The 72,089-nt window shown below is 43.5% G+C and overlaps 1 protein-coding gene across 1 annotated transcript; it reads left to right on the top strand.

Moving 5' to 3' along the window:
* The first annotated feature begins 15,311 nt into the window (after positions 1–15,311).
* ABCB9 (ATP binding cassette subfamily B member 9) lies at positions 15,312–70,619 on the top strand. The gene is made up of 11 exons (XM_088449048.1): positions 15,312–15,968; positions 29,377–29,491; positions 30,411–30,541; positions 33,439–33,644; positions 37,890–38,087; positions 41,323–41,451; positions 51,970–52,158; positions 59,001–59,174; positions 62,523–62,682; positions 68,314–68,450; positions 70,105–70,619. Exons 1-11 carry the CDS (start codon positions 15,353–15,355, stop codon positions 70,360–70,362), a joined length of 2,313 nt encoding a protein of 770 aa, XP_088305174.1. The 5' UTR covers positions 15,312–15,352; the 3' UTR covers positions 70,363–70,619.
* The last annotated feature ends 1,470 nt before the right edge of the window (positions 70,620–72,089 follow it).

Genomic DNA, 72,089 nt, shown 5'->3' with positions numbered 1-72,089 from the left:
CTGTTGTAATTCCTACACCGTTCACCCGATTTGGATGTAATTACCCTCAAATTAAATCTGAAAGTCTGCATTTAAAGCACATCTTGTTTGTTTAATTTCAAAACCATTGTGGTGGTGAATAGAGGCCAAAATATGAAAATTCTGTCAATGTCCCAATATTTATGGACCTGACTGTATGTATGCTAATGTAACTCACAGCTGCAATCCTCTACGCAGCCACTGTGCGAAAATATGCTAATGCTTTAGCCTCCTGGAAATGTATCAAGATGTCCACCGGCGGCTTCACAGATCCAAGCAAGTGCGTACAAACAAGCAGCGGTGGTCGCAGATCCTTCGATAATAGACCATCAGAGTAACTCTATGGTTGCGCAGAATAGCTGCGGGAACTGAGACACTGGCGCCAACTTTCTACGTACGAGATGGCAGTAGGATTCTGAGACACACCCAAAAACGGCATCGGCACGCCTACGTTTTTGCCGCCACTCCCATAATCGTCCCCTGAATGTCATTCACTTTGCAAAAAAATCCTCACTGCGAGCAGCATCGCTAAGATATCTTGGCGCGTGTGCTGTGCAATCGCAACGCATGTGCAGTTGACGGACAGTCGCTCAGCTGCGTAAATATCGCCATTGCGTCCACACCTAATCAGGCCCTTAGTTCCATCAGGATTACCCCTGTATGCAAATCAGAGACAGCGCTTTTACACCTATTTTAAATTATAGTGTCAGATTTCAGCCGGGGATCGGCCGTCCCTTACTGTCCCGCCGGCTTCCTCTGACTTCCCGGGCAGTCGGGCGGCTGGTGCGGCGATGTGGGATGTACTGAGCATTCTCCCTGATGCTGGTGTCTCGGGCGGCCTGGTGCGCGGGGATCGGGGTTCCTGTCATGGGCGCCGCCATGACACTTCCTTCTCTGACTATCCTTCCTTCCCTGACAGTCCGGCCGGTCAGCTGACGCTGTGGACCAATCAGTGGGCTTCCAGGGGTATATATCCGGCTCCTGTGTATCAGGTAGTTGCCTGAACAACCATTGTCGCTGCTAGTGTTACTAGTGGTCTCTCGTTCCAGGTTCCCTTGCTTCCAGTGATCTATTCCTGTGTGCAGCTATATCATCCATCTCACGTACTTTACCATCTCAGCCTGTGTGCAACTATATCATTCATCTCATCAGTGCTTTACCATCTCAGCCTGTGTGCAGCTATATCATTCATCTCATCAGTGCTTTACCATCTCAGCCTGTGTGCAGCTATATCATTCATCTCATCAGTGCTTTACCATCTCAGCCTGTGTGCAGCTATATCATTCATCTCATCAGTGCTTTACCATCTCAGCCTGTGTGCAGCTATATCATTCATCTCATCAGTGCTTTACCATCTCAGCCTGTGTGCAGCTATATCATTCATCTCATCAGTGCTTTACCATGTCAGCCTGTGATCAGCTATATCATTCATCTCATCAGTGCTTTACCATCTCAGCCTGTGTGCAGCTATATCATTCATCTCATCAGTGCTTTACCATGTCAGCCTGTGAGCAGCTATATCATTCATCTCATCAGTGCTTTACCATCTCAGCCTGTGTGCAGCTATATCATTCATCTCATCAGTGCTTTACCATCTCAGCCTGTGTGCAGCTATATCATTCATCTCATCAGTGCTTACCATCTCAGCCTGTGTACAGCTATATCATTCATCTCACCAGTGCTTTACCACCTCAGCCTGTGTGCAGCTATATCATTCATCTCATCAGTGCGTTACCACCTCGCCTGTGTGCAGTATACCTCCATTCCATCAGTGCGTTACCACCGCCACCTGTGTGCAGTATACTATCCATTTCACCAGTGCTTTACCATCACAGCCTGAGTGTAGTTATACGTACCCACCTCTCCAGCGTCATAATCTCTGGCTGGCTCCAGTACCACTACCCACCTCGTTACTGGACTCTGTGGTCCTGTGTTACAGTATTGCACCGTGGTGCACTCTTTCTAACCGGCAACCCGGTAGAGTGTGTCCGCAGTGCACACTTCCTTGTACCTCAAGTACAGTGTCCCTACGTGCCCCTTACTGGCAAAGACCCTTTGGGCCATGAGTGTTCGTCTCTCCTTTTTCCCACAGGCTTTGGTCACCTAGTCAAAGGACTGCGACCTGCTTACGAGGTGCAGCTCAAGCCCATATCCCGATTGGTGGGGTCACTGGCGAACACCATCTCGTGGGTTAGATTCCGCACCTTTGACTAGGTCTCGCCAACGACCAAGACCCGTGGATGCGGAGGTCGTACATTCAGGCCCCTCGCCTCCGTTTCCTCCCGCAGACTCAGGCCTCAGCTTCCAGAAAACCGCCTCCCAGCGTGACAGTTTGTTCAGGCCAAATGGTAGCTACAGGCTCCCCAGGTACTGGGAATCTCCAGGAGCTAACGGCTCGCATGGATAACCAAGAGGCGGCGCAGCAGCATGTGGCCCAGTACCTACAGGAATTATCTGGTCAGCTCCTGTCTATTCAGAACACTCTGGCAGCTATGTCTCATGCTCCACCTTCTGTCGCTCCTACGGTTTCTCCTGTATTACCTTCGGGGGTCGTTCCTCAAAAATCCCGTTTGCACTTGGCTACTCCCGAGAGGTTCGATGGTACTCCTCAAAGATGTCGTGGTTTCATAAACCAGTGTGAGATCCAGTTCGAATGCCTACCCCAGAATTTCCCTACCTCCCGGTCTAAGGTGGCCTATGTAATTTCATTACTAACCGGGGCAGCTCTGGATTGGGTCTCCCCCTTGTGGGAACAAGCAGATCCGCTCGTATCTAGATATGAAGAGTTTGTGGCAGCTTTCAAAAGGATCTTCGATGAACCCGGGAGATCTGTCTCTGCTTCTTCAGATTTGCTTTGTGTCCGTCAGGGTACCCGGTCCATCGGGCAATTTGTAGTACAATTTCAAACCCTGGCGTCCGAACTAAAATGGAACGAGGAAGCACTTAAGGCAGCCTTCCTACATGGCTTATCTGAGAGGATGAAGGATGAATTGGCATCTAGGGATTTACCTCCCACCTTCTCGTATGTTATATCTCTCTGTATAAAAATTGACCTTCGCCATAGAGAGCGGTGGGGAAATAGGGGGCGTGGAGATCGTCCTCGGGATCGCCCATCCTTGGGAGGTCATTCCTCTCCTTCCTTCTCTAGCAGTGAGGAGCCGATGCAAATTAACAGATCCCGGTTAAGTACCGCCGAACGGAACCAGCGTTTTCAAAATAAATTGTGCTTGTATTGTGCTGCTCCGGAGCACACATTAAGGAATTGTCCTGTATTGACGGGAAACGCGAAACCCTAATTGATGTTGGGAGCATGCAATTGGGGGTTATTTCTGACTCCTCCCAAATAAATGACAGTTTATTGCCTGTGTCGCTCTCCTACCAGTCCAGGACAAGGATGGTTAAAGCCCTTGTGGATTCTGGGGCTGCCGGCAGTTTTATTTCTAAGTCACTGGTTCAGACCCTAGGCATTCCGGTGGTTCCATTGCTAGTGTTACTAGTGGTCTCTCGTTCCAGGTTCCCTTGCTTCCAGTGATCTATTCCTGTGTGCAGCTATATCATCCATCTCATCAGTGCTTTACCATCTCAACCTGTGTACAGCTATACCATTCATCTCATCGGTGCTTTACCATCTCAGCCTGTGTACAGCTATATCATTCATCTCACCAGTGCTTTACCATCTCAGCCTGTGAGCAGCTATATCATTCATCTCATCAGTGCTTTACCATCTCAGCCTGTGTGCAGCTATACCATTCATCTCATCAGTGCTTTACCATCTCAACCTGTGTACAGCTATACCATTCATCTCATCAGTGCTTTACCATCTCAGCCTGTGTACAGCTATATCATTCATCTCACCAGTGCTTTACCATCTCAGCCTGTGAGCAGCTATATCATTCATCTCATCAGTGCTTTACCATCTCAGCCTGTGTGCAGCTATATCATTCATCTCATCAGTGCTTTACCATCTCAGCCTGTGTGCAGCTATATCATTCATCTCATCAGTGCTTTACCATGTCAGCCTGTGAGCAGCTATATCATTCATCTCATCAGTGCTTTACCACCTCAGCCTGTGAGCAGCTATATCATTCATCTCATCAGTGCTTTACCACCTCAGCCTGTGTACAGCTATATCATTCATCTCACCAGTGCTTTACCACCTCAGCCTGTGCGCAGCTATATCATTCATCTCATCAGTGCGTTACCACCTCGCCTGTGTGCAGTATACCTCCATTCCACCAGTGCGTTACCACCGCTGCTTGTGTGCAGTATACTATCCATTTCACCAGAGCTTTACCATCACAGCCTGAGTGTAGTTATACGTACCCACCTCTCCAGCGTCATAATCTCTGGCTGGCTCCAGTACCACTACCCACCTCGTTACTGGACTCTGTGGTCCCTACCTACGTGTTACAGTATTGCACCGTGGTGCACTCTTTCTAACCGGCAACCCGGTAGAGTGTGTCCGCAGTGCACACTTCCTTGTACCTCAAGTACAGTGTCCCTACGTGCCCCTTACTGGCACAGACCCTGTGGGCCACGAGTGTTCATCTCTCCTTTTTCCCGCAGGCTTTGGTCACCTAGTCAAAGGACCGCGACCTGCTTACGAGGTGCAGCTCAAGCCCATATCCCGATTGGTGGGGTCACTGGCGAACACCATCTCGTGGGTTAGATTCTGCACCTTTGACTAGGTCTCGCCAACGACCAAGACCCGTGGATGCGGAGGTCGTACATTCAGGCCCCTCGCCTCCGTTTCCTCCCGCAGCCTCAGGCCTCAGCTTCCAGAAAACCGCCTCCCAGCGTGACATATAGCTACTTGGATACAAATTAGAGTTATATATATGTTCTCAAAATAATAATTTCTTACATGGAATTTGAGTTTTTATTTAAATTAGTGAGGCTGAATTATTAGAACATGTTGAGTCTTTAGTAATATTTTTGCATTTATTTTGTAAATGGTTTTCACCCTCCATATCATTATCTAATACACTGTTCACATACAGTATTTCCTGCCCGCAGTTAATTTAGGTGGTTAGGCATAGTAACTTACCCGCGAGCAGCCGCCAGACTCTACACCAGTCTGCCCCGCCTGCACACGCGGCACATGGTCCGGCCGGCAGCGCACCTCCCGCACCTCGGAGCCGCTACCCCGCCCCGCTACCCGCCCTCCACCCGGGCACAGGCACACCCGGCTTCCAGCAGCACGCATACAAAGCTCCCACATTTGGTCGTCCCGCCAGCACACGCGGAACCTTCACTTCGGCACAAGCGTGTATACCGATCCCAGGTGCCGCCAGCCCGTCAAAGTCCGCCCACCCTACCTGGTACAGACACCGAGCTGACGCAGACATCTCCAGTCTGCCATCAAGAACGCCACCACCATCACCATCAGCACGTGGCATAACCGCTCCAAGAGACACAGGACAGAAACAACAGTCTACAGCCACAACGCTGCACAACAACCAGAGACTGCCGATCATCATCCCCATATCGCAACGCCATCCAAGGCACCTACCGGTAGGTAAGTTGCACATTGTGCGGGACGCCGCCACCACACCCTCCACTACCACATTGCCGGGCGTTAAGACTGTTGACCAAAGGTCCAGCAGGGATTCCGTGCTGGTCAAGAACTGCACGGCAAGGAGCCCCCTAAAAGGGTCCACCCACCTTCCCCCCCGTGCACGCTTCTATCCACACCCCCTTACACCCCAGGGTCAATTGTTTCTCAAGCAGCACTGTGCCTACCCAAATAAAGCTTTTGACCCAACATTACCGACTCAGTCTCTCTTTAGACATCCCGTACACACCCACACGCAGCACACACTCCTACTTCCCACAGAAGAGCGCGCCTCACCCCCCTATTACTTGTCCGCTATCCAGGTAGGATCAGGTACTCCTACCACAGGCGCAGCACTTACCCTCCCCCAACCCCCCCTCCCCCCCCAGCTAGACACACGCACATCCCCTTCCCCATCCCTCCCCACACCCCCCCTTTCCCCCACCCTCACCCCTCTCTCCCCGTACCCTATAACCGTACCAGTGAGCGCGGTTCACCTCCTTCATCCACTATAGTAACTTACCCCTCTGACATCTTAGGTCTCTAAGAAACCATTATATTGAATTCAGAGAGCTATACGTACAATCTCTTGTGATAGAAAGTTGAGAACTCCACCCTTCTCATAATGCCAACTTTTCTCAAGACATATAGGTGGGGGCATTGATGTAAACTGCATAATAAAAAGTGGTTTTACCTGTAGAAACCAATTAGAAGATTGCTTGTAATGGGATTTAAATACCGGCAGCTCAACAGCCACCGGTTCAAATCCCGACAGTGAGAGTTGACAGATTGAGATGCCGACGGGCGTTGGTAAGTACCCTAACCCTCCCCTCTCCCCCCCTAACCCTCCTTTAGGGGTGCCTAACCCTAACCTCCCCGCAGGGGTGCCTAAACCTAACCCCCCCTCCCCGTATTGTAAACCTAACCCTCCCCCTAGTGCCTAACCCTCCTACTTCCCCTACCCTAACCCTAACCTTCCCCTAGGGGTGTCCAGTGGCGTAACTAGGACAGGGTGAGCGGGGTGCGTGCCCTGGGCGCCGTTGGACCGGTGGCGCGGGGGGGCGCCGCCGGCCACGGTACCGGCCCGCCTGCCCTAGTTAGCTAGTGTAGCGCCGACTGCAATGAGTGCTGACGTCTGTCCCATAATGCTGAGCGCGCTAGCCCGGGAGGACTGGCAGGCGGCGGTGGCTGGAGCGGCGTCGCGGACCGGAGCAGCAGCAGCGTGGATTCAGGTAAGTATATTTTTATATATATATTTTTTTAACCTATCTGCCCTACTGGGGGCACAACGGGGGAGGGGGGTGGCTACTACTGGGGGGACCTCTACTGGGGGTGGGGGCACAACGGGGGAGGGGTGGCTACTACTGGGGGCACCATTATTGGGAGGACCTCTACTGGGGGGGCTACTACTGGGGGCACTTAATCGGGAGGGGAAACCTCTACTGGGGACTACTACTTGGGGGGGAACTACCACTGGGGGCATTATAAAAGGGGCCTACTACTAGAGGTACTGCACTCGGGGGACCACTACTGGGGGAAATATTAGGAAGGGCCACTATAGAGGGCACTGGATAGGGGGGATCACTACTGGGTGCCTGCATAAGGGGACCACTACTGGGAAAACTTCATGGGGGGACTACTGCTGGGGGCACTATATAAAGGGCACTGCATAGGGGGGGGACTACTACTGGGGGCACCATATAAAGGGCACTGCATAAGGGCGCACCGCTACTGGGCGCACTGCATTGTGGGGACTGCTACTGGGGGCACTGCATAAGGGGGAACACTACATGGGGCACTGCATTTTGGGGGGCCACTACTGGGGGTACTGAGTAAGGGGAACTAATTGGGGGCTGTATAAGGGGGACCACTACTGGGGATACTGTATAAGGGGCACTACTATGGGCCTGCATAAGAGGGACCACAACTGCATACTGGGGGTACTGTATAAGGGGTACTACTGGGGTTAAGGTGCATATGGATAGGAATGCTCAGTGTGAAAATAAAGGGGTGTGTCATGTTGACACGCCCCATTTTTAAGTGACCACGCCCATTTTTTTTGCTGCGCGCGCATTCGGCGCGCGCACATCAGGGGGAGGGGGGGCTCCCTTTTCAAATTTGCCTTGGGCTCCAAATACCCTAGTTACGCCACTGGGGGTGTCTAACCCCAAGTCCCCCCGGGGGTCCCTAAACCTAGCCCCACCATCCCCGGGCTAAGTGTTATACTTACCCGTCAGCGGACGATCGGGATGGCGGGGTTCGGTCTTCCGGCGTCGGCATTAAGATAGATGTTGGCATTTCGACGCCTATCTTAAGTCCCTTTTCAGGCAGGTCCAGTCTGGATTTAGTTCAGCGGCATTACATTCGCCGGTCTATTAACTACATCCCGATTGCTTTCATTTTCTAAACTACACTACAAAAGTGGCAGAATTATTTCTGACCCACTGCTATGAGAACAATGGGCCTAATTCAGAGCCGGACGCTATTTGCGCTAGCTCGTTCAGAAAAAGGGATCGGCTATTTAAATTGAGCGCTCGCCCTTTGCGGTCTGTTGACGCCTCTATGTCTGAACGAGCGAACAAAATATGCGCTCGCTATTTTTTAAAAAACGCCCCCTTGGCCGCTCGCATCCTACGTCATCTCCGCTATTTATTAGATTAATCGAGTACATCGAAAGGCGTCTGAACTGCTCGCAGTGCTTGTGGTAGCATTTTCCTACCGCAATCATGCGAGCAGTTCAGGCTAAAAGACAACCAAGTGACGTGGTCGATGACACTGCTTTGTTAATTATGCACACCCTTAAAACGCCCGTTTTGACCGTTTGGCATGCCTGCGTTCGGATCTCCACTCCCCGTTTTCAAGCACCTTCCCCTGTTACCACCCACAAACGCCTCATCCTGTCACTCAAATTAGCAGGCATTCGCTATTTTGCGAGCACACAATTTCCGACCGCAATGACTGGTTCGCGCATGCGTATTACAACCCATACACATGCGCAGTTGTGCGAACATCGCTCGGAGCGAACGAGCGGCCGCTTACGAGCGGCTCTGAATCAGGCCCAATATCTTTTGCATTCGTTGTCATAAATGTAAGGAAACCTGCACTAGGCTGTTCCTTCAGTGGCAGGATCATCAATATGTGGAAACAGCTGCTTGAGTGATAATGGCATAGCAGAAACAGACCTGAGGGGGAGAGCCCTATGTATGTTGAATAATTGGAGTTATAAAGGTAAATGTAATACGGTTCAAGTTTCTAAAAAATTAGCTGTTTGTAGCGAGAAATGTGCGAGTTTGTATATGACCAATGTAATAGACTATGAGTAGGTGCAAGCTCGCACTAAACTCGCGTCAACCATTCTTGCAATGGACAAACACGCCGTCCAGATGTTTTACATGTTAAGCATGCAACTCTCCGGATGTAGGGTGAAGTAGGTATTAACGCTGGCCGCATGGCCGGCGGTACAAATCCAGACAGCGGCAGCCCGGCAAGGATGAAGATCCCGATCGTGCCTAAGGTGAGTATCGCTAACCTAATTCTTATGAGCAGGTGCAAGATGATTTAGAACCTCTGTCTGGCAGTAACTATGCAGTGTCTGGTTTGCATAAATTATGTGTGTCCTGCACTTTTTTGCAACAGACTTGTTTCAGTCTGTGAGCTCTAGAGTGTTGGGGGTTACTTAGACTACTTTTTCCAGGCATTTATTTTGAGTGCTCTGTGCTTTGAAGAAGATATGGTGTACATATATATCATTACCCAGTTGTGAATCATAGTGGCAGGACCTCAAGATAGCCTTCTATAGGCTCTCTGGATTCCCTAATGTACTTGGAGCTATAGATTGTACCCACATTGGGATCAGAGCACAACACTTGAGGGGGGAAGTGTATGTCATTCGGCATCACTACCACTCTCTTAATCAGGGGAGCCTAGAGGGGTGGAGCGGGTACTGATTACCAGGGCCTAGCCATGCCAGGGAGCCAAGAGCCACAGCACACCAGTAGCCGTTTGCTTTTTAAAAAAACTTTTTCTGAAAAAAATTACATTAATTAGACTTCCGTGGGCGGCAGACTACTGTTAGGGTGGGAGTGTGGTTGGGGATGTCTTGGTCACCAGACTGTGTTTCACTTACTCGCAGCCACTGCAGAACTATTGGTCTAGTGAGATGATGATGACATCATCATCTCGCAAGGCTCTCACTCTTCACCAGGCTCCGGGAAGTGGACAGGGAATGGTAGGTACAACAGAAAGGACGGCTGGGTGACCCTGGGCTCGGTGTGGTGTTTAATCCTGCGATTGCCCTGATTTATTTACCAGGACCACAATATCTCCAAATGTAAACAGGGCACACTTATTGTACTGCATAATATTTTTTTCTTATTCAAACCACCTCCAATTGCAACTTATCCGGCCTGATTCAGAGCCGGTCGCTATTTGCGCTCGCTCGTCCAGAAAATAGGGGTGGCTATTCAAATGAACCGTTCGCTGTTTGCGGTCTTTTCACGCCTCTAGGTCTGAACGAGCGAACAAAACTTGCGGTCGTTTTTTGGGAAACTACGCCCCTGGCCGCTCGCATCCTACGTCATGTCCGCTATTTATTAGATTAATCGAGTACATCGAACAGGGTATGAGCTGCTCGCTATTCTTGTGGTTGGTTTTTGTTACCACAATTTTGCGAGCAGTTCTGGCTATAAAATAACCCAGTGACGTGGTCAATGACGCTGTTTTAAATATGCACACCCATAAAACGCCCGTTTTGACCTTTAAGCACGCCTGCGATCGGCTCTCCACTCCCCGTTTTCAAGCACCTTCCCCTGTTACCACCCACATACGCCTCATCCTGTCACTCAAATTAGCAGGCATTCGCTATTTTGCGAGCACATGAATTTCGGCCGCACTGACTGGTTCGCGCATGCGTATGACGATCCGTACGCGTGCGCAGTTGGGCAAACATCGCTCGGAGCGAACGAGCTGCCACTTACGAGTGGCTCTGAATCAGGCCCCAGGGCCGGCCTTCTTGTTTTTCAGAGCAGCCTCAAGATCATCGCGACCATCGGGCTTGCAACGAGACCCTTGTGGTAGGGTCTTGTTGCCGCAAGCCCCAGAGAGATTTCGGCTCTCACAGAGTTCCATCATAATGTCCAATGTCATGTCAACGTTTTTGGGCCTATTCAAAGCCCTTTTTCAAGACCACCATCATAATCCAACACTGTTGTCACTGTGGAAATGTGTATAACAATAAAATCAACGTACCAGTGCCTTTATTCCCTTCATCTCCTTCTCATTACTCCCACCTGTGTGGTTGGATAGCGTACGTTCCAGCTAACTGCGCATGTGTGGAATTCACGTAATCCAAAGCCTCAGGCTTCTCCCCTTCACCTTCTCTAAGTCGCATTAGCATATGTTCCAGCGCATCGCACTTGCGCAACCTCTTCCAATGTACTGTTACTCTGAACGGGCTGTCTCTGATACACTGGCTAGGTAACAGTCTCACTACTAATGAAGCCCTTTTGATCTACAATGTAATTACATATCATCCAACTACTGAGACACTGTTTCCAATAAACCAACCGTTAATACTGCAAATCCACTACGTTAACCACAAACTGTATCCATTCCCATTGTATTCAGAATGCTAAATATAAATTAGGTAATATTAAGGCAAGGGTAAGTTGTCAACCATCTTAACCACAATTTTATCCAATCACCTGACATTAAACAAGAAATCACAAAAAAAACATTTAAAATTATTACTCTAGTTCCGATCCTTATGCTGGGTACACAAGGAACGATCTGTACCACCAACGACTTGAAAGATAACTTTCAGTGAAATCATCCTGCCACATCTCTGAACAGGCAAAGTTGACGATATCGTCCAGATTGGCCTGCATGTACGAACGATCATAGATATCATTATCATTCATACAGGAACGCACATCGTTGGTCATTCACTGCATAAAAATGAATGATATATCATTGAACGATATGTGTAGGCACCTTGAGGCGAGATGATATTTAACCTAACGATCCATCTCGACTCCTTCTGTAGCAGTTTTCTCTCTCTGTCACCACCCCTTTCTGGTGCCTCTACCTGGTCAATTAACATGCACTTTAACGTTGAGACTTGATGTCCTTTTTCCAAAAAATGGCGCCACAGGCTTATCCGAATATCCCTGTTTAATCGCCTGTCTTATTGAAGAACAGTGATTCGCCAACCTTTCTCGAAATGGTCTTGATGTTTTGCCAACATAATACATGCCACAGAGGCATGTCAAGAAATAGATGACAAAACATGACATGCATGTTAACCAATGTTTATAAAAAAAATTTTCCCTGTGTGTGGATGGGCAAACTCACTGCCTGTTAGCAGATCTAGTTGCCTCTAAAATGAATAAATTTGAGGTAGTACAACAGGATTACAAACACCATTTAGTGTATAAATGGTTGACAGGTGATAGGCCGCAACAGTTTAGATACCCTCAGAGGTATAACATACGCAGAAACCCTTTTATAATTGATTCTTCATATTTATCTTCGGAAGTTGAGTCATCTGACCAGTTACCTCTTAGTGGAAACTCTGCTCCTTTTTTAGGCATTGCACAATCGTCCATGGGCAGAGGAGAGAGCAGGGACCGAAAAGAGGATACACGTGGAGGGGGAAATGTAAGAAGGGGGCAAAAATGACAGGACTTTGCTCTATTTACCTTTTCGCCGGGTCCCGTTTTTGCCTATTTGAAACTGAATATGGGGATACGCGGGCACGCGCCCGATACTTTTTCACCCAGAAAAGCTCAGATGACTTTTCGCCTCAAATTGAATATGGCCCTAGATGTTAAACAAGGACAAAAAAGTTTTGCAAAATAAGTATAAGAACCAAGACAAACAAGGGCATAATGACAGCACCCCCAGAAATCAATATCAGAAGAACTCACACTCCAAACCCTAATCTGCTTCTTTACTATACTCTCCTACACCTGTCTCCTTCCCAAAATCTATCGGAAAAAAAATGCAGATTTGATACTTCTATAGAGTCAACGATTTCAAATTGGGGCAACTTTTCCAGACCAATTCCTACATATAAGACACATGCCACTTTATTTTATACTAAGTAGTTTTTATACCAGTCTTCTCCTGCACCAGTGAAACTAGTACCAGTGCATCTTAGTTCTGCCAGGCAAGTAGGTAGAAATGAGTCTACCTATTAATAATGGATGTCCCTGAACGTAATGTGATCATGGAAGAAAAGACAGTCTCATGGTTAATTATCAGCATGCATTAAACTTAGAAAGCAACTGTACTGGGAACCGTACAGTTGAAGATACTTATTTTTCTGACACATAGCTGAGCGAAAGGACCAGTAAAATACAAGTTGAACCAATGTGAAAAGTTTTGTGATAACCTTATTAGTACAATATATATATTATATATATATATATATATTTATTTATTTTTTAATTCCTTATTTAAAGCACTCATAAAAAATAAACAGACTGAGCATATAAACAGGTATGAGTGCAATTAGCCTCATCAATGAGGCACATTTTCAAATATATAAAAAAAATACAATATAGATCTATATGTGTAAACAAAATTAATAGATAATAGGGTATGGGGGGGAGAAGGGGGTGGAAATGTAAGGGAGGGAAACAGGACTATTATAGACATTAAAACATCTGAAAGATATTTAAAGAATATTGAAACAAAAACAAGGAGGAGTACCTATCAAAGGTGATAAGGCAAATAAACAAACACGAAAGGGTGGGGTGGAGAGTAAGGCCCTCCCGCCACACATGGGTTCAGTGGAGGAAATACAAGGATCAAGAGTGGTGGGTGCCCTCACAGGAGAGCCAAGGAGCCCACACTTGGGCAAATAGATGGCCCCTATCATGGAGATAGTAAGTAATATTCTCCATTGCCGCAATATGCCAAATTTGTGATTTCAAGGCAGAAAGGGATGGCGGGAGAGGGTTTTCCCATTGGCGGGCTATTAGTTGTTTGGCAGCTACTAGAATATGAGACAACAGTTTCTGGGAGCGCTTGGAAAGGTCGGGAAGAGGATAGCATAGTAGAAAAATCCATGGGTCCCATGGAATCGGAGTTTCAAAGAGCTGATTTATAAGGGTATGGACCGAGGTTCAGAAACTATTGAGGACCGGGCAAGTCCACCAGATATGGGTAAGAGTACCCTGGAGGCCACAATTTCTCCAGCAGAGGGGTGAGGTAGAAGGAAACATTTGTGAGAGTCGCACTGGGGTATAGTACCAGCGGTAGTATAATCTATATGATGTTTCCTTAAACTGTGTAGAAATCTAGGATCTGGCAATAGCCTGTCTCATGTCGTCCCAAGCTTCCCCTTCCGGTGGCGGGCCAAGGTCCGTCTCCCAAGAGGATTCGTGTGGGTTACGAGTTGAAAAAACAACATCAATAAGGATACTATAAATTTGGGAAATCATTCCTTTGGACATGGGGTGGAAACTACAGAGGCGTTCAAAGGGGGTGAGAGTGCGTAGGAGTGAATCTTGTGGCATAGATTGTAGAAAGTGCCGTATTTGACAATATTCAAAGGGGCGGAGGGGTTGGGTAGGAGCTTTCAACTGCAGTTCTGAGAGGGAAAGCCAATGCCCATCTGTGCTAAAATCCACAGGAAATTTGAGGGACAGATGTGTCCACCATGTCATGCGGGTCGTTTGTAGGCCTGGTGGAAAACAGGCATTGTTCCAAATGGGTGTGAGGGGAGACATAGGAGAAGTGATTGAGAATTTAACGGAGTATAGATTCCACAGATGTAGTAGGAATTGAAGAGTAGGTGGGAGACTGGAGGAGGAGGGGCGATCTGGGAAATTAATAAGATTGGCTTCAATGTCAAGCCAGGATGTTATTCCAGGGGAGAATAGGAGGAAGCAATTTGAGACAAGTGGGTAGCCAAGTATTATAGTTTAAAATCTGGAAGACCCCTACCACCTTTGGATATAGGCTTTTTAAGAATAGCAGAAGATAACCTGGGGGTTTTACCATTCCAGATAAAGCGGGTAATGCTCTTCTGGATTTTATGGAGGAGAGAGTAGGGAACAGCTATAGGGAGTGTTTGGAATAGATAGAGCCATTTAGGAAGTATATTCACTTGAACAGAGATTATTCTGCCCAGCCACGAAATGATAAGTTTCTTCCAAGAGGTCAGGTCTGCGTGTAGTTTAGCGAAAAGTTGTGGGAGGTTTTCCTGATACAGCAGGTTATAATGGGAAGTCAGGAAGATCCCAAGGTATTTAAGTTTTTTATGTTGCCATTTAAAATGATAGAAGGGCTTAAGGGATTCAGCGTCCCGATGGGGAAAGTACAATATATTTTTAAAGGATCCCTGTGTTAGTTGGTATTTGTATGTTACATCCCATGAATTATTAAAGTAAATAGTTATATTTAATACCTCTCTACTAAATCCCCTTCCCAATAGATAGTCTTTTGGGATTACTGCTCTTTAGGAACAACCAATCAGGAATTAACTTTGATCAGTCTAGTAAACAGGTTCTCAAACTCGGTCCTCAGGCATGTTTCCAGGTCTCCTCATAGAATCAATAGTGATATAGTTATCTCCACCTGTAGATCTTTTAATACATGTCAGTGAGTAATGATTCTGTCATGTAACTGCTACGTGTTACTGTTGTTAGTGTTTGTGAATAAAGATTGAATATTGAGTAAGTTGTTATTACATGAGATGTCTTGTTATATCACTTACAGGGAACTTGAAGAAGATGTGCCTTGTTTGGTGAAGAAGAACCAACACATTTAAAGATGAGTTCTTGCAATGTTATTATGCTTTGCACACTCACATTCACAGTCTCTGACCTCACTATATCCACACTATTGTACATCTACAGCTGTAAAAAAGCAAGTATCATTCAAGACATGGTGCAGTTTAGTATGTTTCACTCTATGGTGGATGTCTGGGGCACCTCTTTGCTGAGGACCTGCATATCTGTAGGAGCTGTGATAGGTGTTGCACGAAACAGAATGAATGGTCCTCAGAGGCTGCAGGCATCCATAACTCCTATGACTTTGGTGTGCTACCTTATTGGTTCTTACGCCATGATAAAGTTGTTGCTGTATTCTGAGGTGGAGAAGCCTGTAAAAGATCCTTGGTTCTGGAGTCTTCTAGTATGGACCTGGGTGTCATCAGCTGTCACACTCTTGACATGGAGACAACTGGGAACGTTACCTCCTTGCAGGGAAGAAGCAAGGTTTTATTCTGCACTGTTTGCTAATCAGGATGTGGCACATGAGGGCAGTCAGAAACAGGATGCGGAAAGTGAGATATCTGGGGCAACTGTAGGAAGACTGCTATCTTATTCTAAGCAGGATTCTGGTTATCTGCTCATCGCTATGACCTTCCTTCTTCTGTGCACACTAGGTAAGTTATGAGTAAGTGTTGTCTTCTCTTCTCAACAGTGCTCAAAGTGGGAATTTAGAAGTGGGGGTATGGAAATTGTAATAGAATGGCTGGGGGTCAGCAGTCGCCTCAGGCTCCCAGTAGTGTTTGGGATTTTGATAATATGAGATTAATCCCTGGCAGGTACCACTCAGTCACTTAAGAGTCTTCCTTACCTATATGTGGTTTCTCTGCATCGGGGAACCTCCCTGGGCAGATGGTGACTTCAGTCGGTATTTACTATTCACGTAGGAGATCACATGGTCCGGAAGGTTCTTATTTGCATAGAATACAACCATTGTCATCATCATATAGTAAAGGTTCAACTATATAATACATACAGTAGTTTTGGTGCTGGGCAAAATGTGAACTTCTGTGAATAAACAATTTAATATTATTAAACTGTATTTGCTAATGTGGTACAATTTGTATCAGTAATATTTCTTTAGAATTGGTGCCATAATGAAGATTACTGGCACAGAGCCTTTTCCTTGTAATCCTGCTAGTTGTACTTTAATCTCAAGCAACGTTCACCCAGTTCTCTTCAACCTCATCCACCATTGTGTCTCTCCAGCACCAACCCCCTTCTGTCTCTCCAATCCCCCCAGTGTAGCTCCAGCCATCCACCATCTCTTTCCAGCCCCCTTCTGTCTATCCAGTTGCAGCCCCACAGTATCTCTATAGCCCCAGTGTCTCTCCCGCTCCAGCCTCCTTCTGTCTCTCTAATCCCCCCAGTGTCTCTTCAGCTGCAGCACCCCAGTGTCTCCAGCTCCAGCATCTCTCCATCTGCAGATCCCCTAGGGTTCCTCCAGCTCCAGCCCCCTTCTCGCTTTCCAACAAAGCCCCCCAGTGTCACCTCAACTCCCTAGTGTCTCTCTAGCTCCCTTCTGCCTCTTCAGCAAAAGCCTCCTAATGTGTCGCTCCAGCCAGCCACCAGGGTCGCGCCAGTTCCCACATTCCTCTGGCCCCAAGACTCTTACCTTCTTCTGTGTCTTCTGACTGCTCTTCGGGCCGCGGCTCCACTTGTCAGTGACATGATGTCACACATCAATAGACAAAAAATAATCATTATTTGCCAGCGGTGCAGGAAGATACAGAGGCTGCCAGCTCCCTGTATCCAGTACATGCTTGTACCCTGCTGATCACTGCAGTGGTGCCTGGAAGCGGTGGTATGTCTAACTGCGGTATACCGTTCCACTTCAAGCACTGGGTCTGCGCGGATGACTGAAAATAAATATATATATATATATATACTTACATATATAAACTAGTTCTAATGGATATACACATAAAAGTGCACATATTTCTAAGCCTAATATTGTACCAAACCGTTTATGCAGTACTTAACTAAAATATGTCTCTTTCATTTCCTTAAAATTTGACATCTCTAATACAATGCAGATGGGGTAGGTGACTTTGGATTGGAGAGCAAGATGCCACTAAAGTTTGGTTGGATCACTGGATTGTTACTGTATACTGGCAGACTCAGGACCTGGATGCAGTTGCATTCGAAAATGCGATTTAGGACGCAGCGGGCTTGCGTAAATATGCTAATGACTTAGCTGATGTCTAAGTTCTGATGTCTAAGCCCACCTCTGACGTCTCTGTCGAGTGAGATGTTGAGTGACAGCACGCCCCCTTTGGTTGGCGGACTGGGGGGGTGGCTGCCCAGACGGAGGCGTTCCCATGAGAACGCCTACCGTTTGGGGGCGGCCCCACTGACATCACAAGTGATATCAGTGGGAGAGCTTTCGGCTCTGTTTGAGCCAAAAGCTCTCTGGGGCTTGCGGCCAGGAGACCCTACCACAACGGTCTCGTCGCAAGCCCGATGGTCGCGATGGTCTTGACCATCGCGACCATCATCCTGGTGGCAACCCACAGCAATGCGAGCGGCCAGGAGGCCGCTCCATAAAAAAAAAAAAAAGACACCCTGATTCAGAGCAAGCGCTCTTTCAGAGCATCCAGCCTGAATCAGGGCCTGTGTCCGCCGTTGCTAATCCACTGTTGTGCATGCGCAGTAGCAAAAAAATGTAAACGCTCCAATGGGCCCACAGATGCAGGCTCGCTGGTGGCTATGTAACAATAGCTAGCCAAACCGTTTTGTACACATGTAAACAATTGGGAAATTGTAGCATCTTAAACCTTTAGAACTCTTTTCTGCGTATTTATAAGAATAAGAGAAAGTTCTGACCACATGTGATAACTATATAACCACTATTGACTTGATGTTGAGTAGGATGTAAGCTTTGTGTAATTTGAACCCCAAAATTTGTGACTATAAAAAATAAAGTAGTGGTTTAATGTGGGCCAATTACAATAAGGGTGTGTTCATATAAAAGCGAGCAGATGCAGACCTGCACAGAGGGGGTCATTCAGACCCGCTCGCGAGCGCAGGACGCTCGCAAGTGGGTCGATGTTACCCCAATGCGCATGCGCACGACAGAGGGAGCTCCGTCGTACGCATGCGCGAAACCCAGCTAGCGACGGGGTAGCCGTCGCTCCGGGTCTCGCACCAAAGGGGGCGTGCTGTCGATGTTGATTGACAGCACGCCCCCTTTGGTGGGCGTGGCTGCCAGACGGAGGCGTTCCCATGGGAACGCCTACCGTCTGAAGCCGGCCCCACTGACATCAGTAGTGATGTCAGTGGGAGTGATTTTGGCTCTGATAGAGCCAAAATCACTCCAGGACTTGCAGCAGCGAGACCCTACCGCAGGGTCTCCGTTGCAAGCCCGATGGTCGCGATGGTCTTGACCATCGCGACCATCATCATGGACGCTCACTATAGCTGTGGGTGGTCACCCACAGCTATGCGAGCGTCCAAGAGGTCGCTCCATTTTCATGTAGGAGGGCCCTGATTCAGAGCGAGCGCTCTGGTCAGAGCGTCCGGTTCTGAATCAGGCCCAGAGAGCATGTACACCTGTCTGTAGTAGTATCAGTTGTGGCCTGTGAGCTGGTGCAAATACACATTACTGGTGATGTGCTGACCTTTGCCAGTACTAGCTACTTTCTTCTGAATGGCTAATTATAAATTCCCCTCTGAAGCTGATAGGTGCTTTCTGCACTGGTATATGGTTTTGTGAGTGTATTTTTACCTTTTTTTTTGCAATTTCTTTCATACACGAGTAGGAAAATGTGTTATTTTGTAAATCCAGGCAAATAGCAAATGCCGTTTTCGCTATCAAGACAAATGTTAAACTTTAATTTTATACCTGTATTTTTTTTTAGAGCTCAACATAAGTCACTATGCATTTGTGTATGCGTCCATAAGCATTTAATGTGCGGTTGATATGCGCTTGATGCGTTCACAGATCTTTTTCCATTCATTTCAATAGCTGATTCAATTAATTAAGATGTCCAGCATGTGCGCTGCATGTAGAAACCCCTTTGAAATCAGTGGGAAGGTTATCTATATATAATAATGTTTTTAAGCATGTGTCTACAGCCCTGCCCCCTCCCTTCCTCCCCTTATAGCAGAAACACAGCCAATGGGTGGGGGGAGGTGTCATTCAGAGGAAACCTGTCCTCTGGTTGGCTGACACAGCTGCCACACACACTCTCTGACACATGCAACATACACAGGGAGCAGACAACAACAACCTGGTACTTACAGACATTATTAACTCGACCACCCTTGCCCATGTCTGCTCTCATGCCCCCATGTCTGCCATCATGGCCGGAAAAATTGTTTTAATGCCCAGTGGCCGGCACAGTAGGTGGAATGGGCGGACATGGGTGGGTATAATAGCATAGGGATGGACATCGATGGTTAACAATCATTGATGCGTAACCACTGATGGTCGATGGTTTTGCCAAAAATGGCGGATATCCAATGGTTCTCCATTATCAATGGCACAGAGCAACACAATGTTTTTTTTGTTTATGTGCCAGAACACAAGTGTAGCCCTCACTCCCTGATTGCCCACTGCCCAGCAAGTATTAAAGCAGGGATGACCATCGGTGGATAAAATCATTGATAGTTGCCAGCCGATGGTTTAATGCCATCGAGGTCAACCACCACTAGTACCATCGATTGTTAACCCACCGATGGCTATCCCTATAACAGCAACTATAGAAACTGGGTCTGGAGCAAGCGGCAGAGCTGGTGGGCAGGACGGCGGGTGGGCTGTCTTCTTTGCAACCATGGTATTGTAGGTGCGTGCAACATTAACATGTAATTTAGGGTGAGGAGGCCTGAGATGAGTGACAGGGAAGAGGGGTGTGAGGGGGACAGAGATAAGATACATGGAAACAGGAATGGAGTTGAGGAGGACAGAGATGAGAGCCAGGGAGATGGAGTTGTGGAGGTAGAGAGGTGGTGGAGTAGAGTTGAAATGGAGAGGGGGTCAGATAAAAGACAGAGTGAGGGTGAAGGGGACACAGATGAGAGATAGGGTAGACGGGGAAGTGGACAGAAATGAGTGATATGAAGATGTGGGAGACAGATATGAGAGACAGGAAGATGGGGGCGGGGTGAGAGGGACAGAGATGAGAAACAGTGGAAAAGAAACTACAATGCCGGGCACAACAACTAGTGACCTGGCATATGACAGGTACAAAACACTAGTGGTAATAATTAAAAAGTCAGGCAGTATGTTTACCCTAACTTCCTCAATCTGCCTTCCCACTAAAACAGGAAGACCATGATTTTGGGGCTCTGAATTAAAACTAGAATACCAAAGTACTTAAAAAAGCAATAAATAATAATTTTAAATAATGTATATACTGTATAATAAATAACAAGACACCATAGTCCATGCAGCCAGAACAAGGGCAGTGCCAACCAGCCCCACAAAAGAACAGTAAAGAAGGAAAAAAATGAAGAACAGCACCTGGAAGAATATATATTGCTATATTTATAAAAAATGTATTAAATTGCACGCAGTGGCCACTTTTTAAGGTACATCTGCACATTAATGCAAATATCTAATCAATCACTCAATCATGTGGCAGCATAAAAGTTTTCAAGAGGTTCAGCTGTTCAAAGCAAACACCGGAATGGGGAAGAAATTGACTTTGACCATGGTATGCTTGTTGGTACCAGACCAGGTTGGTTTGAGTATCTCAGAAACTGCTGTTCTCTTGGGGCTTTCACACAGGACATTCTCAAGAGTTTACAGAGAAAGGTGCGCAAAACAGAAAACATCTAGTGATCGTCGGTTAATGAGAGAATACATAGGAGCGTGACTTTACTTTAGTGGCATGCAGAAGATCAAGTCGTAACTTCAAGTAAGTGGTTTACTTCAGACAACAACAGGTTCCACTCCTGTCGGATAAGAACAGGAAACAGGCTAAAGTGGGCACAGGCTCGCCAAAACTACACAGTTGGAGATTGGAAAAATATGTTGCTTGATCTGATGAATTTCAGTTTTTGCTGCAACATGCAAATGGTAGGGTCAGAATTTGCTGTAAACAACATGGATTGATCCTGCATTGTTCCAGTGGTTGAGCTTGTGGAGGTGGTGTAATGGCTTGAGGATTATTTTCTTGGCACATATTAGCTTTCTTAAATTATTAAAATGTCACAGCATACCCAAGTATTGTTGCTGACCATGTGCATCCCTTTATGTCCACAGTCTACCCATCTTCTAATCTAATGGATACTTCCAGCAGCATTTTATGTCATAGGCTCCATTTAAGAACGAACCATAACGACTTTTGCACTCGTTTCTGATGCTAAAAGGAGTTATAGCTTCAGATCAAGATTTAGCAGACACCTGTAAGTTTAGCTTACAGCAGTTTATGAAGAGATCCTTATGCCATCTAATTTCTCCAGGTTAAAGCACTATGTGCATGCCTAAATGGCTGTCCCACATGCACATTAGTCAGTAACCTGTTGCCAGCAGTGTTAGGCTGTTGGTAACTTAACAGAGGATGCCATGGAGGAGAAATAGAGTGCTGGAACTCGCTGGATAGGTAAGTCATGTTAAATACCGGGTGTTCTAGTGGAAAAGAGTGGTCCTCACCATTACTAGAAAGGTGTACCTGACAAAGTGGCTACTAAGTGTATATAATATGTATGAAAAGGATAAGATAAATAACTAAAAATCAACCTAAATAACATAATGGAGAATGTCAAAGTTCAGAAGCAGAGAATTGGCTGGAATATAGAACATCATTTAGTAGTAAATTATATATAAAACCAATATTTCTTTAAAAAAAAAAAAAATAATATATATATATATATATATATATATATGTGTGTGTTTAGAATACTGAAGGAATAACCGTAAGAGAGGAGTAGTGATTTGATATCTACAGATAACTAAACACACAGAGTAATATGTGCATTATGCACTAATACCCTTTAAAAGCTAATATGCACTAAAAATAAAATGCTCAGACTTGGAACCATATGGAACAAACAAAGGTGCCTTTGGTGAAAAGCCCATAAAAGATGTAAAACTCCAACTCACTAACTTTAGATAAAAAGCTTAGCCCCACATGGAAAGATTAAGGGCCTGATTCAGAGCCACTCGTAAGCGGCAGCTCGTTCGCTCCGAGCGATGTTTGCCCAACTGCGCATGCGTACGGATCGTTATACGCATGCGCGAACCAGTCAGTGCGGCCGAAATTCATGTGCTCGCAAAATAGCGAATGCCTGCTAATTTGAGTGACAGAATGAGGCGTATGTGGGTGGTAACAGGGGAAGGTGCTTGAAAACGTTTTAAGGGAGTGCATAATTAATCCAGCAGCGTCATTGACTACGTCACTGGCTTATTTTAACTCAAAACTGCTCGCAAAATAGTGGTTGAAAAAACCAACCACAAGAATAGCGAGCAGTTCGTACGCTGTACGATGTACTCGATTAATCTAATAAATAGCGGACATGACGTATGGTGCGAGCGGCCAGGGGGCGTATTTTTCAAATTTACGTTCGCATGTTTTGCTCGCTCGTTCAGACTTAGAGGCGTGGACAGACCGCAAAGTGCGAATGGTTCATTTGAATAGCCACCCCTTTTTAGAAAACGAACGACCGCAAATAGCGAGTGGCTCTGAATGAGGGCCTAAGATCCTGGTTCTTTCCTTGATCCCCATTCATCCCTACAAGAAAACCTCCCTGGGGCACTTACTCCTCCCCAACCTGCAGAGCGCAGCGGACAATGGGGCAGGGGGAACTGATGAATAGTCCTCCCTGCTGCAACTGATCAGACAAATCCGGACAGCACAGTCGCATGGGATGTGACCGTGTCAGCAATTGCCCAGCTGGCTGTAGTCACATACCATGCGACCATGCAAGTTAAGTGGTTAAAGCATGTCAATAATAAAAATTATTACAACAACAAATAAAAATGACATTGTCAAAATTACAAAATATAAGAATCAAAGTTTGAAAGTACAAATGTTACAAAGCAGAGGTTCAAAAAGCTAAAATGAAACATAACACTGAGTTATAACAGTAAAGTTTCACAGAGGGAGTACACACATTTCTAAAGCATAGAAATCCATTAGGTGCGACGGGACAAATAATGCACACTAACAAAAAAGTGTGGCGCGTCAGTCCCTAAGAGCAATTGGAGTCTCATACCAAGTAGTGGCATGAAAAGACCTCCAGATACACTGTCAGACTGGTGCTGAAAGGATAGGAATAAATCACTTCCATATTTCAAACAGTCTCTGGGGCTTATGTAATAGGGGGCCTGATTCAGACCCGCTTGCTAGGCTGCATTCGCACGTAGCCTGCCGATGTTTGCAATGTGCACATGCGTGTAAGACGCAGTGCGCAAACTAGTCCATGCGATCGGGAAGCGTTCGCACGCAGCGCATAGCTACCTCGCTAGAGTGAGTGACAGGACGAGCCATTTGTGGGCGGTGACGGGATGGTCAATGGAAACGGGGGTGTGGCGGTGCGAACGCAGGCATGTCTGAGCGTCTTAACGCCATTTCAGAGGCGTGCATAATTAAGACTCAGCGTCATAATACACATCACAAGGCTGAATTACTCACTGAAGCACTTGCAGTGCTTGCGGTAGGGTATGGTCAGCCACAAGTGCTGATTATGGATCCGATGTTATGATTGTTGCATACACTTCCTGGAGAATGACGTGTATCACTAAGGGAAAGTGGATGTCTTAAGACAGGCTGGTGGGCGTCTAAATAGCCTAGGTTACTTGGAAAGGGCAAATTAAATCGACAGATACTTGGTTAAGTTTATATTTGTGGTGTAGTATATGCTATCATTTTCTTGTCATAAGGAAGGTATTAGAGACAGTGACAGTGGGATAGCATGGTCATTTAAGTGAAATAACGCAAGTAGACTAATACCAGATAGGAAGTGGCGTTCCAAAGAGCATATTTTTAGGATTTTTTCCTGATCCAGATAAAGCTGCAAAATACAGTATTAATTTTGTTGATGTGTCTACGGGTTAGGAGGTTATGGAGGGACGGAAGTGTATAAAGTGTACAACTTTAAGTTAATTCTGCCCAAAAAGGAGAGAGGGAGACGTCCCTAGCTTTCATTTTCCGTATGTAGATTAGCAATGGCTCTACTAATATTGACTTTATAAAGGAGACTGAGGGGTCTATTTAATGAACAGTGTTAGGAGACAGAGTGAAAAGTGATAAGGTGCCAGCCAATCAGCCCCCACCTGTCATCTCACAAGTTTGAAAACTGACAGTTGGGAGCTGATTGGCTGGCACCTTATCACTTTTCACTCTGTCTCCTAACACTGCTTAGTAAGATTTTTTAAAACTTATATACCCAATTACGGAATGGATTTATGTGCCCACTTAGTAGACATATCTCTGGTCCAAGCTGGCATCAAATATCTCAACTTCAGATAAAGGGCCATATACTTATCAAAATTTACTGTGAACTGTGTACCCAGAGACCTTATCAAATTCCTTGGCAATAAGACATACAAATAAAAACGAGACATACAATAAAAGATTGTCTGCAAATGCTTTTTCCCAAGAACATATTGTAATGTCCTTGTCACGCTTGTGTTTGTTTGTGGAGCCGGATTGGAGTCTCTGGCTGGAAATGGTTCTGGAGCATGAAACTGAAAACTGTATAGCCTTGTATAGTTACGGCTGAACAGTACTGAGGAATTGGCTGAGACCCAGAACAGAGATGCGGAATCTAACACACCCGAGGTTTGCACCAGGAACACCCGCAAGGGATTTTGGGATTAGCTGCGCCCGACATGCAGGTCGCGGTCCTCTGCTTGGGTTTCCCTGTACTGGACACTGACGACTGAAGCTCCAGGAAGGAAGCGGACTGGATGACACTGGGATGAAACCGATGGTGCAGGATACCGGACTGGAACCGATGGTGCAGGATATTGGACTGGAACCCATGGTGCAGGATGTAGGACTGGAACCAATGGTGCGGGATCACCCGAATGGAACCGGATACTGGAGCCAGTGGTGCAGCGAGATGATAATCTGCACTGAAGATCAATCGCAGGTATAATCGCAGGAACTGAGAGGAAATCACACAGCTAGGCTGAGGACAACATTGCACTTGCAAGTGCTCAGAGAATACTTATATACCCCTGGCAGAGTAGGGATTGGCTGCAGACGTCATGTCTCCTGTTGGTGGATGAACAGTCACCTGATTCAGACTGTTATGGCTGCACCCAGCAGCCAGCACTGGAGGGAATACTGCACATGAAAGCCAGGGAGACTGCAGGAGGTGAGAAGAAGCTGCAGCTGGAGGGAGTTTGTCACAGTCGGATCATGGAGCGGGGAACCAGGTAAGTGACCTGGCGGCTGCAGCAGATAGTGCGGTTTGTGACAGCCCTGTAATAATGGCCAGGATTAAAAAAACCTGGAGCATGGGGTCCAATACCAAGTTAAAATTAGGGGGGGGGAAAGAGGACACTCAATGTCTACCCCAGCACTAAGTGATCAATAGAGAGATTTTTGGGGATGTGTAGATAAATCTTATAAAATCTGTAAAGTCCCTCCCAAAGCCTCTCAATCTGAGAACTTTGTGTAGATAGGACCAAGAGACCGTATCAAACCCTTTATTGGTGTCTAGACTAGCCAACATATTGCGTCAAGGAGGCTATAGCTGCATTCGCCATTCTTATCCCTTTGACAGAATGTCGCCACGACACAAAGATAAACTGATGCTCAGTCAAAAGGGTGGGGAGAAAAGATTGACGCCTATTAATCATAATCTTGCCCAAGAGCTGAAAATCTAAATTGAAAAGTGGGATAGGATGATACGAAGTCTCAGACTGAGGGTCTCTACCCGATTTCAATAGAAGTATGGTACAGGCAGAGTTATAGGAAGGGTAATCAGAACAGTTCCTATAAATGTGGAATATATTGTGCAAACTGGGGACAAGGTCTGGCTGGAGGCTTTTCTAAAACTGCAGTAAACCCATCTGGGCAGGGGATTTGTGTAAATGTGAAGAGTAAATGGCCTGCTGAGCATCCTCAACAGATTTAGATGTGCAGATTTATACAGCGTGGTGATTTAGATGTGCAGATTTATACAGCGTGGTGATTTAGATGTGCAGATTGATACAGCGTGGTGATTTAGATGTGCAGATTTATACAGCGTGGTGATTTAGATGTGCAGATTTATACAGCGTGGTGATTTAGATGTGCAGATTTATACAGCGTGGTGATTTAGATGTGCAGATTTATACAGCGTGGTGATTTAGATGTGCAGATTTATACAGCGTGGTGATTTAGATGTGCAGATTTATACAGCGTGGTGATTTAGATGTGCAGATTGATACAGCGTGGTGATTTGGTGATGCAGGCTGGTACAGAGCGGGAATATGGAGGTGCAGGCTGGTACAGAGTTTGAATATGGAGGTGCAGGCTGGTACAGAGTGGGAATGTGGAGGTGCAGGCTAGTACAGAGTGGGAATATGGAGGTGCAGGCTGGTACAGAGTGATAATTTGGAGGTGCAGGCTGGAACAGAGTGATGATTTGGAGGTGCAGGCTGGTACAATGCAGTGATTTGGAGATGCAGACTGGTACAGAGTGGGGATTTGGAGGTGCAGGCTGGTACAGAGTGGGGATCTGGAGGTGCAGACTAGTACAGAGTAGGAAATTGGAGGTGCTGGCTGGAACAGAGTGATGATTTGGAGGTGCAGGCTGGTACAGAGTGATGATTTGGGGGTGCAGGCTGGTACAGAGTGATGATTTGGGGGTGCAGGCTGGTACAGAGTGATTATTTGGAGGTGCAGGCTGGTCCAGAATGATGATTTGGAGGTGCAGGCTGGCACAGAGTGGAGATTTGGAGGTGCAGGCTGGTACAGAGTGGGGATTTGGAGGTGCAGGCTGGTACAGAGAGATGATTTGGAGGTGCAGGCTGGTACAATGCAGTGATTTGGAGATGCAGACTGATAGAGTGGGGATTTGGAGGTGCAGGCTGGTACAGAGTAGGGATTTGGAGGTGCAGGCTAGTACAGAGTAGGAAATTGGAGATGCAGACTGGTACAGAGTGATGATTTGGTGGTGCAGGCTGCTACAATGCAGTGATTTGGAGATGCAGACTGGTACAGAGTGGGGATTTGGAGGTGCAGGCTGGTACAATGCAGTGATTTGGAGATGCAGACTGGTACAGAGTGATGATTTGGTGGTGCAGGCTGGTACAATGCAGTGATTTGGAGATGCAGACTGGTACAGAGTGGGGATTTGGAGGTGCAGGCTGGTACACAGTGGGGATTTGGAGGTGCAGGCTGGTACAGAGTAGGAAATTGGAGGTGCAGACTGGTACAGAGTGGGGATTGGGTGTCATAAAACTATGTATTAAATGTATTATGTATTAAAACTATGTATTAATGTTATCTAGGCCAATGTTATTCAGATAATTCTAATGCTCCCCAACAAACACATTTACCTAATCATGAAGACCGAAGAAGCTGGTGAAGGAAATGAATGAATCTCTCACACCTTAAACACTTTTAAGAACGGTTTACTAATAGATCATTACTATGTAAAGCATTGTCACAAAGCAGTGGTGACCAGGTCTCTCCACAGCTGTGCTCTGTCTCACTTGTCCTGCAGGTTTAGGATTTCCAGATTTGCCTGAGAGATCTGTTCACCATACAAGCTGCAGTATGTGTCTGTGTTGCTGGATTCCCTTCCAGGCTGATTATGTACCTGAGAGTCTTGCTGTCTGTGAGGTCTGCAGATTCTTGATTACAGCAGAGTTTGCAGTCCAGCTGGTAGTGCTGGACCTGGACTATTGAGTTCATGTGGAAGTATTGTTTTCAATCCTTAGTGCTTGCCATTCTCTCTGCATATCCACAGTGTGCTCCACGCCAGAGTTCCCTTCAGAATCAGAGATGGGCGCAGCCATGAGAGTCAGGATCAGGAGATTAGCTAAAAGCCAACCAGAAGCCAGTCTGCAATCACATGATACTCTCAGCCAATCCCTGGACAGCCTGGGGTATATAGGGAGCTTCCTGAACACTCCAAAGCTGCCAATGCTTTGTTATATGGATGACCATCGGTGGGGTGTCCACACAAACCATCTATGGTGAACCATTGATGGTTTGCATCCTATCAATGGTCACCACTGCTATGGGCATGGTGGGCCGCCGGCCAATCAAAAATGGAGGAGGGGTTTCGAGGCCAATGAGACGAGGCTAAGCTAAATCCTGCCACTAAAAAAAAAATACATTGGCTCCTACTCATCCATCGAAGGCAGAGAACCATTGGTTCTCTACTATTGATGGCAAAACTAGTTAACATTGGCCAGCAATCATTCATGTTTTGAAAACATTGATGGTCGATGGCCATCCCTACTTTGTTGTTAAATCCTGCTGCAAGTTGTTAGAGTATTATCTCCAGTTCCTCCAGCATTGTGACTTCCAGTGCAGTTTCCATCACCAGCGCTCCAGGCTCCAACTGTTCCAGTTCAAACCCGGTGCCCAGTATTCCGGTTCAATCCCGGTGTCCAGTACCAGACTTTACCATGCCACTCTACTCTTCTCGATTGCATAAGGAAAAGTTATATCAGAACCCCAGCTTCTGCCCAGACCTCCAGACAGAAACCTCAGTCTGGGTCCACAGCCAAACACATCCGTGACAAGCATACTCAAATGTGCAAGTGAAAATCTAAGGGGTGCTGCTCTTCATGGCCCAGCTGCAGTAGCTGTTCACATTTCTCAGGACATTCAGTCCTCACTTAATATTAACTGTATGATTAAGGTGTGTGTATATATATATATATATATATATATATATATATATATAAATATATACACAATATTTGTAAATATATTTAATAACTTAATGCCAATCTATTGCCAGAATATTCTGTTATGATAATATATTTGAATGAAGTGCTAAGAGATTATTGTGCACTTTGATTTTGAATGATAAACAGGGTTAAGGCAGCCAGGACTACTACATAAAGCCTCTTGTTTGTGAAGGGGCTAGTTATCAGTTTACAAATGCAGTTTTCCTTTATCACAGGAGAAATATTCAGTCCATATTACACAGGACTGGTCATAGATGATATTGTCGTCCAAAGAAGTTTGAAGCAGTTTTCCAATGCGGTTGTAATACTAGCAGTCCTGGCTGTGGGGAGGTAATATCCTAGTTCACTACTCATTTTCTGGCGTGATATGGTCCTAAGCAAATTATGGTAACCGCAGCACCACACCAAGTGAAATACAACAACACACATTAATGTTCAACCTGTAGAAAGAAAAAATAATATTTGCATTGTAAATTTAGCTTTGAAGTCCAGCAATACACTCTTTATAAGGAGGGTTTGTGTTCTCTATATCTAGTATCATAAGAGTGATATCATTATATATGTGATATATCATTATATATACATTATATGCAAACTCCTGTAAATCATATTTCTATAACTATTGAGCTCTGATGTCAGAAAGAAAAGCTAATTACCCCAACTGAAATAATAAATTGGTTGGAAGACCCATATCTAATATAGTAATATAAATTATATCCTTGGTGACTTCCTATGTCCTAATTAGTTACAGTTGTCAGTACATTATTAATATTTAGTTTAATATATGAGCATAAACCTTACTGCACACCGAGCCACATTAGTCTGCAATCTGCATTTAATATCATGAGTGGCAGTTGCCATATTGCTTACTTTCCTTAATAACTTTTCAGTACACAAATAGTTTGCAATAGTAATTAATTACAGGGATCCTTAGTTTACTGAGAACTGCCATGACATAGGTGTAGCCATATACAGGAATTCTGGTGCCTGTATGTTCTGTAACACTTCAGTAACATGCGGCTCTTGTTGAACTTCCAACAAGTCATTCCAGGTAGAAGCTAGTATAACATGCTGAGACTGGTACACAATATTACATTGATTGAATCTGTTGTACTGTGTATTGTGCAACCTGTCATTTGTTTACTGTAATATTCCGGCAAAACCGTTGTTTCAAATAACATTATTAATATTTAAAATAAAAAAAATATCAGTATTAACTAATAACACAAGAAGTTACGTTGTTTTTCAGCTCATTTTCTGCCGGGCTACGGGGTGGAATTTTTACCTTCACATTCGCAAGGCTGAATATCCGAATACGCAACCTGCTCTTCCGCTCCCTAATAGCACAGGAGATTGGTTTCTTTGATGAGAATCATACAGGTTAGTATCTCCTTCTGCCAACAATGGGAGAATAACATTACAGACATCGGGGTAAATGTAATAGGCTGCAGACTTCAAGCATCGGTGAGTCCCGTGCGAGACTGCCCGATGTTTTAAAGTAGCAGTCATTTAAAAGGCAAAACCAGGTTGATTTACCCCATCGTCTGTGAAAAGTCACAGTTTCCCACGCATATTATTTCCCAGCAAGTGGCCCTGATCAGTGGCTTTAGTAAAAGCTGGTGAATGCATTTTATTGCCTACAATCTTTGTTAAAGAAAACAATTGTAGTCTTGTTGGAGACAAACTTTTCACACCCAAGAACAAAGTTCCCTCCTACACAGAAAATGGGCAACATTCTTCTACACAACAGATGGTGCCATTTTGCTTCACAATAAATGGCCTCCATTCTCCTACACAAGAGCCGCCATTTTGCTACACAACAAATGGCTGCCATTCTCCTGTATTGTAAATGGCCACTATCCTCCTACACAACAAATAGCCCCCATTCTCCTACACAGCTAATTTCCCCTTTATTCTACATAACAAGTGGCCACCATTCTACTACACAATTAATGTTAATTCAGCTACACAACAAGTGACCGCCATTTTCCAAAACAAGTGACTGCCATTCTCCAAAGCAGCAAGTGACCGCCATTCTCCAACCCAACAAGTGACCGCCATTCTCCAACGCAACAAGTGACTACCAGTCTCCAACACAACAAGTGACCGCCATTCTTCAACGCAACAAGTGACTGCCATTCTCCAAAGCAACAAGTGACCCCCATTCTCCAATGCGACCGATTATTAGTGATCGATCACGTAAAAACACTGTAAAATTATGTGGCCGATATCCATTCGGATTAAGTAGAATTATTTTAAATGATCAAATTATGTATATAAGAGCTATTTAACCCTTATTTAGCATGATTTTATTAACAAATCTGCATATTTGTTAAAATTATACTGAATCGTGTGTAATAATTAGCTAATAAAAAAACCTGACAATTTTGAGAAAAATTATTAGCTAGTAACAACTAGTTAGAGTAAATGGTTAAAACAGACGTTCACATCCACATAGCTCTGCATATCTCTCATTTCCATTGGCATAGCCTCTCTGAACATTACCTAAATGAGAACACCCTGTTATAGCCCAGTTACACCCATTCATTCGCAGTTGGAGAGAAAAATTCACACAAGATACATCCCTCAAATTTACTTCAAATGTTCATTAGTGGTCTATGGGACAGCATTATTTCTTTTACCATGTAACTATAGCAATCATCCACTAGGGTGTAGCAGAGAACTATAATATATGATAAAAACAAACTAGTGCTCTTTCTCTTTTTATATTTATGCTATGCTGCTTCTATTAAATAAATTGTATTACATGCAAATTTAAAACTCGTTCACCATTTATAACTTTATTGACAGTGACAGTGATCATGCTACAGGTAGTGCACAAAAGATGGAAACACAAATATGACGGCAGTTAATGGTTTGTCAGACAGTACGGCCTGTGTACACTGTGGCCTTGGGTTGATTAATGTCTAGAATTGTGAAGGAAGTATACAACACCATACTTCTAAAGAAAGTCACTTAACTGACACCTGATTGGTACTTATCAGTCCCCGAAGATCCTCTCCCTATGAGGTAATGTTTGCCGTTAACCTTGCCTTTTACCCTGGTCTTCTGAGGGAATGACTACACTGAAACCATGCCAGGAAAATGCACCACACATCATTAGGCAACCACCAGAACTCTTCAATGTAAGAAACATGCATCAAACTCTGTAGAGTTGTCTGTGGGACCCCACACATGCACTAGTCTGTGTTTAGAAAAATGTATTGTAAAGGATGATTTATCTGATCTTATGACCTTCTTGCAGTGCTTAGTAGTCAAGCTTCCAACTACTGCAAATGATGATTTTCCTTTAGACTTCCATGTATACCTTAGACACCGTTGCTCGTGAAACATTGGAAAGTTAACTGTCTTGGGCACTGAAGCTCCTAACAAGCTCAACAAGTTGCAGTTATGATAACCCTAATTATAGACGGAATGCAGTTAAGATGCTGGCAGTCGGTATGCCGGCGGTCGAAATCCCGTTGCCGGAATCCCGACATCACTTGAGATGCTGACGCCGGAAACCCTGACAGCTGACATCCCGAATGTAAGTATAGCGGGGCAGATTAGGTTTAGGCCGCAGGGAGAGGGAGGCTTAGGTTTAGGCACCACCAGGGGGTTAGGGTTAAGCTGCGGTGTGGGGGAGGATAAGGGATAGGCACCACCAGGGGGTTAGGGTTAAGCTGCGGTGTGGGGGAGGATTAGGGATAGGCACCACCAGCAGGGGGGGGGGGAGGGGGGAGACTAGGGTTAGACACCAAGGGGGGAGGTTTAGGTTTAGGCCCCAAGGGGGGAGGGTTAGATGTATGCACTAACAGGAAAAGCTAGGGTTAGGCTGCTGTGGGGGGTAGGATGCAGGAAGGGAGGGTTAGGGGGTGATGGGAGGGATTAGGATACTTACTGAGCCGCAGTTGGGATTCTGAGCATCGGATGCCGCTGCCGGACTTCAGACCGCAGGCATCCCGACTGACGGTCTCCCGTATGTATTCCTTATAAATGAAGAGGGTGGTCTGGCAGTTTTCTACATTACCCTGACTACTGTATGCTAGGATGTTGTTTGCCTAATTAAGGTATGACCTACACCTATCTGGAATTCCTTGCTTTCAATATGCCTGATATCCCTCATTTAAACAGATATTTCCAAATTTTTTGGCATTTTCCTGTAGTTTTATTGTAGCTTTCTGGAGGAAAGTTGTATGGGTTAGCTGTCCCTGTTTTTAATATGCTGTGTAAGAACTGGTAGTCTTTAATAATACATGTATCGTCATTACTTCCAGGTGACATAATATCTCGTTTAACATCTGACACGACCATTGTAAGTGACGTGGTTTCTGAAAATGTTAACGTCTTCCTGCGCAGCGTTCTTAAAGCTACAGGAGTGATTGCCTTCATGTTCAGCCTGTCCTGGCAGCTCTCCCTGCTGACCTTCTTGGGATTCCCCATCATCATGTTGGTTTCCAGGGTTTATGGCAAATATTACAAGGTGTGTAGACCCCCTTCTCCTCTGCTGAGTTTGGCAGATCATCTTTTCCACTGTCATTTTCTAAATGATTGAGTGCCTGTTATTACGGATAGTTATGAGTCCCAGATCTGTAGTTAGCAGTGTGTACTTTAAACAAACTCTCTAATGTTGATAGCTATTAATACATAAACTTTTTATGATTGCTTGAATATAGTACAAAATATCAGATGAGCTCATAGTGATATTGAAATTTCCATCTCCTGTCTATTGAAGTTGGAGTTACGGAGTGTTCTAGAACTAATTGCGCTGTCTATATAAATTAGGGTGGGGGATGCAGCAGGTCACTCACCATTTTGCCCCTACATTTCCTAATATACAATGTAAAAAAAAGAATTTTAACATCTTCTTCACCTTATTAAAATAGAATGGATATTTAATGCTGGCTGTCGGGATGCCTCCTGTCAGAATACCGACAGCAGCATCCCGATGGTTGGTATAACCTCCCCCGTTCCCCCCCCTAACCTTCCCTTTCTGTAGCCTAACCTTAACCCTCCCCACCCCGCACCCTAACCCTCCCCATTAGTGCCTAAATCTAACACCCCCTCTTTGTGACTAAACCTAACCCTCCCCCCTTAATGCCTAACGCTAACACCCCCCCAGTGATGCCTAACCCTTCCCCCTAGGGGTGCCTAACCCTAACCTCCCCACCAAAACCTAACCCCGCTACAGTCCTTAAACCTAACCCTCCCCCCACCCCGCGGCTAACGCTAAGGGCACCCCGGACTTACCTCGTTCGGACTAGCGTCATTTGGCATTCTGGCGTAGGGATTAAGATGGGCCTCTGTATTTTCGACGCCTGTCTTAAGTCCCTGGTCGGGATTCAGCTGTCGGTATTGAGACCGGGGGCATCACGGCCTCCAGTCTCATAACTACATCCCATTAGAACATTAGGTAATTGGAGTAATTAGCAGAACAGTAAATAGAGTGATCACGAGGCTAACAACTCTGCTGTATATATCAGTGGTGTTTTGTTTAATAGCTACCTGCCATCCTCCACCTTCTTCCTGCTATTAGTCAGAACCTAAATATAACTTGTGCATTGCATCATGTAATGTGAGACACTGGAGCCACACCTAGGGTACTGTTTCCTACCCAGCAAGCATAGGTCTGGCTCCTAACTAATGTATTTACGTCATCTTTTTTTAGTTCCTGTTGCTTCTGTAACTAATTAGTGAGTGCCCCAACATCAGATTATTTACTCTACGTATATTTAAGTTATGCAGTTACTGTGGTATGTGAGAGCTACTGCTGACCCATAAACAGAACGTCTGCGGATAAAACTTACTGCCTGGCCATACCTGAATCTTCAAGGACACCAACTGGATAGCAATATATATACACTATATGGTTACAATAAAAGAACACTATTGTTATTATCTCTCTCTCTCTCTCTCTCTTTCCTGTAACAATTGTGTTATGTATTTTTTTAAGTATAAATGCTATATACGTACAAGCCAACACGTCATATCTGTCTGTTTCTATATATGCATGTGAACTTGTAGCTGCATTAGGCTGTATTATGGCTGTATGGTATGGGTGACTTTTAATGACACATTTTTAATCTCATGCAATTTATTGCTTGAGAAAAAAATACAATGCAATTAAGGGGCCTATGTATCAAGCTGATTTTTACAGAAAATTATACAGAAACTAATAATTTTATGTATCTTTCCTATGTACTAATTGCACAATGGAGGATATTTTACAGAATTCTCAGGCAAAATGCTAATTAGCACATCAGATCACAGTCCCCATTATTGTCAATGAGGACTACGATCTGACCCCTATGTACTAAACTCAATAAAGTGAAGCTTTTCGGAGTTTAGTCCCGGTAGTTTACACCATCTTCAGATTACAAACCACTGTAAGCATATGGAGGCTCCAGGTACAGGAGATCTTTCGATCTCTCCCCCACCGCCCCCAGCCAGCTTCAGCAGCTGAAACTGTGCGCATGTGTATGGTCAGATTCCCTTGGAGAAGTCTTTTACAAATGTGAAAGACTGCTACTATTTGCCAGGGATATAACTTGCAGGAACAACAGTTACCGCAACCGCTGTCCCTGTGACTTCCTCTTGGTACATAGCAGGGATATTTTCAGTAAAAATTAAAATATTCCCAGTAAGATGGATACATAATAATCTCTGCAGTTCTGCGATTATTAGTACATAGACCCCTGAATGTGAATTTAAGAGATTGTCAATATCTTCTCTAGATCAGCAATTATTCAATATCATTAAGGTTTTAGAACTACATTAACTTCCCCAGACGTGCTCCTGTTACTTGAAGCTGCGATGCTGGATTCATCTTACTGCATACCTGCCAACTCTCCCAGATTGTCAGGGAGACTCCCTGAAATAGAAGCAATCTCCCTGAAGAGGCTAGCAATCTCCCTGATTACACCTGACCCCCGTTATGATGCTGTTATATAAATTAAAAAACACAGATATATACGTTCAAATGGGATAATTAGTATAATTTCCCTGCATTGGTTATAATGCATAATGATCCCTATGGCTACATGCATTTTCTAAAAAGCATCAGTGTGTTTTAATCAACAAGTCGATCTTACTAACTGCTTTGTGGCTCATTTACATTTGGATGTAAGTAAATTTTGTGACACGCCTCTCAGATGTAACCATACACGTCCACTTTACCGCCCTGCTCATTGGTGTTACTTTCACAATCTCCCTGAAAAGCTTTTTCAAAAGTAGGCAAGTATGACGCAACTGTTTCTCGCTGGTATAGCAAAAGAAGAAACACATCTTATTTTACATGTATTCTGCAACTGTGCTGGAGTTGTGTCGCCGAATCCGTGTGTAGCCAGCTTTATTTTATACTAAAATTCTTACATAGTCTGTAACTTGAAAAACCACAGTACACCTTACAGTATGTAGCTGAACTGATAAAATGATTGTGTATAGCAAATGTATATTGTACTTGAAATACACAATGATTTACAAAATATTCATATAATTTCAGATTTAAAAATGCACATTTAGCTTTAAATATGGGAATCAACCCATTCACTCCTACTTCATGTGAATTTATAAAATCCGAATCTAGATCTATATTTTTATGCACTTTGAAAGTGCCATACATTTGTCGCTCTTGTTTGCTGTAATCATTAGACAGTACAATACTTGTTTTGCACAGAAATCTTTTATTGCTCAGCAACAGGTTGTTCAGCAAAATGAAGTAGGCACCAGCATAATCCGGATTGGTGTTTATATAATGGACAATAACCAACATATAGCGGTAAATGTAAGAGCCTGTAGACTTTAGACATCGACGAGTCCCGTACGAGACTGCCGATGTTATAAAGTAGCAGTCATTTTAAAAGCAAAACCAGGTTGATTTTGCCTTTTAAATTATTGCTACTTTAAAACATCAGACAGTCTCACACGGGACACATTTACCCCATTGAGTCTTAGTTTATACCATGGTGCATAGTACAATGATAATAAGTTACAAGTTGATACAAGATCTATAATATACTCTGGATAAGGGTGCAGTTTCTTATTGTGTTCACTTCTGACATAATGCCTCTGATTTCTGACTGTTTCTCAAACTATTTATTCTATTTAGGAATTCACAATTAGACCCAAACAAAAAAAAAGGTGATGGTACTGTGTACCCCTGAGCAATGCTACAATAACAGCAATGATAGTAATTATTTAGATACAAGCTAATACCTGGTTACTTCGTATTACACCATATCTTCTATTTTAATTATTTAATTACATATTTCCTGTAGTTTTGCATGTTACCCTGCCTTGGAGGGAGGGGGGAGGGGGAAGATGTATCATGATTTAGGGAGAGAGTGAGAAATAAAGTGGAGAATTTGCCCAAAGCAGCCAATCGGCTTCTAACTGTCATTTCAAAGACTGTGCTAGATAAACGACCAAAGCTGATTGGTTGCAACGTCTCCACTCTCCAAGGCTTGATACATCATAATTATAGCGAAGGACCCAATGATGATAGTACTTGTGTGTTTACATTCTAGCATGGTATATCCAGTGGAGGTCACATCTGGATGTGTATTCATTTTGGTGATGATGCCTCTAGAATACATTACTCTTGAGCTGCAGATAGCCCAGAACATTTGGCAGCTATTATTATAGATGTGCTTATGAAAGTGCTTCTGTGTTAGATTGAGAAATATCCCAGATGTTTCCTTTGTTTTTGTTTTCATTGTTCATCACATAGAATCTTGCCAAAGAAGTTCAGACCGCTTTAGCAGAGGCCAACAGCACTGCAGAGGAAACCATTTCTGCAATGAAAACTGTCCGTAGTTTTGCCAATGAAGAAACCGAGGCCAATGTGTATAGAGATAAGCTGCAGCAAGTCTACTCACTTTACAAAAAGGAAGCTATTGCCTATACTTACTATGTGTGGTCAACTGGAGTAAGTATGACTATTGTGTTATGTACAGAAGCAAATGTATCAAACCTATAGAATGGAGAAGTTACCCACAGCAACCAATAAGCTCCTAGCTACAATTGATCAAGTACATTCTATAAACTGTCAGGTAGAAGCTGGTTGAACCTCTCCTATCCTACCTTTCATCATCCTACTTAGGTGAGCTCATCAGCTCTTTTGGCCTCCGATATCATCTCTATGCTGGTGATACTTAGATCTACCTTTCCTCCCCTGAACTTTCCCCCTCTCTCCTCACTCATATCTCCAACTGTATCTCTGCTATCTCTTCCTGCATGTCCCAGCGCTTCTTAAACTTAACTTGTCTAAGACTGAGCTGATCATTTTCCCACCCTCCCGAATAAACTCACCTCACATTTTCATTATCTATTGACAGTACCACCATCTTGTGACGCCCGCTAGTACGCTGTCTTGGAGGTATTCTTCACTTCTCCCTCTATTTCAAAACACACATTCAGTACCTGTCACAATCCTGCTGTTTCCATCACAGAAGTATCTCCAGGATTACACCTTTTCTCACCCTGAAAGCATTCACTGGTCATCTCCAGACTGGACAACTGCAACCTCCTCCTATCTGGCCTCTCTGTCTCCCACCTCTATCCACACCAATCTGTCCTCAATGCTACTGCTCGGCTCATCTTCCTCTCCAAACTTACTACATCTGCCTCCCATCCCCTACAAACCCTACACTGGCTCTCCTTCCCCTTCAGAACCCAATTCAAACTCATCACACTCACTAACAAAGCCCTCACCCAATCCTCTCCTATTTACAATTCTGACCTTATCTCCCGTCACACTTCAGCCCGCCCACTTTGCTCCACTTATGAACTCCATCTCTCCTCCCTACTGATTACGTCCTCCCACTCCTGCCTCCAAGACTGTACCCGTGCTGCTCCTTTTCTCTGGAACCCTTTCCCTATCAGACTCTCCATCTCTCTATAAAACTTCAACTCTCAAGACCCACTTCTTCATCAAACCCTTCCAGCTCCCATCCTATCCCACTGCCCCATACTCCTTGCTCACTGCTTTTTCCCTCTGTGTCACCTCTGTCTGTAAGCTCTTCCCTCACACCATCATCTCCTCCCTACTGCCTAAATGGCACCTATCCCTTGGGTTCTGCCGCCCTGATGCTTATTTTGGTATTATAATTGCTGATGCAACAATATTTATAAACAATGCCCATGTCCTGAAATGTTCTGTACTGAAAGTTACTGTTTTATTGTTTTGTTTATTCTGTTTCTGTTGTACTCTGTAAGGTGCTGTGGATATAAATAAAGGATAATAATAATAATAATAATAAGTTTTTTTAGATCAAAGGAATCTGATACATAAATCTGCATTTGCTGGCTCATACTGTACTGTTGCATCACATGAGTGCTGGCACAGTCTATGAATGCCAGTGACAGCGTTCATACAGTGTGTTACCACTGGTATGATAGCAAACCATCATTTATACTGGGTCACTATGCCTCAGCTGTTTACCTTCAGATCAGTTGTAACTTTTTATGGTTATAAATATTGATTTTTTTTTTCGTCTTCAACTAAATGTTTTCCAAATGTTACACTTTATGCAATCCCATTCAACTCTTTCCGTCTACTTCAATTTCAGATGTATTTGTCTTTTCTGTTTTGTTACTCCATCCAGGCTAACAGCCTGTTTACTTTCATGCACACAGGCCACTTGGGGCTACGTCTGCCATGCTTGGGGTATACATAAAAAAATATGTAGTCATGTAGTGTCATTGACCAACGTCGGTCACTCATGGGACACTCAGGAGCAAACCATGACCTGGCAATAAGAACTTTAATGTGGAAAGTCCCATCTATACAATGTGACATCAAAAAGTTCCTTAAAGTCAATTCCAAATAAACATAATTTAGGGTGAACCCAGGGCAATATAAGGGCCTTGTGCCTCACATGAGACCAGACCTGCTGCCAAATACAAGACGCCTGAGCAAGCTCACAGTAGATGCTAAGGGGCATATTCAATTGGGCGCGAGGTTTAGTGAGGAAAATAACTTGCACCCAATTTTGTGTTACCGCAGGTATGCGCGCTCCTGATACCCGCGGTATCCAAATTTTTTTTTTTTTTTTTAAATTACACTTACCTGCCCAGGGGTCTCCGGTGGTCTCTGAGGCTCCCGGTGGCCTCCCCTCCATCTTCTTACTGCTCCCCTCCCGGGAGTGCTCAGAGTCCCGGGGTCTGCTTAAAGGCTCCAGGGAGGCACAAGGGCTGCTGGGAGATGTAGTTCTCCCAGCACCCATTAGGGGGAGCATTCTCACACTGTATACACACACACACCAGGGGGCACACACACACTCATGCACACACATACTCACTCATAAACACTGACACACACTGACATACTCACCATCGTTGCAGGAGACAATGGATGCAGAAGACAGCACTTCGGAAGGTGAGTATTACTGACTAATTAAGCTGATTGGAAACCTCCACTTGCTTAATTAGTCATTAGAAGGGGTGCCGCCGGGGTCCCAGAGCATTTTTATCCTAAAATTGTGGATTTTACGAAAAATTGGTCGTACTCTGGAGGTGCGCAAAAAAACTCCCAGCGCTCAAAATAGGAAAAAACGCACACCTAATTGAATAGCAAAAATCCTGCAACAGCAGGAAAAACCTCGCAGGTGCGGGATTTTTGCTATTTTCGCCCCCAATTGAATATGCCCCTAAAAGTCACATTAAGGAGCATGGCACTTAGGACAGTGCGCTGAGTCTCTGACACCTATCCTGACCAGACTAAAAGGAGTATGGTAAGATTGTGGAGTATATAATAATGAATCTGTTGGTAGTGGACACACGGCATGGTATATGTTATAGAACACACAGTCCCACTGCCATCAGTGAGGAAACCCAGGTCAATCTCCCATTTGTGCTTAAGAGGAATGAGAGCGTGTGGAAACTAAAGTAACGAGCATTAAGGAGTATATTTATTAAATTCCGGATTTATAGAAGTGTCCTTTTAGTGAAGACGTTTTTTTCCTCAAATTTCCCCTGAATCTCCCTCCCTCCAGTTTCAGTGCATCTCCTCGTGTTCTAATACTTCTTTTCTTTTTCAGAATGTTTCCTCCTGTACCTTGTTAAAAAACCCTTAATGTATTTGAAAGTTTCTATCAGGGAAAATGTGATATTTTGAAATGATTTACGATTGTATTTTTTACTTTCCTTTCATTTCCTTTTAGTTTACACAGCTGGTGTTACAGATTAGTATTCTGTACTATGGCGGCCATCTTGTAATATCAGACCAAATGACCAGTGGTAACCTGATTTCCTTTGTTATTTATGAATTTCTCCTTGGTGACTCCATGGAGGTAGGAACAACTTGGTAATTCCTGCACAAACCTGTAATATCCCTTCATTTTTTTTATTTTTTTTATTGTATAAAGCTCCAACAATGTAAAAATACAAAGTTCAATATGCAATATTAATATTACAATGATGTGGCAATTAATAAACATTCAGATGAATAAGAGTCTCATAACAAAAGAAGGATAGCAGACCTTACATATGTATCCATGAACAATAATGACTATTCAACAATAGCCGCAACAAATAGAATATAATTCTAGAAGATGTTCAAAACAAGAAATCATTTGCGTGGGGGGGAAGCCGCGCGGAGCAACGAGACCCAACTTCCAGAACCAGTCGTAGATGAGAAGCAAAATTATCCATACACATTACGTGCTAAATGGCAGATCTCCCAGAAGTTGCCGCTGCTCATACCATAAGGTATTTTTAAAAACATCCCTGATTCTACTTTGGAACTCTGCAGGTAAAGTGGAAATATAGCTCTCCCACGTACAGAATAATTTTGAGGTCAGACGTTCCTTGTTCAAAGAGGTCTCCACCCAATCCATATTAGAAATATGGAATCATTTGTTTTGAAACATCTGTATTGAGGGAGGAGTACTTACAATCCAGTTTTGCAAGATGACTTTTTTCGAGCAGCAGCACTAACAGCTAAAACCAGCTTTTTACATCCCCTTGCAACTCTCTGCGTGGCGGGCACTATCCCAAATATAGCCCACTCTGCAGTAAATGGAATATATTTTACCAGATTGTCCAAAGATAATTTCCTGACCGCTAGCCAAAATTGACGCAGCAATGGGCAAGACCAGAAACAATGGAGGAAGTCCGCTTGATGCAACGTAGACAATTATGTGAGGTGGTCATTCCTGCCAAATATTGTCTGTGAGGTGTAAAGTAAGATGTATGAAAAATGTTAAGAAACATTTCTTGATACTGCGCCGCAGGTAAAAGTCTACATGAAGTACGCAGATTATCAAGTAAAGTATCAGAAATTAGTCAAATAAAGGAGGAGTGCCATTGGCTAACTCCTGAGCTAACTCGTTCATGGTCCATCTGTTTTCTCAGTATAGTATAGTGTATGGTTATAGCCCTCCCAACGGTGGTGGGGGAGGATGGGGGGGAGGGTGAAAGATCGTAACATACAATCAATGGTATTTTGCCAATCTGAGTCAGAAAAATTCCGTATTATTGAACTTGCGTAATGTTGCGCCTGAAAAAATGCTAATGGGAATTGCTGAATTATTGGGAATGTTTCTCTGGCCTGTGCAAAAGTTAATAAACGTTTATTAGGGATATCCACCACGTTACTCACATCCTTTACTCCCGCTCTCCTTCATATAGTGAAAGGAAAAGCTGCAAGTCCATTCTGAAATTTAGAACTGGCTAAAAAGGGTAGAAATAAAGATTTATGAGAGTTTAAATTGTTTTGATGGCGTAAAATATGCCACATTCTCTTCGTTGACCACAACAGGGGGTTTTCTCGTATCTCCTGGCTAAACTCTGCATAATGCTGATGTAAAAAACTAATTAAATTTCCGCCTGGTAAAAACTGCTTATCAATAGTGGAATCAGTGTAGATATTGCTATTGTGCAACCAATCTCGCAAGAAGCGCAAAATAGATGCGTGGTTATAATGGGTTATGTGTGGAAAATTAATTCCTCCATTGTTTCTCGTCTGTTTTAAGAGGACTATTCTAGGACGTTTTCCTTTCCAAAGGAACTTTCTAAACATAGGGCTCGATCCAATTAGGTGCGATGTACTCGCGTGTGCCAGTCATCGCGAAAGTGGCCGTGCTTGACGGCCGCCCGGATTCGCCTGAAAGTGCTTGTTGCCCCATAGGGCAGCGAGCAAATTCAGGCGAATTCAGTGGCGAGTCGGGCTGCGAAGGGTGCGATGTGCCGGGCCGTTGTCGGCGTTTTAATGCCGTTGCCATGGGACATCGCACCCATCGCACCTAATTGGATCGAGCCCAAAGTGTTTATCTTTAAGGTGTCCTTATGCGTAAGTAGGAGTGGCAAGGATTGCATTATATAAAGCAGGCGTGGGAAGGTCACCATTTTTATTAAACTTGCTCTACCCAGGTAAGATAACAGGAGATGGCTCCACCCCTCTAGCTCCACCGCAATCGATAAGATTGCCTTGGTAAAATTCAATCGATATAAAGCAACATCATCAGCAAAAGCCGTGACCCTGACTTCAGTATTACCTATTGGAATTCCAGTAGAGAGGGGAAGATTGTAGGATTCTAAAGAGGGGGTCGATCGCCGGGTTGAACAATAAAGGTGAGAGGGGACAACCTTGTCGTGTTCCTCTGTTCATTGTTATTGGAGGGCCATGTGATCCATTAAGAATTAGAGAAGTTGTAGGAGAAGTGTAAAAATATTGGACAAGGCGTATAAATGAGGGGTCAAAGTCTTCTTTCTCAAGAACCTGAAACAGATGAGGCCATGCCACAGTGTCGAAAGCCTTGTGTGTATCTAAGCTCAATAACATGCAATCAGGAGCTGAAGATTGGGATATCGCAATCACTGCCGCAAGGGCAGTCCTAATTGCTTTTACTGATTGATGACCTCTGACAAATCCCACCTGATGGGGAGTCAACAGATCAGGAAGAATATCCTGAAGCCTATTATTTTATCCCTTCATTCTTAATGACAGCCCTGTGTTCTTTCTAGTGCTGCCCATCTCACCACTGATATGGCTGTTTTTGGGTAGTTTATGGCTGTATGTCGCCCGCCCTCCAGCTGCAGTGGAACTGCACATTCCAACCTTCCCAGTCTTCCCTGCCACAGTTTTAGCATGCCGTAATAGCGAAACTGTGGCAGGGCATGCTGGAATGTGTAGTTCCACAGCAGCTGTCGACATGGTCTGAATGTCGAAATTTGGGATGTTGACTTTTGATGAATGTTTACAGTCAACATGTTGACATTCACAATGTAGACTTTGATATATTGATGACATTGTCAAAATGTCGGCAGGCAAAATGTCAACATATTATTTTTGCAAAACTTTGCATACTCCCCGCTACAGCCCAGTTTTGCCACATTCTCTAGTAGAGATGCTACTGAGTTGCGTCCGGCACTGCATTGCCTGTACTGACATATGCTCGGATCCTGAGCATGCACAATGCGAAAACATGCAAGATACGGCCACAAATTGACTTCAACTTTGTATCAGCCCCGTAATGTTTAATCTTTCAGCAAAGGTCGTCATTACTAATGCTGTGATTGCATTCTGAAATATTTTTAATAAGCTCTAGACCACAGGATCTTAAACTCGGTCCTCAGGACCCCAAACAATGCATGTTTTCCAGGTCTCCTTACAGAATCACAAGTGAGATAATTAGCACCACCTGAGGACCTTTTAAAATGTATCAGTGAGTTATGACTACACCTGTACACCTGCTGGGTGACCTGCAAAACATGACCTGTGTGGGGTCCTGAGGACCGAGTTTGAGAACCACTGCTCTAGACGATGCAAAACAAAACAATGGAGAGATCAAAATAAATAAAAAATTAATTAATATCACTTTGCCTAACCTCAAATATGTACTTTGTGGAACTTTATCCAGTTGATTAGTATTCATAGGCTAGACACAGGGCCTGACTCAGCAGTGCACGCTAGTGCATTGCTGAACGCAGATTCCCGATGTTCAGGAATCTGCGCAGATGCATGACCCATTCTGCGCATGTGCAGAATGGATCTACGATCCCACTCGCAGACTGGCAGCAGACTGGTAGTGATTGACAGTCTGCTGCTGTTTGTGGGCAGGGAGGGGGCGGCGATGCCCTCCGTTCTCCGAAACGGAGGCGTGTCGCCGCCGTTGGGGGGGAGGGAAGAAGCCAGGATCTCCATCAGCTGACGGAGATTTCCTGGCTCCTCATCTTAACTGCGGCAGCTGGCTGCATGACCCCCTGGGTCACCTTAGCCGGCCGATGTCCCACAAAGTATCCGATGCTGCGTTGAACAACACAGCTCGGATACATAATGCAGCAGGAGGCGTGATGCCTCCTGCTGCATTACCATATCAGCTCAGACGGAATTGCAAAACTGCTTGCGAGCAGCTTTGCAATTCCGTCTGAAGCTGAATCAGGCCCATAGTTTTATGTTACTATGAATAAAAATAGGGATTTGGGGCTGTTCCCAGTTTGGCAGCTCCATAAGTGGAATCAGTGTGTGGCATATTGTGGAGTCTACTTTTTTTTTTTTTTTTCAATATTAAGTTTTTATTAATTTTCAAAACAATGTATACACAAAACAAACAAAAAACTAAATATACAATAAAAAAATAATAATAAAGTAATATCAACAAAAAGAATGGGGAAGGAGAGGGAAGAGGACCTAAGGCCAGGGTACCTTGAAATATATAAATAACAATAATACACCGCTAGCATACATTATATATTCATATACATATAAGAAAAACGGAAGTACACATATCACACATTGCAACTGAGCTTATAACCCGTACATTAAGTAGCTAAAATAGATAAGGGAGATCTAATTATACTATTATCCTGTCTTGACATCGCTCGATAGTCACTCCATCCAAACCATATCATTAATGGGTTATTTGCTGAAGATGAGTAAGAGACTCCTGCCATCTCAAAATCACTATGGGCGTGTACTTTGGCCTCTATTGTGTCTATTTTAAGTATTACTTCAGATCTCCAGTGATATGCAATGAGGGCTTTAGTGGCTATTAAAATATGTCCCATCACATATCTATGACCAAAAGAAACGTATCCATGATAGACATGAAATAGCGCTAGTAGAGGGTCTGGTGTTACATCAAGCCCAGTCACCTTGGAAACTAACATAAAAATCTGATGCCATAATCTATCCAATTTTGGGCATTACCAAAATACATAAAGGTCTTCAATCTGGCCACAATTACGCCAGCATTGGTTAGAGAGAGAAGGCCACATCTTATGGAACATGTCAGGAGTTAAGTACAACCAGTGGATAAGCTTATAAAACATTTCAGCATGGGATATACATTTAGAAAGACGAAAACATGTTTTAAAAATAGAGCTCCAATCATCTTCCGTAAGGGGTCGAGGAAGGTCCATATCCCATTTTAATACAGCTGGAAAAGTCACAGGCTTAGAGGCACGTAACATTAAGCAATACCACCATGAAATACTTCTCTTGTATCCCCCTGAAGAAAATCTCTCAAGAATGTACTTTGGGTTAGCTATCAGTGGTTGACATCCATGGTGTAGACTATGCAACCAGTGGTGTAACTGCAAATATTTATAATAATCCCTGGAGAGACAGAAAACTGATCTTGAATCTGAAAGAAAGGGAGAAGTACACCATTAATCATAACATCCCTCAGATAAATTGCCCCCTGAGTCATCCATGTATTGAATTTCAAATCAGGGATCAAGGCTGCTATACCATTCAAAGTAAGATTAGTGGTAGGAAGGTGAAAGTCATTCAACCTAGAGACCGCTTTATGCCATGCAGTCACAGAGGCTACTACTGCCGTAGAAGAAGAGGGCAATTGACTTTTGCAGGATAGCGGAAACCACAATAAATCAGATAAGGAAAAGGGGTGGGACATGCTCCATTCCAAGAGTACCCATGGTTTGGGGGGGGTCTATCTCAAACCAGTCTCTAAATTGACTCAAAAGGCATGCCCACAGATATAGTTCTAAATCTGGGAACACTAGCTTCCCCCAGACTTAGGTAGAGACATAATTTGTCTAGACGATCTCAGTTTCTTCGATTTCCAAACATATTTTATAAAAACACCATAAAATTTAGAAAACAACGACAAAGGAAGTAACTTAGGTATGGTGCGAAATAGATACATTAACTTGGGTAGCAGGACCATTTTTAAAGCAGCTATATGGCCCATCCATGACCTCTTGTAACATCCAATCAGCTGTCAAATGATAATTTAGCCAAAAGGGGAATGTAGTTACATGCCACTATATCAGATCCCCGCTTTGGTATCTGAACCCCTAAATAAGAAAGACTCCTATCCTGCCATACATTATGGTATGCCCCTTTAAGTCTAGCCAAAAGCTCAGGAGAAAAAAATTATCGGAAGGGATTCTGTCTTAGCAGTATTTAGTTTATAATAGGACACTTTGGAATAGTCCTCTAATATTTTATGCAGGGACAGTAAAGAAGATTCAGGGCTAGTCAAACACAATAGGACGTTGCCAGCAAATAAACACATTTTATGAGATGAGCCACCCAGCCAGGGACCCTGTACAGTAGCAAGCTTCCTAATTACTTCTGCTTAAGGGTTCTAAGCAAGAGCGAAAAAAATAATGGGGAAAGTGGAGAACCTTGCTAGAATAAAGAGCCAATATAAAGACAGAGCCCTATCCCTCATCCCAAAATGGTTAAATAACCCCAATGTAATCTGTCAAATGCTTTTTCTGCATCTAAGGAAAGCAATAATAATGGACCTGCAGATGCAGTAAACGATTCCACTATATTGAAGACTCAACAAGTGTTAGCTAAAGATTGTCTGCCTAGTACAAATCCAGCCTGATCCTGCTTAATTAAAGAGGGTATCAACGGACCCAATCTGGCTACTATTAATTTGGCATAGATCTTAACATCTGTATTCAACAGTGCTATTGGCCTATAATTAGTAACCATAGAAGGATTTTCCCAGGTTTAGGGAATGCTACAATTTGTGCCTCCAACATTTCTCGTGGGAAAAGACCTGAGTCCGATGCCTCATTATACATCAGTGTAAGACGTTGAACTGGGGCTAACTCATCTTTAAAAGTTTTATAGAAGTCATTTTATTTTACTTATCTGGACCAGGAGCTTTATCCAAGGCAAAGACTCAATAGCTGCAGCAACTTCCTCCTCTGACCAGGGATTGCTAAGAAGTTGAATAGAGTCATCCGGTAATGACAGGAGATTAAGAGCATCTAAGAATTCAGCAATCTCCACTGATTTAGGTTGATAAACCTGTGGGTTGCTAGATACATTATATAACTGGGAATAATAGTCAGCAAAAGCGTTAGCTACATCAAGAGGATCCGTCACCGTCCAACTTTATTAAAAATAGTGCGAATTCTCTCCTTGGCAATTTCCCCCTCAGCTTCTGCACCAGCATTCTGCCTGCTCTATCCCCCTGGACATAAAACTTCTGTCTAAATAAATTTCTATGGACTTCACGTAAAATAAAAGCATTCCAGGCATCCCTGGCCTGAAGCAATTTTTTTAAAATAGTGGCATCAGAAGGAGCACTTTTATGTTGTTCCTCTAATTCCTTTATATGGGCTTCTAATTCAATGTGATGTTGTTAATTAGCCTTCTTGAGGTGTGCCGCTGATTGAATGGCCATTCCTCTTATCACAGCCTTTAGTGTGCACCAAAAATGTAAAATGAAAGTGTCTGTTGGTTTATTAGTTTCCATATACATAGACAGAGTGTGAGAGAGAGATTGTTTAGATTCTGGATCATTCAAGAGATAAGCTCCCAAACGCCTTGGCCTTGGTAGCATACAAGAGGACCGTACAGCCCATTCCAAACCAAAGGGTGCATGGTCAGACCATGTCATAGGCAAGATAAAATCCCTTTGGACCTGTTGTAGGGTCCACTTATCCGCCAAGCTAGACGAATCCGGGAATATGACCTGTGAACATGTGAATAGAACGTATAATCACGAACTGTTGGGTTCTTTGCCCTCCAGACATCAAACAAGTCATATTCCGTTAGGACTTTCTGGAAGGCTTGGGAATGATCATGTGGAGAAGTAACTTTCAATTTAACAGTGGGAGAGGATCTATCTACATGATCAAAGACCATATTAAAGTCCCCCAAAATCATAACAGCACCCTTACAGCATTTCTGTAAGGTAGTACAAAATCTACAAAATGCCACCTGCTTGGTATTAGGAGCATAAACGGAGACTAAAAGTAACAAGCTGATCATTCAATTTGCCAATTAAAATTAAATAGCGACCATGTTTATCAGCATATTGAGAATTTAAGATAAAGTTACATGAACGGGAAATAAGGATGGCTACTCCAGCCTTTTTCCCTGGTCCATTAGCAGTATAACAGTGAGGATAATTATTGTAAAAAATACGAGTTGGAGAGGATGCAACAAAGTGGGTTTCGTCTATGGCTACCACATGCGCCTTAGCTTTTTACAAAATAGCACAAAGCAAGTCGTCTTTTATTCAGGGAATTTAAACCCTTTACATTTAACGATAAAATCTTAACCATAAATAGACGCAATCAATATAAAGAGCAATAGTATTCTAAACAGTACATAACAATTACAATATGAGTACCCAAAGGAAAAGGAATGGGAAAAATAGAGAAAAAGGACATTGGAAAAAAATAAACAATATAAAATAAAACGAACTGAAATAACTACCATTAGGCGCTAGTAGGGGTCACCAACCTAGGTGACACAAAAAGTGGAAGGAAGTAGAGGCCTCCCTCCCACCACTCTTAACTTGATTAAACAATACACATTTAGTTAAACAGTGTAAAGACGCTATATTCCTGAAAAAATTGACTAGCGGTAGCCAGCAACATAACAGCTGGTGAGTCCAAGGGGAACACTGGAAAATAAACCATTTAAGAGACATAGATGCTAGGTATGCATCTTACCAAAAGAAGTCCAGAGTTCCAAATCAAAATATGGTGACATTCCAGAAAACCATAAAGATAAAACATAAAAAATATATGTAATAGAATCATATAGAACGTCAATAGGAAAACACCCTAAAAGGAAAAAGAAAAATGGTCAATAGGTACATCAATTATTAGACCCCACAGAGGACCACTCCTTTTGGACTCAAGGACTTGTTGAAATCTGTGCAGGAACATCATCTATAATACTCCAAGAGCTAAGCAACTTAATACCATCATCAGGCCTAGAGACCGTAACTGTGGATCCATTACGAGTTATAATCAGTTTGGTTGGGAAGCCTCACCTGTAGATAATCTCTGCTTTTCGGAGAGCACTAGTAACTTGGTGGAACGACCTGCGCTGAGCTAAGGTAGCCACAGAAATATCTCCAAAGAGTTGTAGATCACCCAACACTGCAGCAGAAGAGTCAGACATCCGTGCAGCTCGAAGAATCGCTTCCTTGAGATGAAAATAGTGTAGCCGCATCAGTATGTCCCGAGGGGCCCCAGTCGGAGCATTTTTTGCCCAAGGCAAACGATGTATACCATCAATAAAGAAATCTGTGATAGGGGTTGTAGGTAGAAGTTTCATGAAAATGTCAGTAACAAATTCCTGAAGACCTCGAAAAGTGACTGGTTCTGGAATACCTTGTATCTTTATATTATTGCGTCGCGACCGGTCCTCGAGATCACTGACTTTATTCCGCAAGGCCGTAACCTCAGACTGAAGCTGCTCGTGTAAAAGAATAAAATCCTTATGGGATCACACAACTTCTTCCATCTTAGTCTCCAAGTTATCGGTGTGATTTCCCAAGTCATCAATCGACTGCTGGCAAGACTGGTGAGCAGTCTGGATTTCCAAGGAAATGTCCGTCTTGAAGGATGCCAAAAGTTGTTTCATGGACCCCACTGTGAGAGGTTCACCATCTCCGGGAGTGGCAGCTGGTGACAGAACAGAAGAGGCAGGTGGAGGCGTCTTCACTGTAGAACCAGCTCCTTTAGCACCAGCATCCCTGGACACAACACCCCGAGCAGGTGAACATTTTTTAGAAAAGCTCACAGGAGGCACCACGTTTGATGCTCGCTGGTGTTTAGGCGCCATTAATGAAATGGAAATAGAATAAAGTAATGACCACCAGAATTCCAATAACAAGACTTGATAAAACCACGGATCCACAGAGAAATAAAATGACAGAACATACAAGAGTGGTGGAAGAAAGTTATATGCTCTTAATTAGTGGCCATGGGAGAGGCTGATGTGGGCATATAATACAGCTGCACCTTGGACTGTGTATTCCAGTTGGGGATTTTAGCCACTAAATGCTGACAGGTAAGAGCCCAGGGCTGTCACCATAGAGAATGCAGGACACAGAGAACTGCAGAAATGCTGGCAGCCAGGCAGGCACAGTATACACTGCAGTGGGCTCTTTCCAAGATGGCGGCCGCTCTGCTTATTCCAGCACCACACCACTCTTAGGGGCCCACAGGCACTACAGAGGCTAGGATTGAGGTGCAGGGATGCCAGGGAGCTCACCTGCTGATCCCGACTTCCGCCTATTCCAAATTTAGCCTGCGGCTTCAGCCTAGTCATAGGCCCCGATCGCAGAACTACCTCACAGCCCCAGCCCCGGACTCCGGATGGGCGCCGGGTAAGTGTAGAGTCAGCAGGAGCCTGGATGTAGAAAGCAGGGTCTGGGAGGGCAGAAAAGCTCCAGGGTAACAGGAGCGAATGGCATCTACTCTTAATGTATCGACCAACAAAGTCACAAACAAACTGATGGGTTTTGGGGATTGTGTTTTAAATCAATAATAGTGACTTTAGCTGCATGTTTTTAAAAAAATGGTACTATTATGCTCATGGCTTTGCTAATTTTGTACGTTTGATTGTGTTGCAGTCTATTGGATCGGTATATGGAGGGTTAATGCAGGGCGTCGGTGCTGCAGAAAAGGTATTTGAGTTCATAGATCGTAAACCAAAAATGGCTAATGATGGAAGTCTTGCTCCCGAGCACGTGGATGGAAAAGTGGAGTTCCGCAATATCACTTTTGCATATCCCACCCGACCGGCGGCACAAGTTTTAAAGGTGAATAAAACACAATAGTTCTGCGTTCATATTTGTGCTCCACATGGTCTGAGAATGTAAATAAAGCCAGATTGTTCTTTTAGGTATCCATGTCCCATCCTTGTTAGAATCTGGTAAATTGTAACCAGAATGGTTTGAAAAGTGATAAATTCTCTGGTTATATCCTTGTCCTGAGGCATTGTCTCTGCCCATGCACGTTTATGCAAGTGCCCAGGATCTGGCTTCAGTAAGATAAAATAAGTGAATTACTAAGGAGATAGAGAGAGCGGAGAGCAGAAGAGAGAATGTGTTGTTCGGCCAATATATCTGCCAGTGTGCACCCAGCATTAGACACGTGAGAGACGGAAAGCCAATAAGATGCCGTTTTTGAGATCTGAACATAACTGAGTAAAACCGAACCACTCATCTCTAATAAAAAGTTGCCCCCCCATTATGGTGCCACTTGGGTTATAACATCTTATAATGTAACTGCAACGGTAGATTCTATTATATTTTTATTTTGTTTGCTTTCACATTCTCTTTGTCTTCTGTTTTAGTTTGTAATTATATTTATTCTTTTGTATTCAGAGAAACAAACAATATGAACAATGTGTTCCATTCAGTCATTATTATGGCACCATAATTATGTGCTGTAATATCTTGCTCATCAGGGCCAGCAGATTTTCTCTTGGGAAATCTAACTGATTGAATGGACTTTCAGTAGTGCTCAGTTAGTGTATGTCTGCAGGAAGACAGACATTTCTTTCATTTCCAGCCATATCAATATCTCTTTTGTGACAAAGAGCTGAAGTTCAATGGTTTTGGTCTCAGAAAGGGTGTATTTCTACAAAGGACGGTACTTGTTTCAGTTTTGTGGACAGTTGATAATAGAAACCTGTTTCATACTGTACAGATAGCTAAGAGGATTCCTTTTACATCCTGCCTTTTCATCTAGGGCTGACTCATGTTCCAAGACGCTGGTTTGTTTACAGGTTCAATTGTGGTGGTTTACAGGTTCTTCAAATCTTATTGAGTCACTGCTTCCGTCATCCTCAGTCATCCGTTCAGGGTTGTGAATTTTAGCTGCAGAACTGATGAGCTAATGTAGTTGTGGGAAGCCTGAATTACTACCTTATGCTAAACTAAAGCAAGTATTTAATGTGTGTGTGCAAGCGGAAACTTGTGCCGCCCATTGATTTTACGGTGTCCGCCATTGAGCGATATTTAATTAGTTTCGCACCTGCAGAAAAGTTTCGCCTGCCGGACTTTTCACCGACATCGTATCCCCACTATTCGCCGAATTCAATTGCAAAACATGCGAAAACGGCAAGCGGTGATTTCAGAACAGGCGGAAAGTGCTGTCAGAATTGGGGAAACCAGCCTGAACCCCCCAAAAAGATGCAGTAACATTGGGGATCAATGTAGATGTGTCCGAATAGCCCTAATAAAACTGTTTGGGGTACTTAAGTTGCTTCAATAGCTTCTTATTAGCGTCTTTGCACAAGTGGTGAAGAATGGCATTAAGCAGTATTTTTTGCTGAAAATAAGTAGTCTTGTCAAATTTGGGGTGCATGAAAATGGGCGCTAGTATATTTTATAGTCTCTAAAGTGATGTTTTAAAAAACTTGAAAAACGCACCTGTTGTAAGCACCTGCAATCCTAAAAACACCTGACCCATCCTTGCAGACCCCCAAGAAGTCTATTTTGCTAGTTTTTATATTTGTCCCCCCACTTTGTGCTTTTTCGCTCCCAAAATGAAAGTACTTTTTTGGGATGTTCTTAAGTTTTTCCCCAGGATTTTTTTACACAGTTGTCCTCTGGGGGGCTGCCCCAAGGGTTCTGAGAGAGTTCCCACCTTTGCACCCCAAAATAAAAAATGTTGCACTTCTTTTTACCTGCTATTCAGAGGCGAATCTTTTTTCGCCTATTACATTGTACTGACTTTCCACGTACGCGAAAACCGGCTGGAATTGAATACGGAGATAAGTTTCGACCTGGCGAAAAGACACAATCGGCTAAACTTTTTCGCGTAAAACGGCTTTTCGCTTCTAATTGAATACGGCCCATAGTCGTCATCGTTAGTTATCTGCACTTGCAAGAGATACTCCATAAACAGGCTTCCCTTCCCCGTACTCACACCTCAGAATCGCACGGAGCTTTACATACAGTTCACGTCCCGAAATGCCCTATTTCACGAAAAGACAGATCCGGCCAAGTTGCGTCCGACTCAGATTAGGAGGGACATAGACAAAGATGTTGCATCTGCGTACGTGCTCTATGCAAAAACTTGCCATTTGTGTTTGTGAACAGAGGGCCTGTTTCAGACCCGCTTGCTAAGATGCATACTGTACTCTCGCTGCTGCCTATGGTATGCAGTGTGTATGCATTGTGTGTATGCGTATACATCGCAGTGCGCATGTGCATACCTTAGCGAAAGTTCACAATTCATTCGCTCCTGCACATAGACAGCCCAGCAGAGTGAGTGACAGGGGAAGCCGTTTGTAGATGGTAACAGGGACTGGCCATTAAAAACGGGGGAGTGGAGGTGCAAACTCAGGCATGCCTGAGCATCTCAACAGCGTTTTAGAGGTGTGCATAATTATAAGACAGCATCATAGTACACATCCCCTGGCTTGTTTTTACACTGAATTTCTTGCGGCAGGGTATGGTCAACCTCAAGCGCTGCGATAGCATCCCATGTACCGATGGTTGCATACACTTCCTGGACATGACCTGCACAAGTGGGAGTCTTAAGACAGGCTGGTGGGTGTCTGCATACACTATGTGATCGTTCTCTAAGAAAAACTGGTCGTGCTAATGCATTGCTGTGCGGTAGCACTGCCTACACAATTTGCGTACACATCGTGCGAGCGATCGTATCTAGCGAGCGACTCTGAATCAGGCCCAGAGATCCATGCGACTCAGTCAGCCCTTGTGACTGATACATCACAGTATTACAGAATAAGCAGTGCCATGAGACTATTCAACTCCTCTGCAGGCCAAGGTGTATATTTATGTCCTTTGGCCATTGTTCCTCACAGGTGAACGTATGCCAATATCCAGGTTAATCATCATTTTGGGATGAAATTCACTAATTTGCAGATATGCTAAAGGAAAAACCGATTAAAAAAACAACATAAATAGTAAAGTTTAGAAACCACCGTCAATATTTCATTAGCATAGGATAGAAACCGCCAGATTTATCAAGCTGCAGTTTTAAAATCCACCGAAAAATGACCAGAGTAACAGGTTTCTCAGCACCCTAGGCAAAGCTTCAGCCTACCGCCCCCAAACACCAACAATAGCCACTTCCCAGCCCCTCAGGTGAAAGTATGGAGGTGGGGTCACAGCCGACCCAGGCATTAAGTCCATGTTAGTTTTGTGATAGGCAGACTCAGTGGTGCTCCCCAGATCCTGGCGCACTAGGCAGCTGCATAAAGCTGCCTAATAATAGAGCCAGTCCTGAGAGTAACCCACCAAACAATAGAAGTTGTGTGACTGGTGAGATAGAATGCTAGGTAAGAAGGTGAGGACTCACAATCAGTGGCTGTTGTAATGGTGGGGCTGCAGCACAGTCCAAAACTAGCATAGGGGAACAGGACTCTAGCCCCAACTGTACCTTTAAACGCTTCTTCATATCGGAATCGGGTTTTATTGGCCAAGCATAAAATACAAGGAATTCCTGGGAGTCTGTGGGAATGGTAATATCAGAGGTGTGTATCACACTGCCAGCAGACCAATCAGCAGCCTCCCTGCTGTATCTGTTCGCCCCTCCCCCCCCAGACAGCTGTGTCAACTAGCCAATGAGAATCTGAGTGATGGCCAGATACACCAAGGAGGCTGATTGCTCTGACCACGGCTGTGATACATGCCTCTGATCCCCACCGCTGATGTTACCTCTGCCGCTGACTCACTATTAGAGTGTACTGTAGCCCCACAGTTACAACTGCCACTGCTCCCAATACATTTTTAATGAAGGCAATCATTACGTTTTGTTAAAGGTGGAAAATAGCATAATTAATAATACTCTTATATGGACAATATTATTTTATTAACATAATTGGGTGCTAAAATAATGTTTAATTTGATGAAGAAAGAAATATTAATTATATTTAATATTAATTATATTAAAGGGGCAAAGGAGGCAAAATTTATTATTTTATGGTTGTATAATTGGTGCCCCCCTCATAAATATATATATATTTTTAACACCAATTAACAATTAATATTTCCCCTATAATATAATTAATAATATTTCTCTCTTAACCAAATTAAAAATGAATTTTGCACCCAATTTTATAGTAATAAAATAATATAGCCCACATAAGAGTATTGTTAATGTTATGTTCCTCCTTCGTCAATACAGAATGATTCATTAACAGTACATTGGGCGTCCTCACCTTCTGATTGGTCCTATAGATACGTATTTTTGTTCTGGTGGTTTGGCAATTTGTAAACCACCAGACATCTACGAATGGATTTAAATTCACCCCCTTACCAGCGAAATAGTAAATTCAAAGGTTTGGAGGTGGAAACCACTGGCCATGGACAGTGGGTTGTAAACGCCACCAAACCTGCCCTTTAGTAATGCCCTGCTCCCCCCTCAGATCACAGCTTACTGCAGTGTTTTTTTTACTTCAGAAAAAAGGAACCTGATTTATAGTAGCTTGTATACCATGGACATGTCTTTAGCTGCTTATTTTATTAATTACTGAAATGGTTTCAGTGATTTCTTCTAGTTTCCAGAAATAGTTATATTAATTAAAAATTCTACTAAAAAAAAAAAAGGTGTAGATACTGCATACCATTCAGTTCTTGTCACATAAACCTTTCAGATGTTTGCTTGCTCATTGCCCGCTCAACGTGTCTACACTTGTTCCTGGTTCTAGCATCAGCAGCTCTGCTCTGTGATCCCTGCATCTACTGATAGTGATCATTCCATTGTGCACTATTAGACCTGTGCATTCCAGTTCAGCAGTATGCTCCATCTCCAGTCACTCACTGTTGTCTGTCCTGTGCACACTCCATTGTGCACATTAGTGTATCTGACTCCAGCTTCCAGCATCCCTTGGTGTGCTCTGAGCTTCCCTGCTACACCAAGTGCACATCGTTACCAGCCTGCAGTACCTGTTACACTCTACAAGTGTGCTCTCTATTATGCACTTTTGATCCTGTGTTCAGTGCTACCCCTTTCACAAGCAGTGTGCTCCATCTCCATTTACCCACTGCTATCAGTCCTGTACTCAGCACTTCACCATTTACACCAGTGTGCTCTCTGCTTCCAGCCTGCTATACTAACGTGTGCTGTCAGCTACCATCTGCAACTACCATTGTATGCTGTCTGCTACCATTTGCATTTATTATTGTGTGCTCTCAGCTACCATTTGCATCTACAACATGCACTGCCAGCTACAGAGAGCTTACCATCCTTCAGTATTCACTACAGTCTGCATACCATCCTGTGTGTCAATTACTGCTCTACGTCAGTGTGCCAGTTCAGCTACACCCACAGATACCTGTGAGCAGTACCTATCTCTACCAGCAGTCTGCAGTTATCATGCATTCACAGATTACACATATCACTAGTGTGCATTCCACTGACTGACTCACATTCTATCGTGTCGCTGACACGTCTCCTGCTCCTACACTGCCAGGTAGCATACCTCATCATCAGCCTAGTATTTATCTTGTTATCCTTCCTACTCAGTCATATCCAGAGGGTAGAACTGAATGAGGAAACGCGTCACTCGTTCACTTCATTTCACTCACTCCAGTTCTAGTTAGACCTTATCATTTACCCTAGCCCAGAGCCCAGGACAAATCCCGAATCTGACAGTTCTATCAGAACTGGCGCTATCACTGGTGGGTATACAATCGGGAAGCCGGCTGCCTTAATACTGGCCGGCTTTCCGACTGTCATATCCCGGCGAGGGATGAAATGCCAGGCATCTAGATGTAGACGCCTGACATTTACCCGGCGCCGGGAGACAGGCGCCCGGCATCCCTTCGATCAACCCTCCCACCCCCGTGAGCGGACAGCCGCGGGAGGGGAGGGTTAGGTTTAGGGCACCCGGGGGGGCTTAGGGCTAGGCACCCCCCCGGGAGGGTTAGGCTAGGGGGAGGGAGGGTTAGACACCCCCGGAGGGGACTTAGGGTTAGGCACCCCTCGGGGGACTTAGGTTTAGGCAGCGGGGAAGGGGGGGGTTAGGGTTAGGCACTTAGAGGGGGGATTAGGGTTAGGCACTTGTGGGGGAGGTTAGGGTTAGGCACTCCTAAGGAGGGTTAGGGTTAGGGGGTTAGGTTAGAGAATACTTACCTTTCCACGATCAGGATTTCCAGCCGGGAATCGAACGTGCGGCTGGCAGTATTTCATACCAATTCCCATTGGTGATAGAGCCCCCATGCTTTTCCTGCAGTACATTTTCTAATATTTCTCTGATGTGTAGTGCTGGAGTACACTGCCACCAATAGTAGTGCTGCTTGTTCTTGAACATACCAGCAACAGCACAGATTGTTAGGTAGGTAAAGGTAAAGTGGGTGGGCCATTTACAATATACAGTGTGTGGTCCATTTACAATATACAGTGTGTGGGCCATTTACCATATATAGTGGGTGGGCCATTTACCATATATAGTGGGTGGGCCATTTACCATATATAGTGGGTGGGCCATTTACAATATACAGTGTGTGGGCCATTTACCATATATAGTGGGTGGGCCATTTACCATATATAGTGGGTGGGGCATTTTCAATATATAGTGGGTGGGCCATTTACAATATATAGTGGGTGGGCCATTTACAATATACAGGCAAACATGTACCTGTGTCAGAAATACTAATGTGTTCATTTTACCTGTTTGTAGAATCTGTCCTTCACGCTACATCCTGGAAAAGTCACCGCACTGGTGGGTCCATCTGGTAGTGGTAAAAGCTCCTGTGTGAATATCCTTGAGAACTTTTATCCTGTGCAGGAAGGAGAAGTTCTCCTAGATGACCAGCCCATTACAGTGTATGACCACAAATACTTGCATAAAAAGGTATGTGCAGTTCCAGAGCATCTATCCGTCCTGTGGATGAGTCTGGTGATCTTCATTTAATATATTAAATTAGATTGTATAAACAACTATTATTTTATTTTGTACGTGTACCAATGTGGTCATTTTAAGTCATAGCAACATGACATTTTAAGTCATAGCAACAATTTAAAAACAATCAAGTTTTATTTCTGCACATAGAACGTGTATCTCTCCACCTGTGGAAAAGTAGATAGTGTGTAGGAAGTTCATATACTGTACCCCAGCCGGTATATCAACCACATCTACTCAGTTGTCCATGTTACTGTACTGTACAGTATATCAGCCACATGTACTCAGTTGTCCATGTTACTGTACTGTACAGTATATCAGCCACATCTACTCAGTTGTCCATGTTACTGTACTGTACAGTATATCAGCCACGTCTACTCAGTTGTCCATGTTACGTTCCATATTCTCTGTAATATTTATTGCATATCCCTTTCCTAGCCCCTCGTCCTGGTTATTTTCTCTCCATCCCTTTCATTCACGTTTGTTTCATGTCATGCCAATGTCTGTGTCCTGCATCGTCCATTGTTCCCACTTCCCATAGTTGGTAATCCTCCAACCAATTCTAACCACACTCTGCGTTCCATATTTACAAGGAAAATACAAGGGTAGTATACCTTAGAAACTATAGTGGTCATGAACAGAATGTTTGCATCAAAGAATGAATATGTTGTGTGTAATCTTATCTGAGCAGTCTCATGACCCAGGTATCAAGGGAATGACAATTGGATTTCCCACAGCGCAGACTGGACCAAAAGAAGAAAGAAAACAGTATTACGTGTATTGTTTTACACATTTATCTCAGATTCATTACTAGCATGTGCTGCTCACATAGTAAATGTGAAAACATTCACCAAATGATACCTGGGTTCTTATTGTGTGAAATGTCTGCTCATTTCAGATATATGTTGCGTAAAACAGTGCACAATATATTGTTTTCTTTTCTCTTGGATCAGCGTGTCCCAAGGGTTATCCATGTGCTATTTCCATATCTATAGAAGGTTACTGGAAAGGTTCCTAATTGCCCAGAGCTGCAAGATTAATTCAAAGTAATAATCTCTTATTACTGGTTACCTCCACAATTTACAGAGAGTCATTAACATTACCACTTAATGCATAGGTGGATTTATGGGTCAGGGCACCCCTAAGCACAACAGTAATGGCCACCCCCCCCACCCCCCACTGCCCAATTGTATTATTTTCATTGGTTATAAGCCCTCATTTGATGATTGCCAATTCAATATAATAAAAAGAAGCCTTGTTCTATGGCATTTTGTTTTATGTTCAATTATATATACAGTCAGGTGAATAAATATTGGGACATTGACAGAATTTTCATATTTTGGCCTCTATTCACCACCACAATGGCTTTAAAATTAAACAAACAAGATGTGATTTAACTGCAGACTTTCAGATTTAATTTGAGGGTAATTACATCCAAATCAGGTGAACGGTGTAGAAATTACAACGGTTTCTATATGTGCCTCCCACTTTTTAAGGGGCCAAAAGTAATGGGACAAACTAAACAATCCTAAATCAAACTTTCACTTTTTAATACTTTGTTGCAAATCCTTTGCAGGTAATTACAGCCTGAAGTCTGGAACGCATAGGCATCACCAGACGCTGGGTTTCATCCCTGGTGATGCTCTGCCAGGCCTCTACTGCAAATGTCTTCAGTTCCTGCTTGTTCTTGGGGCATTTTCCCTTCAGTTTTGTCTTCATCAAGTGAAATGCATACTCAATCGGATTCAGGTCAGGGGATTGACTTGGCCATTGCATAACATTCCACTTTTTAGCCTTAAAAAACTTTTTGTTTGCTTTTGCAGTATGCTTCAGGTCATTGTCCATCTGCACTGTGAAGCGCCGTCCAATGAGTTCTGAAGTATTTGACTGAATATGAGCATATAATATTGCCCGAAACACTTCAGAATTCATTCTGCTGCTTTTGTCAGCAGTCACATCATCAATAAATACAAGGGAACCAGTTCCATTGGCAGCCATACATGCCCACGCCATGACACTACCACCACCATGCTTCACTGATGAGGTGGTATGTTTTGGATCATGAGCAGTTCCTTTCCTTCTCTTCTCTTCCCATCACTCTGGTACAAGTTGATCTTTGTCTCATCTGTCCATAGGATGTTGTTCCAGAACTGTAATGGCTTTTTTAGATGTTGTTTGGCAAACTCTAATCTGGTCTTCCTGTTTTTGTGGCTCACCAATGGTTTGCATCTTGTGGTGAACCCTCTATATTCACTCTTGTGAAGTCTTCTCTTGATTGTTGACTTTGACACATATACATCTACCTCCTGGAGAGTGTTCTTGATTTGGCCAACTGTTGTGAAGGGGTTTTTCTTCACCAGGGAAATAATTCTTTTGTCATCCACCACAGTTGTTTTCCGTGGTCTTCCGGGTCCTTTGGTGTTGCTGAGCTCTTCGGTGCGTTCTTTCTTTTTAAGGATGTTCCAAACAGTTGATTTGGCCACACCTAATGTTTTTGCTATCTCTCTGATGGGTTTGGTTTGATTTTTCAGCCTAATGATGGCTTGCTTCACTGATAGTGACAGCTCTTTGGATCTCATATTGAGAGTTGATAGCAACTGATTCCAAATGCAAATGTCACACCTAGAATCAACTCCAGACCTTTTACCTGCTTAATTGATAATGAAATAACGAGGGAATAGCTCACACCTGTCCATGAAATAGCTTTTGAGTTGATAGTCCCATTACTTTTGGTCCCTTAAAAAGTGGGAGGCACATATTGAAACTGTTGTAATTCCTACACCGTTCACCCGATTTGGATGTAATTACCCTCAAATTAAATCTGAAAGTCTGCAGTTAAAGCACATCTTGTTTGTTTCATTTCAAAACCATTGTGGTGGTGAATAGAGGCCAAAATCTGAATATTCTGTCAATGTCCCAATATTTATGGACCTGACTGTAGATATTTGATAGGCAGGGCAGCTTACAGGGGCAGTGTGTGCATATCCTACTATTTATACTTCTCTCAAGTTGGCATATGGTACAGTAGGGTGGAAATATTTTGTAGTTACTGGTAAATTTCGGACTGACTACTAAAGCAAGCATGCAAGTGCCCCCGCTTCTCCCCAAGTGGCACCCCTAGGCACATGCCTAATGGGAATTCACCAATGACTTAATGGGCTATGTTTGTGCCTTGCCTGAGGCTATTCCTTCCTACTTACTAACACATATGTTCTCTATACCTGTGTCTGAGTGTGTCTCTCATACGCACTGTCTTTGTGACTTAATATTATAGTTGTCTGTATTCTCCCTTCTTGACAGGTATCCATGGTGAGCCAGGAGCCTCTGCTATTTGCCCGTTCCATTCAGAGTAATATTTCCTATGGTCTGAATGGCGTCCCCCTGGATGTAGTAATAAGTGCAGCCAAAAGAGCCAATGCACACCATTTTATCATGGAGCTTCAAGATGGGTATAACACAGGTATTAATTCATTGTGTGGATTCTATCACATAGAACAATTGTGTGCTCACAGGTAGGATGTATGAATGGAGTCAGGTGTATGAAGATAATACAAGGTAAGGAGGGATACAGTGCTGGAACCACCTCTGCTGCAGAGTGTGCGGGCACTACAGGGCCTTAAAATACTGGTATCTCATAAGGACCCAATCGGCTCTGCAGCTAACCCCACCTCGGCTAGCTCCTACTGTTGTTGCCTTCTACTTCTAGACTGTAAGCTCTCCGAAACAGAGCACTCTCTACCCTCTGTCTCACATCTACACCTCCATAGTCTGTACTTATTCTGCTTTTATGTGCAAACTCATTTTTGTAAGGTTTTTCATTCTGACTATCCACTGCTGCAGAATGTAGCTCCTTACACATAGATAATGATGCTATAACTGACCCTGAAGGGATATTTACGAATAAGAGTGTAAGCGGAGTGCAGGGGATGTGAATCAATTACAGGTGATTTCCCCTCTTTACCAGAAATCCAGTTTAAAATATGAATAAAGCTCTAAGGTATCTACTGCACGAACACTTCTTTTCTGCAGAGTTGAATGATCTGTGGACTTTTCCAGAGCAGGATATATATATATATATATATATATATATATATATATATATATATATATATATATATATATATATATATTAGGGATGTGCAGGCTCGGATAGGTTCGAGTTTGCACGTGGAGTTCGGATTTTTCCCTCAAAAAAAACGGAACTCAGAAAGAGGCAAAACGTGATCTTACATGGACGAACATCATCATTCCTGGACAAAAGTCCAGGAATGATGATGTTCGTCCATGTAAGATGACGTTTTGCCTCTTTCTGAGTTCCGTTTTTTTGGAGGGAAAAATCCGAACTCCACGTGCAAACTCGAACCTATCCGAGCCTGCACATCCCTAATAAATATATATATATATATATCTATATATATATATATATCTATATATATCTATATATAGATATATATACATAAAAACAGAAAACTCAGCACTCACCATTGTTAAATCACTCACAATAATACATAAATAATGGGGGTTTGGTTCATGGATTGATCAATGCATTTAAGCCTGCAGCCCACATCACGGGACCCCATTTCTCTGCAGGTCCTACACTATCCATCATACTTATGGAAACCTGGTAGCTGCTATTACAGAGTTTAAACTGAAAACATGTTAACTGGTTTAAAGCTTACCTGCCAACTAACTTATGGCTTTTCAAGTCAAGGCAAAGCAGCTGACACAGGCTAATATAAATGAGCTTGCACAGCGTTGCATGAGAAAGCTGTATATATATATATATATATATATATATATATATATCATAGCATGAATATCACCTGCCTAATATTGTGTAGATCCCCCTTATGCCACCAAAACATTTCTGACCTGCTGAGGCGTGGACTCCACAAGATCACTTTTTTTCTCTCTATGTGATAAGACAATTTCACAATTCCTTATAAGCAATCACGGAGTAGTATATTTCAATTATTGCATGTCAGGTATTTCCATTTATTGGCAAGAAAAAGTATATTGTTTTCGTTTAAGAGTAATTCATATTTCTCAGCACATCCAATGTATATTGATCCCATTCTATTTTGTCAAAGCATGGATGACATGATAATCCTAGTAGTCTTTTTAGCAGGTCCCTCTCCTCTATAATGAGTCTGACAATTGCATGCAGTATAACACCTAAAAATGCATTCTAACCCAAAGGTATGATGTTAGTAGACAGCAAGAGATTCTTATTTTGTATACCTAAATTCCGGGTCTGTCCTGGAGGTTGGAACAGGGTTCCAAATCAGATTCGATCCGCAATTTAGCCGATTCCGACCCAGGATATTCCCAAATCGGCGACGTTCACACCGGAGCCGGGTCTGCAGTGACTTGGCTTTTCCGGCGTTGAAGTGGACGCTTGGAGATGATGTCATCTCCAAGCGCCACTGAAGCCAGCCAATCGGAAGTCATGTGGCACCATCCAGGTCATCATGACTCGGATCGCGCCGTTCCCACTGCAGGGTTTCACGGGTTATTCCCGTGTAAAACCCTGTAAATTACCTGGGTTGGATTGCCGGGTCACTCCACCCGGGAATCCATCCCAGTCCCCTTTTACACCAAGGAGCTACCTGGGTTAACCCTACAATAACCCGGGTTTTAGCTCTGGTGTAAAAGGGGTATTAGAGACCCTTGCAATGCTGGAGGTAACAGGGTCCACTTGATTAACCTCATTTGTACCTGCAGTGCTGCATTATCTTTCTTCATATCTTAGCCCAGACACACACCGCTCACTTGCCACCAATGCATATTCAAATGGCAAGTAGCAGCATGTCTGTCTGACAAAGCTGGGCATATTTTTATTCCCCCTGCTGAAATTGCACACTTGCATATCTATCCTGTCTTTCTTTTTTAAGTACTCTCATTGCATTTATGCTTAGAATCAGGTCCCTTACCGAGCATTGTGCAAAAGCAGATACTAATTAACTTATTTATATCCACTTAGTCAGGGGAAATCCCGCTCACGATTTGTTCACTGTGATTGGCATAACATACTGCAGCAGCCGTTCAACCTGTACTCACATGTGTGATATAACTTTATTTTTATTTCTGGCTGATACTCTGCACATGCTGGAGGAAAATACATAGTGATTTCCCCTCTCTAAATAGGATGATTATATGTGATGTATAACACTGGGGAAAAGTCAATCTGTTTCCAGGGATTTAAGAGTCCCTTTCGATTAATTTTGTGCTCCTGATCATGAATAAGCATGTATATTTTTCAATTGCTTCAGTTTTTGAGATATGCATATGTCTTTAATGGAATCGGTATGAATGACCGGTGGACGAGAGCCCGGCGGTCAAAATCCCGACGCTGGCAGGCCAAACAGCGGAGATCCCGACGGAGGTGAGTAAACTACTTAACCCTAGCCCTCCTTTACGGGTGCCTAAACCTAACTCCTCCTCCCCGCACCCTAACTCTCCTGGGGGGTGCCTAGCCCTACCCTTCCCCCGGGGGTGCCTAACCTCCCTTACCCTACCCTAACCCTCCCGGAGGGTACCTAACCCTAAATCACCCCCGGGTGCCCTAAACCTAACCCTATGAAAAAATCAATTAAACAATGTTAAAAATAGTTAAAAAGATATTTTTTTTATTCTGATTAAATTTGATTCGTAAAATGTTATAAAAAGATACAGGATAATTACATACATAAGTGTTAGGAAGCTATGAACGGCGGTATGGCTTGCTGTCTATTACGATACGACATTCCGGCTCAAGACAGTGCTTTTCTTGAAGTCTGGATGCTAAAAGCTCAGCTCCTTTTTTCGATAAATTCAAGTCACGAATCCTTTTGAGAAAATTTGTTTGGAGTAGAGGAACTTCAAGCTCACTTTCATCTGTGTTGTCACTTGCACTGGATGAAATGAACATTTCCACATCATCACATTCAACTTAGCACAAATAACTGAATGATGGTACAGGTAAATCTTCGCTATGTGGTATCGGTTGTTTTGCAGAATTCATACTTGGGTATTCCCATTTGTGTTTCTTAAATCGATTCATACCCTTCACATTTACAGCACAAAAATAGCAGTCACTCAAGTGATCTTTTGGCTCACGCCACATCATAAGTATGCCGAAATGAAGTCCTTTTCGATTACCTTTATGGTGCATACACATTCAGATTCTTCTTCAGATCTGAACGATAACGATTTGAAAAATCGTTCAATCATTCATATCTGAAGGAAAATCTGACATATCTGACATGTTTGAATGATCAACGATGCACATTCCCGATGGTCAGATAATGATATCTGATATCTGATGTGTTTGCAGTCAGTTTTGGACGATTTCAGTCATTTTAATGCAGTCAAAAATTGTTCGTAGTTCAAATCGTTTGCAAAATTGTTCAAATCGTTGGTCGAATTGTTTAATCATTCAAATCGACCGTGTGTATGCTCCATTAGTCCAGTTGCGGAGGGATTACACACAGGTTTTACAAACTTTGTGAGGTACCCAAATCTTGTCTTGCTGGCTTATGTGACGTCCAAAATAAGCCTGATACGCTTGTTTTATTAATACAGTTATATTTTTTCTTTATTTTGCAACACTATATTTGCCACAAATATAACAAAAAACATCAGGGTTGTTAGTACACCTTCTCTGAGAAGAACTCATTTTTACGGAGAAAACGTTTTGTTTCACACATTCAGTGCTAACTCCCAACAAAAGCCAAGGACATACTGAACAAAACAAGCCCAAACGGCGGGAAATTGATTGTGGTGGGACAGAGAGAGGGCGGAACAAAGGAACAGGCGGTGTGCTAACTGCGTCACACGGTCCTCTCCGTTGCTCCTCTGTATGCTGGGAGGAGGCGTGGCTGTGGTGTGAGGATGTCCCAGCAGGCTCAGCAGTGCACTGCCACGCCTCCTCCCAGAGTTAGTGAGGAGAATTGGATGTGTTATGTGTCTCAAACGTGACTACCAGCTACATTATCACAAATAAAACAAATTCTTGTTATTGTTAAAAGAGGGTAGTTAAAAAAGCAAAACTAAGGGCCTCATTCAGACCCACTCGCGAGCGGCTGTCCGCTCGCAAGTGGGTCGATGGTGTGCACTGCGCATGCGCACGACGGAGGGAGCTCCGTCGTGCACATGCGCGAGACGCGACGACCGAAGGACTTTCCTTCGCTCGTTGTGTCTGATCAAAGGGGGCGTGCTGTCGATGTTGATTGACAGCACGACCCCTTTGGTGGGCGTGCCGGGGGCGTGCCTGCCAGACGGAGGCTTCCCAAGGGAACGCCTACCATCAGAAGCCGTCCCCACTGACATCACTAGTGATGTCAGTGGGAGTGATTTTGGCTCTGATAGAGCCAAAATCACTCCTGGCCTTGCGGTTGAGAAACTCAACCGCAGGCTTCTGCACGCAGTGGCGATGGTCAAGACCATCGCGACCATCATCCTGCACGCTCGTATAGGCTGTGGGTGGTGACCCACAGCTATACGAGCGTCCAGGAGGACGCTCCATATTTATGGAGGTGGGCCCTGATTCAGAGCGAGCGCTCTGGTCAGAGTGTCCGGCTCTGAATCAGGGCCTAAGTCGATTCTGTTAAGTAAAGCAGGCCTAGACTTCAAATTGAGAAAATAATAGAATTTTATAACTTTTAATTAATTTGAAAACTGGAGCCAATTCAGCTATAGTGAAGATCTAATGCGAGGACCTGCGAGTACTCTCAAACCGATCTTAAATCCTTGGCAAGAAAAAAAATATAGTTTTTTGTTCCCCAGTGTAATTATTGAAGGCATAGAAATAAGAATCTCTTGCTGTCTACCGATATCATTCCTTTGGGTTAGAATGCATTTTTAAGTGTTATACTGCATGCAATTGTCATACTAATAATTGTATTTAGAATCATGATCAGAAGAATTCATACAGCATGAAAGGTCAATAAATAATGTATGTTTGTCATACTAATAATTGTATTTAGAATCATGATCAGAAGAATTCATACCGCATGAAAGGTCAATAAATAATGTATGTTGCATTACAGAACAAAACCCATATATTGTATGTATTTGAAAATAGTACATTGTATTTTTTTCTCTACTTCAGAGACAGGAGAGAAGGGAGCCCAACTTTCAGGGGGTCAGAAGCAGAGAGTGGCTATTGCGAGGTCTTTAATCCGAAACCCTAGGGTGCTGATATTGGATGAAGCCACCAGTGCACTAGATGCAGATAGTGAGCATGCTGTGAGTTGCAATTCATTTATAATTATTTCACCACAAGTCAGTGAAAATGAAAGGATGATTAGATTCATTAAAAAGCATACTTATCATTATTATTATTACTTTAAACTATGTTATGAACAGTAGCCACACAGAGCTGGACCACAATGTCACAGGTCTGGTTGCTGGAGGCTGTCTTGAAACGACCATTTTGATCAGCTGGGTTTTTGGACCTGTGTGATAAGTTTTGATTGGGCACCAAATCCAAGTATCGTTTTCGGGACACATAAGCTACAATGACAGTAGGTTATTCTAAAACTACCACATTGACAATCCCATAACAACAGCTATTGTAGTAGGGATGGAAATCGGTGGGGTGTCTATCGATGGTTACCATCTATGGGTCCATTGGTAGTTACCATTGATTGCACAAAAACCATCTTTGGTGAACGATCGATGGTTTGCACCCCTCGATGGCCACCACTGCGGGGGAAAACGGCAGACCAATCAACAACAGGGGTGGGGCTTAGCTGGTGGGACTAAGCTCCGTCCCGTCCTGAAAAAAAAACAACAACCATCGGATCACACACGTTCATCGATGTCTAAGAACCATTAGCTCTTAGCCACCAATGGTGAAAGTGTTTAACATCGGTCATAAACCATCGATGATTTTGAATCATCAATGGTCGATGACCATCCCTATATTGTGGTTCAACTGGCAAAACACAGGCCTACAACATGTGACAACATCAATCAGGGACCCTTTTTGTGTGAATGTGACAGTTTTACTGTACAGATGTGTTTTTTTTTATGAAAAATGTACCTCTTGCAGACATGTCACATGCTGGATTATCTGTCTAACACAACACTTGTTTATAGTACATTACAAATCGTCTTATATGTGATTTTTTTACCATATTTTATTTTAAGTTTTTGGCTTTTTAGTCATTCCAACAATTTACATTTTGCTAACATTTTTCTGGTGCCTTGCAAAATGTACAGTGAGGGTAGTGAATAGCCATTCTGAAGTGAGAGAAGTTCATTGTGTTTATTATTATGTTTAAAAGCAAATGAGTAATCTTGCCATTGTGCTCATACACTGTTTTTTTCTGTAATTAAAGATTGAGTAAAAATCTCACATCGGAGCATAACCTGTCTAGTGCCTGTTGGAGCATAACCTGTCTAGTGCGGTCGTAGAATATAAATGTGACTTTTTGGTGCAGTTCCTGTGTGCATTGTCTGCCTTACATCCTTGCACACATTTAGTAACTAGCAAAAGCTTATTTGCTCCATGTTAGCTGCTGTTTAACAAATTTTAAAAATACTATTAGAAAATACAGGATTTACATACGAACAAGCTGGCTATTTCCAGCTTGTCTTGGTATGAACGCATTAGGAAATACATAAAGAATGGTAAACAGTCCTTATTTTCCCACAGACCTATTACTGTATAAATATAATGTTTTTGGATGATGATGTACTGTACATGGATCTCTTGTATAAATCACAAATAAGCTTTTTCAAATACGGTATATTTCTGTATGCCTTTCCCATGCACTCATAGGTGTTACCTTCCCAGTGCTGATATTCATGAATAAACATGAAGAACTGGTGTCTCAGAGAGTTTTGTCACATATGAACAGTGCATAAGTAACCATTAATGATTCATCCTTTACAGATCCAGCAAGCGATGAATAGTGATCTGCAGGGACGAACAACCCTTATTATAGCACACAGGCTGAGCACTGTGGAGAAAGCACACAACATCATTGTGTTAGACAAAGGCCGCGTGGTGCAGCAGGGGAGTCACAGAGAGCTAATGGAGGAAGGCGGACTTTATTCGCAGCTTGTCCAGCGCCAAGTCTTCCAGCTTGGAGAAGAAGAAAAGGATCACACGAGGTCACCACATGTCCCTGACACAGATGAGCTGGCCTAGGCCGCTTAGCTCTGCACATTTTAAGTAACCTCTTCTATGAAATCTACTAGAAATACAAAAACCTAAGGCTCTATCAAAGGAGAAGATTACTGCAATACGACCAATATGGCTGAGTTGCAGGCCTAGAACAACACAGATTTGACAATGTGGGATATTTCAATTTCACAGATGTGTACAGCACATGTACTAAGCTCTGGAAAGTTATAAATGGGAGAGTGATAAACTACCAGCCACTCAGCTCCTAACTGTAATGCTACAGGCTGTGTTTGAAAAATGACAGGTAGGAGCTGATTGGTTGGTAGTTTATCATTCTCCAATGTATCACTTTCCAGAGCTTAGCACATCTGCCCCTAGGACTATTGTGACTTGCTCCTGTGTACTAGATGTAAAATCTAACATTGTGTTATGGTCCAAGGCTAAATTATTCACTTTCATATGCTGCTGGCACATCCATGAAAATGGATGAGTGAATTTCTAATATAGCTTTATCACTCATATATTTTATAAGCAGCCTATAAAATGTCATTGACAAATACAGTTACACATGAACCCAAAGACTTACCAACCTTTCATAGGCTGTGTAGTGAATGGATGCCTTTGTGTCGGCCTTTAAGCAAATAGGAAATGGTGCTGACAAATAGCACCATGTACAGCAGTTGCAGGGAATTAGGGGATATGAGATAATTAAGTACTTTACCTCTAGCAGTGCTAGGCTGGTTTATGCATTTCATTGTAGTCATTTACAAGGTATAGCCTTAATGACTGACACTGTATGACATCTTAGCAATGTATTTGTCTTATGGAAAAGCCATATGATGTAAATTAATTGCTTCTATTGACTGTAAGGTAAAATGAAGTAGGGAAGGAAGCACACATTAATTCTGAGATCCCAAACCAGTGTGTTGGAATACATTTGTATGTCACAGTACTAGGCTGGACTAGTTTACAAGACCTTACAAATGATAGGTAAAACGGCTTAAAAAAAGAAGCTCTATACAGTGTAACACATTAAATATATTGAACACTCCTGTCTTGGTTCCTCGTAGTTTTTATAATTCCAACTTAACAGTAGCAGGTGAGTCACAATGTAAGATAAGTTGTGACTGAGTATGAATAACTACAAGTCCTCCAAGTGAAAGTCATAGATTGTAGCCACATCAATGCTATCCATCCTCCTTGCTGTGGAGGGACGTATATTCTTGGGAGGGGTGGAAAAACGACATGAGGTCCGTAACAATATTGACAACTGTATTCTGTTCAGTGCTTAACAAATGTATAAAATAAAAGCAAAAAAAGAATCACAAAAGTAACACAATTTCCGTTTAGATGCACAGTAGATATACCTAGGACATATATAGGATATCTATAATGGGCAGATAAAGGTATTTCTATGAGCACATGTCTTTATATATCTAGCAGAATACAATATGAGGTATTTGTTCATATTTTGATCAACAAACATAAGCTTGCAATCAAACATCACGTGTCTCTGTGTGTGAGTACCTATACTTCTTTTTTTATTATATAGCCTCTATCCTGTTAGAAAGAGTTGAACTGAGAAATATCAATCAATCTTTGCCCAATAAGCGCTAACAGTCTAAGGACCCGATTATGAGCCACAAGCAGCTCCCTATATGGCTGCATTTAGAGAATTTTAGGTGCGTGTCTGGGCGTGTTAATAAGACGCATTTCAAGGTAAAAAGATGCAAAAAAAGACGCTCAGCGCT

The sequence above is a fragment of the Taudactylus pleione genome, unplaced genomic scaffold (genome assembly GCF_031769625.1).
Source record: "Taudactylus pleione unplaced genomic scaffold, aTauple2 ptg000479l, whole genome shotgun sequence".
In the NCBI taxonomy this organism is placed as follows: Eukaryota; Metazoa; Chordata; class Amphibia; order Anura; family Myobatrachidae; genus Taudactylus; species Taudactylus pleione.
The sequence above is the reverse complement of the archived record's forward strand: the minus strand, read 5'-3'. Positions and strand labels throughout refer to the sequence as shown.

Coding starts and splice junctions, on each gene's coding strand:
- ABCB9 (XM_088449048.1), top strand. CDS start 15,353: ATGAGTTCTTGCAATGTTATTATGCTTTGCACACTCACATTCACAGTC. Junction 29,492..30,410: donor GCAGTCCTGGCTGTGGGGAG/GTAATATCCTAG, acceptor GTTGTTTTTCAG/CTCATTTTCTGCCGGGCTAC. Junction 41,452..51,969: donor TCCTTGGTGACTCCATGGAG/GTAGGAACAACT, acceptor ATTGTGTTGCAG/TCTATTGGATCGGTATATGG.